The sequence below is a fragment of the Rissa tridactyla genome, chromosome 2, assembly GCF_028500815.1.
Source record: "Rissa tridactyla isolate bRisTri1 chromosome 2, bRisTri1.patW.cur.20221130, whole genome shotgun sequence".
Lineage (NCBI taxonomy): Eukaryota > Metazoa > Chordata > Aves > Charadriiformes > Laridae > Rissa > Rissa tridactyla.
The window spans coordinates 85246384-85318472 of record NC_071467.1 but is presented as its reverse complement, the minus strand read 5'-3'; positions in this window follow the sequence as shown (position 1 = coordinate 85318472).

Sequence of the window (72089 nt, the reverse complement as noted above, 5' to 3'; positions counted from 1 at the left end):
GAAAAAAACCCACCAAGTACCAAATACAAAATAAAAACACCTAGGGCTTATTTTATTAAAACAGACCTTTTCTACTAGAATATAGACAAAAGAGTCATCTACCAGAAATACAGACTAATTTTTACTAAAAGACACACTGTTGCATGAAAAGCATAAAAAAACAAAGAAATTTTAAAAGTTTCTTTATAAACATTTTAAAAAGGCTATTTCACATCTGCCATTTTTAGACCAAACTGAAAAGTTTGTTTAAAGGATAAGTCAGTAAGACTATCGCTTATAAATATTGCTGAAATTTTACATTAGAAATTTTATTATAATTTTCTGAACACTGAATTTAGACCTTAGGGATGAATTTTCAGTCTGTCTAGGATAGACTTATTATAGAAACTAAGCAATTAAATGCTATATGAGAAGAAAGTAGAGGAGATGCATAGGTGGGTACATGCATGTGTAAAAAAAAGTCTGAAAAACTTTTCTGACCCCATCTCTCAAATTCTGCTTTGCAACAGGGATCTGACATTGGGAGCAGATTAGCCTGTTTGAAGAACACGTGTCTTGCCATCCCTGCGAAAATCCATGTGAATTCAGTCAGCGTATAAGCCCTTCATGCCCAGATACTTTTCAGAGCTTAACAAAGAAAACTGCTGAAGCACGTGGGACATCCTGAACAGTGTGGCTGAGCCCACGTCGGCCTAAAGCTGGAAGGACAGCATTAAGGTTCCGTGTAACAATTGTTCTTGGTCTGTGGAGGTTGAAGTAAAGCATAAAAAAAAGTCTCCAAATAATTTCCTTGCCCGCATCCAGGAAGCAATGTCAGACTGTGGAAAGATGAGCATTAATTAGGACACAGAATGAATGATACAGATGTCTGAACAGAAGATTCTAATGCTATTTTAGATGCTACGAGGTGGTGCTCTTCAGATGCTCCTGATGTTCAGCTACCATTTCAGAAGAGCACGTCTCCTGCAGATCCTGTATTGTATCTGCTACTCTCATGCAGATATGTCAGACACTGAAGAATGTCTAAAAAGGTATGTTTAGACACCAGAAACTCTCCCAGAATGTGATAAAAACAGAAACCAGAAGAAATGGTGAAGAAATTGTAGAAATGGGAGGAAAGGCACACAAATAAATTTTTTTAAAACTGTATCCAGTTATTTCAGAGCGCACTAATAACAGACAAGGAGTTGGAGTGCAGTGACAAACACTGGAAAACTGAAGGGGTGAATTTGGAGACTGGGCAAAGGACAGAAGGCTACTAGTACAGAATAATTAAAAAAAAAAAAAAAAAAAAACCAAAAGAAACAGAATAGTGGGAAGAAGAGAGGTTCCAGATTTCAGTAAGATTCTGGGGAGAAAAAAAGATTGTGATTTGGAGCCCAGAAGAAGAACAAAAATAAAAAAAAGGAAAAAAATGAGAACCAACAACATGTTGAGCAGTGTGCAAGACAGAAGCAAGATAAGGAGCCTGACGTTAACAAGATGGGTAAGATACAAGGAGTCAAAGATCTGAACTGTATGGCAAGTCTGAGAATCAGACAGCAATATGTAGAGGAGTTTCGCAGTGGAATTTGAAAACAGTGGGAAGAGACTGAAAATGCAAATCACATGTTGTGGGATGTGAGTTGAGGAGAGAGAAATTTAAGAGAATACAAAGTGTTAAGCTTAGAGGAGCTACGCAGAAGGGTCTGAGGCACACAGACATGCCTCCCTCTGTGACCCGGAGTGGAGCAAAGGTGTTCCTGAGCCTTAACACTTTTCTGCTGTACAAAATCATAAGCAAAATACATTCTTACGAGATATAAAACCCTGATCTTCTAATATAGGTATCCTTACAGGAGAATAAATGTACTACTGCTCTCTATTTCCCCTTTAGCTAATGTGGCAGACCTCAAGATTGCAGCCTTATTGATAAACCATAAGATTGCTCCAGATTGGGTCAATGGCCTGACTAAGCGCAATCTTTCTTCAGCAGTGCTCAAAACCAGATACCTTCAGAGAAGCATAAAAGCAGGATAACAAGGCACCAAAACCTTCCTGGAATAATTCTCCGAGCGTTCAAGTTTGCAGTTCAGTGGCTTCCTGAACTGCAGATAGTGTATTTACATGAAGTAGCTTTCTGGATTCCATGAACTTGTCCAACTATCCCTTCAGTTTAGGTATTAGTACTCACAAAATTGTAAAATCCGGAAGTTTCACAACTGAATTACATTACTAATGAATAATCAACTCCCATTGTTTGTCCTGCATCTTACATCTACTAGTTTTATCTGCTTTTCCTGAATTCTTGTACTGCAAGAGGCAGTGAGGAGGCCATACCTATCCACTATCTCCATGTCATTTGCGATTTTATACATGTCTGGCCCATCTACTCTCAGTTGTTTTGTTTTCAGCCTGTAGAGCTGTGCAGTACTTCCTTGTACAGAAGCCATTCTCTGATTATCTTGGTCCTTCTTTGAAGTTTTTCTAGCTCTACTTTTTCATTTTTTATTAGATTGGGGACGTATCTGGACACAGGAATCAGAATGCAAGTGAACCATGGATTTATCAGTAGCATAATAGTGTTTTCTGGTTTGCTCCTTGATGCTTTCTTAAAAATTGCTAGCAGTCTATTTATTTTCTGGACCACTACTGAGAAGAGAGATTAACTTTTCGTATCCAGAAGACCCGGGTCCTGAAAAAAACAATGGTCAGGGTTCATGATTTATATTTAACTGTTTTTTCATGTGTCATTTACAATTTATTTGTACTGAGAAAACATTGAAATGGCATGGGAAGTTTACTCAGTGTATGAATTCCCTCCATAATCCTTCACAGTTTACTCTTGTCTTTGCTGTCTTGAATACCATAGTATCACTGGAAAATTTACTCACATCATCCTTAAGTCTCTTCTTCCAAACCATTTCTGAAAATGCCAAAAACAGAGGTCGCAGCAGGAGCAGTGTGATCACTATTAAATCCAACTTTTTTAGGTCAGCTATTCTACTGTATATGCTTATGAAGTGTAGGCTTGTTTCCTTACTTTTTGTTGTAAAAAAAACTGTTTTGGAGTGCTCACTGAAGAAAAGAGCTAGGCACATTCATCTCGGGTAGTTCCAGCATGGCCCCATGGCTAAAATTCACCTGTGGGATTTCCCCATTTCCATTACTAGTTGAAAACTCTAAATTCAAGTGACACAAAAATGCTATCATATTGCTTCTAGTTGGCTTTGCTTGTTTTAATTTTTTTTTAAGTCTTACCAGGTTGTCATACCAGTGACTAAATGTAGCAGGAAATTGTGAAGTCAGATGCCAGGAGCATCAGGGGCTCCACGGGGTGGGTGTTGGCCTGTCTCACTGCCCCAGCCAGGAGCAGGTCAGCAGAAGGGCAGTCAAACATCCCCAGGCCCGGGCTTCAAGCATGTCTCCCTGGGGATGAAGACAGGCTGAGGCCAGGCTGTGGGCCAATGAGTGGACCTATCTCAGTGGGGTCCATGATTGAGCAGGGCAGGGCCGTGGGGAGCTGGAGACTGGCCCTGCTGCAGTGTTGTTGGGGCAAGGGCCTGTGGCCATCATGGGGAGAGCCCTTGGAGGGTTGCCAGGGGCAGTCAGGGCTGGTGAAGCCCGCAGGGCCATGACACTAAGCATGTGATGGGAGCTGCTAAGCATGACCCAACAAAGCCCATACCATATGTGGAATGGCAGCTGGAGGCAAGTGAGACATTTTAGAGCATTTAAGAAAGTGTATTTCAAATTTCAAAATGACTTGAAGTAAAAATATAGAGGAAGGAAGCGTTAGGCAATTTTAGACATGGTAGTTGTTGGTACTTCTGCACTCATTAATTCCCAGTTTGGATTCCAAAGAATTTAACAATTTATGGTCTTTTTCAATCTTGATAAAATCTAGACAATGTCAGTAATGAAGATATTCTGTTCAGTCCTGAAGACATTTCAGAACTTTTTCACTGCATCTCTAACATAAGAAGAAACAGGAGAATCTGGAAATTTCACTTGACCAAACTCTAAAACTTAGTCATTTGTTGCTATAAATTTTGTTTCAGTCATTTTTAACTTAACTTACTTTAGCTTACCAAGAAATACAGCTGCTCTTAAAGGCTATATTTCTGACAACTATTTGTTAAAATAGAGCATTCTTTACCTGATGAAATTAGGAAGCAGAACGTATATGGATGCCGTCTGATTAGAAACGCTCTTTCTTTATATTTTCAAACCACTTACCTATGCCTGTCATAAAATTAAAGAAGATAAATGCACGTACCTAGAACTGAATACAGAGATCAAGAAGTAGAACCCAGCTGAATTAATATACTTTTTCTTCAATGATTAATGTTTTTTAATTTTTCAGTTGAAATGATTCCTTTTATATAGGATGCATTTTTGAAGCTAATTCTTCTCTCTACAATTTTACTCTGAGCTTTAAAGTTAAAAGTGTTTGGGTTGATGTTATTTGCACAGCACATCTTATATAAATATATATGTATCCACATATTTATATTCAGAATAAAGAATGCAAAATTAAATTATTAAGAACTTTTGTCTGAAAAGTTCTGTTCCAACAGCTAAAACAGAAAAACAAAGGAAAACTCTTTGGCCAAAATACCTCCTTTAATGAAAAGCATTTCAAAACGAGATACTAGAAGAACATTTTCTAAAAATTTGTTCAAGGAAGCAGGATTGCAGAGATGTACAAACACACCACATGATAGCATATTTGCAAGTACATTTCCAGCACATTCTAAATGAGTCAAATTTCATTATTTAGCTTGGGTCAAAACCAGAAGTGATACAAAATCAGTTCCTTTAAGCCATATATGAATATGTCTGCATGGAACTAATCTGCTAGGTTCTGAAATTAAAAAGTACCACCTTGCCAAAGAATACACAGGTAAGTACATACTTTTCAGAGCTATTTAAACAGGCATATCCCAAACAGTCACAATAACCGTTACAGCCTAATGCTCACTTTCAACAAACTTTCTGAATTATGTTTAGTTACCCTCTGAAGATTATCTTCATTCTTTTCAAATACAGTCTCCTGCATTTTATATTCGACATGCAGAATAATGACTGCAAAGTTGAGTTTTTAAGCAGCTTAGTTTATAGTGGCTCTGTATGTGCAGATAAAATAGAAGGCCAATGTAAAAGCCATCGATAATAATATCGACTTAATTTTGAAACATTCTATGTATTGAATAATTTGGAGTATTTGCAAAATAAGATATTAATAATGAAATTTTAATTAAGTTCAAAAATGTATCTGGAATATCTAATCCTTAAGAAGCTCTTATTAAAAGGAAATTACTGCGTAAAACAATGCTACAATTCAACGTCAAGGTCATCTTGGAATGACGTGCACTGTACCATTAATTTTTATTTTCAAGGATTTAATTCTTGCAGACGGTATGTTTGAAAATGCTTGGTTTACTGCATTTGAAAATGAAAATAAGAGCTTATTTTGATCACCTGTGTTTTAAATACTGTTAATATTATTAGTCTAACAAACATAGCCGCCCATAGGTAAACACTTTAACCTGGTATATTATGTAAAAAATCACTACTTCATCTATTATTTTAAGAACCTATCAACAGTTCACAATCACCAAGTAAATGTACACTTTCCCTAGTGATAAATATATAGAAATTTCAGAAAGTCCAAATTTTCAAGCTTGCCTAGAGTTGGATTCTATATCTGCACAATCACATTATTCCTCCTGGTAACTTGCGCGTGAAGGTTTGAATATCACTGCAGCAATCTCAGTCCTTATTTTTGAGGTATGCAGTATGAGGTCAATATGATAAGAAGGGATACAGTTAAGGAAGAGACAATATGGGGGTGGGCAAGATCTTGAGAGGGGACATACCCAGGACAGCTGACCCAAAGTGACCAAAGGTCATAGGATGTCTGTTCAGCAATAAAAGCTAAGAGAAAGGAGGAGGCGGGGGAGATGGGCATTGATTATTACAATATTTGTCTTCTGGAGAATCTGCTATGTGTATTGAGTGAAGCCACCCAGGAAGTGGCTGATGGGAAGTAGAGAGTAAATCTTTTGTTTTCCTTTGCTTACACACGTGGCCTTTGGTTTTTTTTCATTATAATCCCTTTATCTTGACCCATGAAGTGTTTTTTTTTTTCCCATCTTATTTCCTTTCCCCCCATCCTGCTGAGAAAGGTTTGGTGGGTACCTGGCATCCAGCCAATGTCAACCTGCCACAGACAGCTAAACCTCAGGGGTATTGAAAGATAAGCCTTACGTTTACCATCAGAACAGTCTAATATTGATACAAAATCACAGTCTCTTCAGGAAAAGAAGATACTTAATTATGAACTCCTCAGGTAAACAGGGTATGCCATCTTCCTGTGCATGAGTTGGTAAGCCCACAGTCTGAAAGATAACTCAGGGAAGAATGTATGTAGTCGTGTGTTACATAAAGATCTACAAAGCTTACAAATAAGTTGAAATGATCAATAATCTTCCGCAGGCCAGAGCCCATACAAAGTAATCTGCCTCAACAGATCTCATCCTACTTCTTTTGATTTCTAAATTATGGAGGATCACCAAGATTCTATATGCTATTTTAATACAACTTAATTTACACTTTTGCTGTACATTCTCATCCATTTGCTGTACACTGATTTGTGGATGAATCAATTAATATTTTTAAGCTGGGGCCTAAATTACTTTCTGAAGAAAAGAGATCATAGGTATATGAAATGAGCTGTAAAGAATGCTGAAGAATGTTCTTAATGGAGTGGCTGTCAAGTTATTTCTAATTAAAATAAATAAATCAATTAAAATATTCACATATATCCTGAATCAAATGTGCAAGATTGGAGACTGATCCACAGTGTTAATTATCTCATTATTTCAGGGTCCAACAGATAAACATAATGAGATGAAACCAAGTATGTAAAAATTTTTGCTAGATATTATTTAAAAAATTGCTACTGTTAAGGTCAAACTACTTCCAAGGTGATTTCTTAAGATTAGGTGACATTCACAGCTCTTCCATAGACAATAGTCATAAAACAGCAAAGACACAAATCTACTTTCTTAAACCTAGTAGATTTTCTTCGTCTCTCCTCTCTGAAATAGCTAAGAATTTACTAGCAAAAGAAACCAAAATACCCGTAAGCTATATTAAATTACATTGACCACGCATAATGTTATTTTTTGTATAATAATTCTTTCTAAGGCAGAAGAAACAGTCTTTCAAGATTTTATCTATACAGTGAAAGCTCTGCTGAGTATTAAACCAGATGATGAGATTTTCAATATGTAAAAACACATTGCCAGGTAAATATTTCGGGCTGATTAAACGGATTCTTATAAATTAAATTCAGATTCCAAGTGCTCTGTTTTATTTCTTGCCATTAAATGTAATTTGCATCGGGGTTTATTGGCTATTGTTAAATGGTTGCTGAAGCTTAATCTAAAATGAAATAATCATGTCATCAGAGGAAAAAAAAATGATATGCAGTATAAGTGTGGTACTATAAAGAATAGGAGAGAGCAACTGAGTGTCAAATCGTTAAAGACTTCTAAAATGATATCCAGGATAATAGCACACCATCTGAACTAGTGTAGTGTTTTGTAGTCATTACCAAGGCACCTACATAAAACAGCAAAAAACATTTTGGAGGTATTAAGAGAAAATATTATAGTGTGAATAATAATCAATTATGTCTGACATCTATGGTTTACATGAACAGAAATGGCTAATAATGTGTGGTTCAGGAAAAACACTATATTTAATTGGAAAATTTTTGGGTATTTTTTTGTAAGAGTACCAATGAAATAGCATAGACATTTATATTCAACAAATTATTATTATCACAAAAAAAAAAAAAAAACACCAGCATGAATTAAAATAGCAAAGTTCACAACAAATAAAGCTTATGGTGTGAATATTAACAGGCAAAAATTATACCTAAACCAGTAACAAATATAAAAATGAAATTACAGGAAATCTGAATAATTTTTATGGTAAAAGAGTTACAGCTCAACATTAGGATGTTTTTGAAATGTGCAAAGCAGTTTAAGTTACATAAATGTTACAAAGGCTTCTATCCATCCCACTTCAGTTAAAGCTGAAAAGCACACCATGAAAAGTGCTGTTCAGTGAAATACTCAAATTAACCACAACTAATAAGCCATGAACATTTAACTCCTTCTCCTCACCCTCACCCCTTCCCACATTAGTCGGTCTGGCGCGTGATTTTTATCCATAGTAGTAGTACTTATGGAGGAGGGGGATCTTACATTGCTGAATTCACCTAGATGATTTTCTTGCTAAATCGTTTAGGTTTTGTAGGTCAAAACCAACAACACAGACTGCAGAAGAGTAGTTTGATAAGCTTGCGTACAGCCACACATGCCGCTTAACAAGTGGCCTTGACCCAGAACTGTGGTACATCTTTTTTTTTTTTTTTCCAGGTATATCCTATAGTTCCATCCAGGTTTTTGTATAAATTTGGCTTATTGTTCATGTGTTGGAGCATTGAGCTGCATGTATGGCATTCGTTCCTGTACTTCTTAGGGGCTAGCAGTGCTTGATACAGTATTCCCAGGCACCATGCACTCAAAGGAAAGAACGGGCAGAGACAGGGAGCAGAGGAGGGGTACGATGACTCGGTAACAAGTCCAGAAAGTGCTTCCAGGACTCAGCAAAAGAGGATAGTGTGACCAGGAAATTTATAATGCCCTGGAGCCTGTCAGCCTGTCAGCAAGTTGCTCATCTGAAGACGACGCTGTGCCCCACTCCCTGCCCGCCTGCCTTATACCCATGGCTATGTGAGACAACCTCGATAATTGTACTACTGACTTGTATTTGTTACTCTGTGTATTTAGAGATAAATTGTTTATTCCTAAAGCTGTTAGTCTGATGTCTGTTACCGTATCCAAAACCTATAGCTTGGCAGGGTCACAGTAAGGCCTTACTTCTCCTCAGTTTCTCCTGGGGAAAGCACAGGAATTCTAACCACTTGAATTTCCATTTCTAAAGATTAATTATGAAATTAATGGTGTCACTGTTTACAGTAAGCTATGCTTCCAGCTTTCCTTCTGAAGTCTGCAGAAAACTCATCATCATATGTATTTAATTAAGACAGAATAAATAGTACAATGTATAAAACTTAATTTGAATATAGCTACAGGTGAAGTCATCCATCTAGAAACAAGACACATAGACCAGATCTACAGTATAAGTAATATAAATGTGATTTTGAAAAGGTGAGGGTGGAAGTTGTTCATAAATAGTTGAACAGGACTTCTTAGTGGCATGTTCTGGTCAAGAAAGCTCATATTGTTCATATTGCTAGAGAAATAAATGCAGTCTTGGGACAATCTTCAAAAAATACAGCAAGAAGCCGGAGTAGGAGTTTATGCAATTTACACATTTGATATGTAAATATGGAAGCACTGTCACCAGTTTCAGTATTCAGACTTCAAAAGGATGTTAAAATATTCACAAGGGTTTAGAAAAGAGACAGAATTATTTGAAGTATGGAGAAAAAAAAAAAGGATGTGCATTGAAAAATTTAAAACATTCAATACACTGAGTTTATCCAAGAGAAGGAAAATTTGTAGACGAGAATCTATTGGAGGCATTTCTGATACTAAAAAGCCCTCTGTATTTTGCAAAAAAAATGCATAACAAGATCTTGTGACAGAGAAGGTACAGCTAGAAAAATTCACATGTCTACATTTTCTCTTATTAACAATAAAAACAACACCTTATAACTTGTTTAACCTTGTATTCTTCCTTGTTTAAAACAATTTAATTCTGTGTCTTTTTTAAAAATTTTTTTCACTGAAGCAAATATTGGACACAATGTAACATTCTTAAGTTTAGTCCTATAATGTGTTTTATGCATAAGAAAAATTAGAAAATTATTAATTATTTCTTCTGGGTTTATTTTGCAAACAAAATTTGTTATAGAAAGTTTTTGAAATGGAAATAAAAAAAGAGTAGCCAGTTAAAAACATAAAGGAAAACATTTTTTTCCCAAGGATACAGGTTCAGATCAAAGCTCCTAAATAGCTCTCAAAGAGGCATCTAAACACTAGATAACAAAGGTGATAATTTTAAAAAAACCCACAACTTACTTAATATAGGTGTTACCTGGAAGAAATGAAAGAGACAGAGAAAAATTCCTGAATTTTTCCATAAGATACAATATTCCAAAATACTTTTACATTATCTCATGTTTTGATTTTTTTTTTTAAACATATTTGTTGATATGCCATCCAGAGGGACCTGGACAGGCTTGAGAGGTGGACCCGTGTGAACCTCATAAATTCAGCCAGGCCAAGTGCAAGGTCCTGCACCTGGGTCATGGCAATCCCAGGCACAAATACAGGTTGGGCGGAGAATGGATTGAGAGCAGCCCTGAGGAGAAGGACTTAAGGGTGCTGGTGGACGAGAAGCTCAACATGAGCCGGCAATGCCTGCTTGCAGCCCAGAAAGCCAACTGCATCGTGGGCTGCATCAAAAGAAGTATGGCCAGCAGGTCAAGGGAGGTGATTCTACTTCTCTACTCTGCTCTGGTGAGACCCCACCTGGAGTACTGCATCCAGCTCTGGAGTCTTCAGCACAAGAAGGACAGGGACCTGTTGGAACAGGTCCAGTGGAGGACCATGAAGATGGTCAGAGGGCTGGAGCACCTATGCTATGAGGACAGGCTGAGAGAGTTGGGGTTGTTCAGCCTGGAGAAGAGAAGGCTCCAGGGAGACCTTATAGCAGCCTTCCAGTACCTGAAGGGGCCCTATAGGAGAGATGGTGAGGGACGCTTTCTGAGGGAATGCAGCAATAGGACAACAGGTAATGGTTTCAAGCTGAAAGAGGGTAGATTTAGATTGGATATCAGGAAGAAGTTCTTTACTGTGAGGGTGGTGAGGCACTGGAACAGGTTGCCCAGGGAAGTTGTGGATGCCCCTTTCCTTGAAGTGTTCAAGGCCAGGCTGGATGGGGCTTTGAGTAGCCTGGTCTAGTGGGAGGTGTCCCTGCCCATGGCAGGGGGGTTGGAACTAGATGGTCTTTAAGGCCCCCTCCAACCCGAACCATTCTATGATTCTATGACTCTATGATTCTGTTATATATACTATATATTACAGTCATGGTATGTAACTTAGGCATTTTGAAAATATTTTTTTTATAACTTCCTATCAAAAGAAACAACAAAATACATTTCAAATAAAAGTTTTAATTTATTAAAATCTTTATTTTTAAGTGGAAAACTCCTGTGATTTTGAACAAGCATAGCTTTTGTTAGTTGGAATTAAAATTGTGTGCTTTCAGACGTTAGTCATTTGAAGTCACTTATTTAGATGCTCAGATATTACAACTATGTTGGTACCTCTCCCTAACAATGAATTGGAGAAGCACAAATGTCTTTTATTTATTGGTCAGATAAAACTGCTACTTGCAACAGTTGCCTTTCATTCTAAAAATATGACCTAGATATAAAATATCCACTAGAAAGTGGTCATGAGGGCCTTCATCATGAGGGCCTTCAAATCAAAGAGATTTGGAAGATGATTCGTATTTGGCCATGTTCAAAGAACTATGCTCTTTATTATGCCACTTAGCCCAGTTTGAATAAATGAACTTAAATTCAATTCATTTTGCCTGGACAACTGGAAGGATAATTTAAGAGAATTGATTGAAAACAAAAGTGAGCGTAATTCAACTCTGCGGGACTGAAGCCAACTTTGGGTACTTACAGAGAATACTATCCAGTAGGAATAGTACATGAAATATGCCCATTGTCTATCAGCCTCCACACCAGAGACTTGATATACGTATTGTTCTTTTTAACTGGTATTACTGAAGATCTTAAAATTTATCACTGTTATCCAAGTAACAAGGGTAACCTTTCTTATTCTTTTTCATCTTGGTACGTTTTCCTAATAGCATTTATGACAAAGAGTGTGCCAAACTTTTGTTCTATGCTCTCTGCAATTCTCTGTAATTGTTGGAAGAATGAAGGTTCTGAATCTTTTACCTTTGGCTAAATATTTTATTTTTTTTCTTTTAGAACTCTTGGAATTATAGAGAAGAAAAAGAATCATATTCAAATTCTAAGATATTAAAAATTACTAAAGCCTTATATTCAAGGCTCAAGATGATATAATTGTCTTATGTAAGTGCCCACTTCTTTGGAATTTACCTTTTTTGTTTTGTTTTATTTGTTCTTAGTTCTGAAACAACAGAAAGGCAGGAGGTAAAATGCCCAAGTCATTATTTAAAAATATGAGATATGAATAACAGTAGCTGCAGCTCAAATTTTATCGAATCACGGAATGATAACCCACTACCACAGAAATGAAGTTGCAATACCCCGGGAAGGTAAATCTGAATGACACAAAGAAGATGACATGTAACTCAAACTCTGATTGACTCTCACTTCTGTTGCTGGTGTGTTGCAGTCACAAATAAGGCCTGTGGTGCCTCCTAAATAGAAAACTCCTTACAACATGGTGAGCATTCTGCTACAAGATACACAGGAGCTCTTCAACATATTTTCAATTTTAATTTTGAACAGAGATCAATCATTTACTTCAATCTGTATGCATGTGAAAGTGTTCTCTGGATTTTAGGTGTTATTTAATGCATTGCAGGCTTGAATCTACAACCTGTAAAAATTGGAAATAAAATATGTGAAAAAAACCCATGTAAAATCTGGTCTGAAAAAAAGGCTATCAAAACATTCGCACCCTAAATTGCCAAAGACTAAGTACTTCTGTCGTCTCCTGACAGCACTCCTGGAGCTCTGTAAAACATAATTGTACCAGATGTAAAGCAGGTGAAATATGTATTTTCATCTATTTAACAAAATAGAGAATAAAAATGTAATGGCTTTTACTCATTTTGTTTCCTAGCGTTGATCAAAGCCAGTAACTGCTTGCCAAAAAAAAGAGCAAGACAGATGATTTTGTTCATCCTATGTACTTTTTTCACATTAAGGAATATTTCTGCATCTCTTCCTATTTTCAAGGTATGAAATAAATTTAGTTCAGTTCATAGCATGGCCTTACTATAAATAATGAGAAAGCCAATGTCCATTTTCATAGTTAATTTAATAGCTATTTTTTTTTTTTTTTTTTTTTTTTTTATTTCAATGCTAACGTTATGAAATGGTGTGTGGCCTGTCTTATGCTTCTGGGATGACAGTAAGGTTAGTTCTTAGTTTTGGGTTGTTTCTTCACTAACTATAAAATACAGATGGCTTCATTCTGAAACTTATTTTGATGCTGAAAGCAAAGAAAAAGGCACAGGTGCTCAGTGAAAAGAGTGCTACAGAGTTAAATCTTATAGTTACATATAAAAATAGTCTCAGGTGACTATGAGAATATCCAGTCAGATCTGGCAATTACCTCCTCTCTTCCCACCTGTCTGCTGTTGACAATTTTCTGGCTTTTCTGGCTACGACTAGCCTCACCTGCAGCCTCCCTGAACCCCTGCCCATGGGCCCAGAAGCCCCATTTCAGCTCAGCCCAGGGACTGTCTGAACTACATTGGAGGTGTGCCTTCCTCCGGCCTGTTCTAAACTGTTGTTTGGATTTCCTGGGTTGACCCAGGACACGGCAGACTTGTTACATTGCTTCACATGATGCTCACCAGACTGTTGATGGGACCTATCGCTGTCACAACCCTGGTCTCTCGTCCGGCTCAAGTGCTATGGGATGGCATAGGCATAGGTACTGCCTGGCCTGTGCTGGGCTCAGCCCTGGCTCCCAGCTCCCTTCTTTTAGGGAGCAACCCTTGTAGCTCCCTGACACAAACTGATCCTTTTCCAACTTCCAAAGGTATTTTAAGTTACTGAAAATAACAAGAGAAAAAAGAAGAAGAAGGTCTGAGAGGATAAGCTATGTTTCCTCAGGCAGTTAGCAGCAATTCAAGGATCAAAATGGTAACTGCTGCCTTTCCTGCTGGCAGGTAGTTCTTTGAAATTTAAGGTTGCAATCAATAGCAAAAAAAAAAGGGCATTGCAGTCTCATAACTAAGCAGATCACTTCTTCCACTGGTTTAGTTTATTCACACAACTCCTAAGGAATACCATTGTATTTATTGTCACAAGCAGAGGACTATGGGCTCTCTATCAATAGAACTCTTACCAGTGAGAGGTCCACATGCAAACAGTAAGTGCACTTATGCAAATAAAAATTGTCCTAAAACACCAAAACAGGCTTATGGTTGAATGAGTCACATCCCTTGCAACCCAAGGCAACCAGATAATCATTGGCTTTAAGATCTATATTAAAGATGCTTACATTTGAGGACCCAATGGGTGCTACTAGAAGGTTCTAACAGTCTTGCTTAGCAGTTTAAAGCTCTCTTGTCCAACATCCAGATGTAATTACTTGTGCCATTTACAATGAAGTTGTTCTTCCCCTTCCTTCAGCGTAAAAGAAACTGGCCATCTCCTCCTTGTTGTTTGCTTCTACATGTAATGCACAGCGATATTCTTCTTTCAGCCTTCATTTTGAGAAGTTATACCATCCCCTTCTCATCTCTTAATGTAAGAGTGGGTCTTTCTGCACCTGGTCACTCTAATAATTCCTTTGAGCCCTTGGTGCAAATTGAATGGTCTTGGTGAACAAGAAATGCAGTATGATGGAAGCTGGTGTAGTTTATTAAAAAGGCATACTTTTGAAAGTGATCAGACTAATATCTCAACAGGTGCAATTCATAAAACCATGTTATATTTTGGGGATCACCATATGCCATATTCTATAGATGCTACATTTTCTATGCTTCATCAAAAATCTATCTAGCTCGGAGCAATGTATTATAAAAATCCTAGTTACTGAACCTGAAGATTCAGCTTACATTTTTGGGGTTTTTTTGGGTTTTTTTTGAGGGGAAGGAGAAACTGGCTTCCACTTGCTGTATATACAGGTGCAGAAAGAACTGGTGTCTCATAGGGTCTGAAGAAGAAGCAGATGAAAGGAGAGCAACAATGCATGAGAAAGGATCAGGAGAAAAGGCCTAATGGAAGAAGTCAGAAGTTAAAAGGTGTGAACAACAAGCCAAGAGCAAGGATCAGCAAAAGTTGTGTAAGTGGAAACTTGGAACACACCAAAGGAAATTCAAGACCATACTGCAGACATTTTGTCCCAGCTACTTTTACACAAAGGGTCAATAAAGCCAAGTTCTTTTGTTCTGCCCCAAAGCTCCCCTCTTCTCGCTACAGGAGCATTCTGGGCTCAATAAATTCTTCTCCAGCATTACAGACAGAAAAAAACTGCTCTGAAGTTTTTTATCAGCAAGGAACACAAAGCAGAAGAGATATCAGATACTCTGATTTGGTTTTAGTGGTTCAAGTTACTTCTCCCCTCAATTCCATTATTGTAACTTGTATATTCTAAGAAGTGAGATGCGATATTATCCTGTTTCCTACAGAATTAGGTTTTGGGTTGTTTGTTTCTTTTTCCTAAACCAGGTTGTTTGTTTTTTAAATTCACCTCATTGTCATTTAAATCTCTTCCTACAAATTTGCTACAGTTGACGACTGTCCACCCAGCTACAGTTTTACACATTCTATCTTTGTGCAGCATTGTTCTTACTCCTTGCCATTCACACCGGGACTGTACTAAAAGTGAATTCTGGAGGATCTTGCCTTGGTGAGCCATTTGAAGTTCTCTAATTACACTAGAATTGCTTAGTTTATCTGCATAACTTTTATTATTTTTTTCTTTTAAAAAAGAAAGCTTGCTTTCCTATCAGGAAGACACATGTTACATTTTGTTAATTACAAAGGAAGTTACTGATGGATCCGGGAAGAGGAAACATCGAAGAATACTCTCAATTGTGAAAGAATGATAAAAGAAAAACAATTCAATCTGAATACTCTAAAGAATTCCTTAATCTAGAGCAGAAAGAGCTGAAATGATAGCATACACATTTTTTTTTCCAGAATCAGTATTTTAAAAATCTTTTTTCCTCCATAATACCATGACTAATTTTTTCCTATTTTAAACAGTGATATATAGATGTTGCATTTGAATGAAAAATAAATAACACACACAGAGGTAAAAGCAGCTTAATCCACTTTAAAACATGTCTTAATACGGACTGCAAGACACAACATAGTTTTATCTGTACCTTTGGTATTATGAGTTACCATGTTCACACAATGTGTGCTCTTCTAATATTGTTGTTGCAGAGTTGAGCTTCTAAGCAGTGAGAAGTCCAAGTGTACCAAGTCTGGAGTATGAATTGAGGACAGGACTGCACACATTTGTGTTGCACTGCCTGTTCAGAAATTTCCTTCATTACGGAATCATGGAATCTTCAGAGTTGGAAGGGACCTCTAGAGATCATCTAGTCCAACTCCCCTGCTAGAGCAGGATTGCCTAAACCACATCCCTCAGGGCTGCATCCAGGCGGGTCTTGAAAATCTCCAGAGAAGGGGACTCCACAACCTCCCTGGGCAGCCTGTTCCAGTGCTCTGTCACCCTCACTGTAAAGAAGTTTTTCCGTGTATTTGAACGGAACTTCCTATGTTCTAGCTTGTGCCCATTGCCCCTTGTCCTGTCACTGGGAACCATTGAAAAGAGCCTGAAAAGAACGTACTTCCTTTGTGCGTATGAGGACCTGCATGTGTGATACAGTGTTTGACTCAAAATATGCTTTTGTTTTCTTAAAGAAGATATGTTAAATACTCAAAATTTGCAAAAAAAAAAGTATGCAAACTATTGAAGGAATTTTTTTCTTTCAACTTTTGAATTACCACTAACTAAACCCCCAGTATTCATGCAGTTGTATAGTGTGTCCATGAAATTAAGTAAAAGGCCAAGCTGCTAATTTCTGTCTTTCAGTATCACCACCAGTTCACTTGCTTGTGACAACTTTAACTATGTTGTCCGTAAATCAAGACTGACAAAGGGACAGGCTCAGCACTGTTTTGCTGGCAGCACAATGTTCCCTATTCCACACTATGTAACAGCTTATGCACTTTGGATTGATTTTATCAGCAAACCAAAAGCTAGAAGAGAAAACTCTTACATATTATTAACATAATAGAAAAAGAAAGGTTGATGTGGTTTGGTTGCTGAAGAATTACTTTTGATTGATAAAGTTTTGCATCATAAATTTATCACATTTTTGTAAAGCAGTTCTCACAGAAAATGGTAAGAACACACCCTGAAGAACAAATACTCTTACAATTCCAAAATGAAGTACTGTTCAAATGAAATAAAGGGAAAATAATTAGGTAATCACTTTACGTGTGTCTTACTATCAGCATTTTAGTATTGTACAAAAATTTGTTGCAATTAGAGTTTGCACAGAACACAGCCCAGTCAACAGAAAACTCTATTTTGGATTCTGTGCTATGGAGAGGTAAAAGGAGGGAAAATTAATTCTTCCTTTTCTTTATCTCATCTGCACTGCAGCATATAGCAGAGTCCTGCTTGATGGGTCTTCTTTTGCTCTGCAAGCCTAAAGGAAGAGATCACAAGACTGGGGAGATAATGAGACAGATATATAGACTAGATACTTAAAACTGCATAGACACGTGTTCTTATTTGCAACAAACATCCCTCTCATTTTTTTTCTAAGACATCACTATAAAGTGCTGAATACCTTGCTGATATCTCATCTAAAATATTTTATTCTGTGCTGACAGAAAGACATTGTAACCATTAAAAGTCACAAACACTTAGTTTTACTCACCCTCAGACTGACACTATTGAGGTTATAAATCACAAGATAACTCTCAGGGGACAGGAAGACTGCATCTTCCTTTTTGTTTCTTCCAGTGCTCTTTTGCTTCATTCCTTCCCATCACCAAAACCAGTTATTTTCATCTTTGAATTAAAACTGTACTTTTCTCCTCCATGCCAAAAAATAACCTGGTCTCCTACTTGCCTCCCTACTTACTGTCACATCTCCCTCCCTCAAAACTCACTAAACATACTATTTCCAAGCACTGCCTCAAGTTCCTCTTCTCCAACTCAATCTAAGGCAGTAGTCCACCCACATGTAAGCAATAAAAATGTAGTCATTTGGCAACACTATAATGCAAGATAAAAGGCCAAGAGGTTTGTGCTGAAAATTCCAGAGATCTGCCAAGTGTCACACATTTTATACGGAACTCACATTTGGCAGACTATTGTTGCTGGCTGCATCTCCTAATGACGTTTCATATATTAATAAGAAGCGCAGGTAGAAATGTACATCGTGTACTTCTTAGTAAAAAAAAAAAAAGTAAAAAAAAAAGTACATTGGGGTGAAAGCCAAGATTTTAAGTTTTTGATTTTATAGTTTCTAATTTCATATCTTCCATTAAGTAGTTAGAAAATATCTTTATTGTACAGAATTCCATAATCAAAGTCTCCTATTTCTATCCTGGAGCCAGGCAACCCCCAGACTCCCTCTTGTTTCAAATAAACTAGCTGTCAAATTTCACAGAACTACTGGAAGCAGAACTGGGATTAAAGCTCAGGTAGTCTCTGCGAAAATGCACAGACAAGTCTACCAACAACAGCATTCACATAACCCACTTGTGTACTTAGCCATCCTGTTCCTGCCCTACTAAAGCCATTCTGCCAACCAGAACCTAAAAATACTGATACCCCTCATTGTACTTTTATCCCAAACAGCTTTGCAACCTTTAGTAACTGTGCATTTACTTACCATCTGGAAGTTGCTTTCCACAAATTCAAAGCCCGCGGCTTGTTTCCAAGGATCTCTCACATTATCTTCTCCTGGCCACTCTTCCAGACCCTCAAGTTCAGCAGCACCCTTAGCACATAAAGACCACCCATGTCTCCCTGTGCTCCTGCTGATCCTTCCTCCACAGTTCTGCTCTCTGCATAAAATGATACAAGCTCTAATTGTGCAGTCCTTTTGTACAGCAAAAAACAAGGGCGCAGGTATTTGCTGTCCACGTATGTGCCTCATCTCCATGGTCTTCTCTAAATTGTTACAATCCAAGATGACATGACTGTGGAAAATCAGGTGGATAATCTCATTCCCACTCTTTGCTGAAGGTTGTCCTGGCTAACAGCCTCCAAATCCCCGGTGGGAATTCAGAGGTACTGGGAGACTCAGGTGGAACAGGAGGATTTGCCAGTGTGGTGGGTTCAAGCCGTCAGACACGGAGAATGAAAATTAGCCAACAAGACTCCAGTAATGTTTAAAAAGTAAAAGGCAAGTAAAATAATTTCCTACCCCCCCTCCAATTTGTTATTTTTGATCTGTATCGTGACTTTTAATCTAGTTAGTATTGTGTGAGAGAATGTGTAACACTGATTTGGATGTTTCGGGTAAGTAATACTGTTCCCTGAAAAGTCATAGCTGAATCTCCATTAGGTCAGACAGAATCAACTGCTCTATTCAACTGAAGCTTGATGGCAGCCTTATGTAAAAAGCTTAGAAAACTCCAGAATAATATTTAAATTAATGTTAGAATAACTATTTTTATTTTATCCACAACTTTTTGGAAAAGCAGGTGTCAGTGAATGGTTGTGCTCGATCATTAGAAGTTCTGTATTTCCACTTGAAGTGATTCCTGCACAAAGGTGCTGACTAGACCAGGAATTCATACTGGTCTGCTCAAAGTCTCACGCTCCACTTACCTAGGTAAACTAGATGGGTATGAACGGGCCATGTTTATAGAGCTTGCTTTCATTGGGTAAATAGAACAGTTTGTAAAGTGCCATACTGCTGGAACTGAGACGCTCATAAGAACTTTTGCTTTTATACCACTGTGATGACACGAACATAACCAACGTAGTTCCGTGTTTTACTAATTTCTAATTAACTCTTATCACAGCTTAATTATAATTATTATATATTTCCATCACTTTGAATCTTTAAATCATAGCTGGATAGTAATGTATATGTTACAGACTTATCAGAAGTTACAACCTTACTACAGAAATGGCTGGTTTCAGTTCTTTGGGCTGAATTAAACATGAGATAAACATAACACATGATATAAACTCATAATTCCTTTTGTCTTCAAATTCTCTGAATTCCTAGTAAATCCTTTCTGCATTCAAACATTGCCTAAGAGAGACAAACATAATTTAACAACAGCAAATAAAGAAATATCTTAATCATCATCTTAGCACATTTATGTTTTCAGTATATCATTCTGATGTATTTTTATTTTCTTAATCACCAAGCTTCTGCTTTTGGGGAGGAAAAACGCCGTGGGAACTCAGATCAGCCCTGGTTGAGACCCCACCTGGAGTGCAAGGGTCCATTTCTGGGCTCTGGCCAGACAGACATGGACTTCCTGGAATGTGTCCAGCACAGGTCCGTCCATAAAGATGATGAAGGAATAGGAGCATCCATCATATGAAGATTGACTGAGAGAGTTAAGAGCTGAGATTCTTTAGCCTGGAGAAGAGAGGGCTGAGGGGAGACCTTATTAATGTTTACAAGTATCTAGAGGGTGGGTTTAAGGAGGATGGAGCCAGACTCTTTTCAGTGGTTCCCAGTAACAGGACGAGGGGTAACGGGCACAAGCTGGAACACAGGAAGTTCTGATCAAATATGAGAAAAAACTTCTCTACAGTGAGTGTGACAGAGCACTGGAACAGGCTGCCTAGGGGGGTTGTGGGGTCCCCTTCTCTGGAGACTTTCAAGACCCGCCTGGATGCAGTCCTGAGTGATGTGCTCTAGGCAATCCTGCTTTGTCAGGGGAATTGGACTAGATGGTCTCTGGAGGTCCCTTCCAACTCTGAAATTCCATGATTCCATGATTCCGTGAAGACTGTTCAGTCTGGAGAAGTGCAGGCTCAGGGGGATCTTATTAATGTGTGCAAGTACCTGTTACGGGGTGACTGAAAAAGATGGAGTCAGACTCTTCTCAGAGGTGGTCAGTGAATGGACAAGAAGCAAAGGACACAAATTAAAACAAGAAATTCCATTTCAGCACAACACTTTTTTTTTTTTTTTTTTTTTTTTATGGTGAGGACAGTCAAACAAAGGAACAGGTTGCACAGAGGGGTTGTGAGCCTCCATCTGTGAAGGTATTCAAAACCCGACTGGACAATGTCCTGAGCAACCTGCTCTAGTAGACTATGCTTTGAGCAGAGGGTTGGACTAGATGATCTCCAGAGGTCCTTTCCCACCTTAGCTATTCTGTGAAATCAAGCAGAAGGCAGTTTCTCAGGGAGTGATCAGAGAGTCCCTAGAAATTACAGGTCTTGGTAAATGTTATTTCTTCCTTCTCCACATGATTTTTCTTTTCTGATACAAGCATACAGTAATATGCATACATATACATAGAAATATGAACCAAACCCCTAAAAAGCAGGCTATGTAGGACAGACATGAATCATATAATTTAGTATAGCATAATGTGATCAGATATTTTGGTGATGAGTGTGGTATAAAAATCTACCTAAAACAGAGTTTAATCCCTTTTGCTTAATTTTACATAATTATCTAATTCATGTTTAAAAATAAAGATGAGGGTGAGGAAATTAGTCTCTGTCGTGGTTATTGTATATACTTATTGTAAAAAAGTTATCTCCTTTTGCTCCATGCCTCTATAAAAATCGGGGTGTGACGATACATAGACTAAGGATCCTAAATACAAGCATCTACTTTGAATCTTGACAGGAATACTGCTTTTACTGATGAGGATTTGATAAGAAAAGTTGAACTCCTCAAAGCAATGATTCCAGAAGAAAACAGCAATTTCCTTTTATTTGCATTGAACCACGTACATTGCATGCTTTCACATCCTGGGTTGTGTGTCCAGGTTTAATAATCAGTCAAAACAAAGCTAAGGAATGTCATTTGCTATTTCAATAAATGCTTTATTCATTTTCTGAGAATACTGCAGAGTTCACTTCTGAAAGGAAAGCACTGCCTGTAGGATGCATTAACATCTTCATTTTCTGCGTATTTACTCACTGTTACATACCTAAGGTATGTATACCTAAGGTATAGGGAAAACAGGGAAAGACAGCAGATAGGAAAAAAGTACCCTTTTGTATCATATCAAGTAATTTCATGAGTTTAACTACAAATGCAGTGATACATCTCTGGGGTTCCGGGGGTATGTAAATAAAGCAAACAATAAAGAGGGCACAATGCAAACCAGCTGCAAAGCATTACTTAAGGAAGCATTTATGCCTTTCTCATAATAATACAGATTCCAAATTCTACATAAACATCAAATTTGAAAGAAACTTTAAACCTTTGTTTCTCCCATTTGAGAAAGAAAAAGGAAGGAGAAGGGGGAGAGGGGTAACAGCAGGTAAATAAAGCTGGTATAACATGAAAAATAAAGTTCTTGGTATGTACTGCTTAAAATCAGAATTTAAGGACCAGTATAAATGGCTTTAATGGGAAACAGATGTAGATATTTAAACTTTACAGTTTGGGGATTTATTCAATTATTTCTTAAATACGTTCATTTAAAGATTTACTTGAACAGCCATGTTCAGAGGATATTTTCAGGAAAGGGCTTTTTAAAGAAAATATGCAACTTTTATTTTTATTTCAGTGATTATCTAATGGTATTTTAAAAAAAACCACTTCACTACTTTTTATTCACAGAGGCTGAATTCAGGAGGAGTGGGGGAAGGTGGAGAGGAAAATATAATTGTGTTTCTCCAAGTTCAGCATATAAAAGATACATTTGACTGAAATGACAAAATAAAATGCTACTCAGTTAATTGTGCAGATTTTCAAAATACTATAATTTTGAATTTTATCAAGATATAAAAAAAAAATTAAAAAACAAGGGGACATTAAAATTTTTCTTTTGGTCCCAGGCAGTTCCAAATCTTTCATTCTTCTTCCTGCTTGTGCTGTAATGACACTGAGCCCTGTGAAATTCTGGTAATTATTTTGATGGGGCTATTTGTGCCTCCCTCACGTCATGCATAAGCTAATTGTAGTTTTCTTAGCTCGGTCTTATTGTTTTGTATGCATTTTGCTCAGAGGATTATCATCTTATCCATTTGACCTTTATTAAAGCTATCATGGGGTAAGACTTACCAACCTGTCAGAGCAATTTAGGAAGGGTTTGCTTTTTACTATGTTTATCCCATGTCTCAGACACTCAATAGAAGGATATTTCTCGTCCATTGCATTGAAATAGGTTTAGGCATGCTGTCCCTAGTTAGTTATAGCACCTCTACTGCAGAATGGTTGTGGGTGCTCAGGTGTGCCCAGTTTTCTCGGTATACATCAATGGATTCATTTTTGTCTCCTGTAAATCCCTTCTGTTGCAATAATGTCACTTCAAAATTGTCATTTCTTCAGTCTTGAAATAAGAAACTTTTGTTCACTAAGCTAACAAGATTGCAATTTTCTTCCTTTTCACTAATTGCATGTACAGAGAAAGGCTGTACCCTGCAACTTTGGCCCTTACCACTTGACCCAGGAAATGAATGAATGAAATCCCTACATCCCCTATTTTTATTACAATGCCATAACATGGAATAATATATGAGCTAAAAACATTAAAGACTTTGATCTTCAGCTAGTGTAATAAACAATCTATAAACACTTCAGAGGGATTATATTTAAATTTATCAAAACAGATGTGAATACTGTATAAAGTTTAGAGAGATGGGATTTCTTCTTTATTTAGTATTTCTATATTTACTATTAAATATTCTCTCCCACTGTCCAAATGTTTTCTAGATTCTGCTCTCCTTCACCCCTACAGATGCATTTAGCTTTTCAAGGTGCAGTATCTGAAATGCAAAATAAAACTCCTATGAAATAAAAGTGGAAATAAAACGTCAGATGACAGGAAATGCCCAAATGTCATGTTAATAGAAGGGTTAAAATGGTTTGCTGCTTTAATTATAGTCAAAATAGGTTTGAGGCTCTAATATGATTAATGATAACAGCTCAACTTTTAATCTTTTGCATCAACTGATTACCTATTAATAATTATCCTTTTATACAAAGGTTGGCTATAAAGAGGATGGAGGTTCTCACATCACAAGGAGCCACATGGAAAAGACAAGGGGAAACGGGTACAGGTTGCACCAGAAGAAATTTTATCTTGACATAAGAAAGAAATTTTTTACAGTAACAATCATTCACTGGGACAGCCTCCCCAGGGAAGTGGTAGAGTACCCATCACTGGAGGTATTCAAGATGTAATCTAGATAATCTCATCTAAGCTCCCTTTCCCACAAAAGGTTGGACCAGATGAGTTTTTTGAGGTCCCTTGCAATCTGGACTGTTCTATGATTCTATGATTGATGCTATTTTGATATTTCTAATTGGTTACAGGTCTGCCAGTGGATTCTCTTATCTATTACTTGTAGAAATGCAAACACTTCTGCAAGTTCTGTCATATTCAGAACACTTGGTTTTCTTTCCATTTTCTACAAAATTTTTAAGAACACAGAAATGCTTAATATTACATAAAAGTCATCATTTGGCTGATATTATGTTGCTATAAATCACTTACTAGTTCCACTAAATTGTTTTACATGATTGCTAAACCAAGCAGTGTGATATGTTATGTGAGGCTGGCGTTCTAGACACGCTATAAAGCAAAAATCTTAAATAAATGATACCAGATGGCCAAATCCAGCAGCACATTGTCTTCTATTACTCATTTCATGTGGAGATTACTCATTTGCTCTCAGGATTTCAAATCAGCATCAATGGGTTGGACAAGGTGTCAATTCCGTCTGGAGCTTCCCCAGGAAACTGTGTAGCTTTGTAGTGCAGTTCAGTATGCCATTGTCATTACTTACAAGGGGGCACAGGTTTGTATTAAGCTAAAAAGGTCACAGGACTTGCACTGTTTTGTATGAACTTGTCTTGGCCTGCCTGGAGATTTGTTTTATGGTGTGTTTAGCTATATCTCTAATTATCTAATGACCAAGTGATATCACCTATTTGGTTCAGCTTCTCCTGAGCTTTGTACAACTGTGTGCTGTAATGCTTATTGTTATATGTATTTCTGTAACTAATAGATTAGCAATAACATTCTGCGGCGAATGGACTATCTTTGATCATGGAATAAAACAGTGACCAGTAGTGCAGACAAAGAACGAGAGCGTGGGCCTTAAAAATACAAGCAGAGGATAATACTGAAGGCCACAGGGTGGTAACTCATCAGCAGTCAATTACTGGTCATTGAAGGCCTGCAACGTTGGGAGCCAGGAAAATCCTTTTTTTAGGATTAGCGAAGATAACAAAGAACAAGTATGCGACATGTAAGACACACCTTAATAAATCTGTATGTAACACAGACCTCCAGAGAAGCTAGTAAACATACAAATGTATATATCTCAATCTGTCCCTATAGTCTAAACATGTAAAGACCATGTTAATTAACATACTAGATCCTAAAGCGAGGAGGAAGAAAATGTCAAGCCAGCAAAGGCTTAGGATACTGACAACTTGCAATATCCAAACCAGAGTAAGTCACTCACCTCAAGATCCAGGGGGGCATTGCCAGATAAAAAGGTAGGCTGGTGAAAGTTTGTGTATCATTTTAATTTGATAGAATTTGAACCAAAAGTATTAGTATTATTGTAATAGGGCTAATAATAGTTCTTAAATTTGACTACTAATTAGGAGGTCTTATCCCTCAGTTTTCAGAGAGAAAACTGAAAGACTAAATAACTTGCTGAAGACCATGCAGTAGCCTGTGATGGAAATGAATCAAAGCATCTTGTCTCTAAATTAAGCACTTTTTCCTCAAAGATTTTACTTCGTGGTTCATTGTGAATGACATAAATGTCACGAATGACAAAACATAGTTTTTTCAAACATGAAAAAATACAGCATATTAAATATCTGGATTTGGACTTAATTTTAGTCTCTGATTAATACCTATTGTGGAAAGGATCCCAAGTTGCACCAGTTTCTAACTCTCATTAACACTCATTGTGGAATATCACCAAGGCTAAACTATCTGGTGCCCTAACATTAAAAAAAAAAAAAAAAAAGAAAAGTAAGTAGCAAGCCTAAAACCAGATCAGAAGACTGATTAACTATGTAGGTTCAAGGCAATGAAAGCAGAAGAATTAAAGTAGTCTGTTGGCCCTATTTTCAAACAGAAAAAGAATTAAAATATTCATAATTCAGTATATCATATTTATTTTTTAACTGTATTTAGATTTAATCAATAGTTATATTTGAAAAAGCATGAAAAACTCAATTTTTTCTACACATGCTTTGACACATAAAATAAGATGCAAAATACATCTGACTATAAAAAACAATAAAAAAATATGAAAATAGTTTAGGTCTTGGGGTATTGTTTACTACTAATTTTTCACCTGCTTCTTTAGGTTGCCAGGAAGCCTTATGATCCCATTGGCGAGCAATCAGCTTTTTTGTATGTGTTATTATAAAGAAAGTGACCGGCTAGGTTTGCTGACAGACTATAAGCCTCTGACCTGACACTTGCTGTTCTAGAACCAGTCTGGGATCGAAGAGGACACAATCGCACACGGGCAGGCTAATAGGCTTTGGCCATCACCTGTCTTGCATTTAAGCTGCCATGGCTGTAACAAAGCAGTTCCTGCTCCTCTGTGTTTCCCTGCATGCTCACCCTACTCTCACACCACTGTGCTTGCAAAAGCATTTTTGCGGCAGCCCGGGGAGCTAATCAGGGGCTGATTCGGCTGAAAAAAACCCAGTCAAGTCCTGTTCTTCTCTGCCTTATTCAGTTATCTCAGCTCCCTGATACGGCCAACAAAATGCCCGCATTGGCAATATAAAAAGATGTGGGAAATGGGCAGGAAGGAGCGACAGGGGACAGAGTCAGCCAGGAACCGCGTTTTTTGGCAGAGTGCTGTGTAAATGCAAGTCAGGTGTCATTTTTGAGAGTTGTTCCTATGGAAACTGAAAAAGTGTTTCTTTCCTGAAGTTTTATCACTGGGAGTTATGCATTTACATCTCCACCAGTATCTCCCTCCTAATCTTTGTGGAGAAAAGCAAGCACCATTAAAAATAGATTTACTGAATGTAACTGCGAAACAATTTTAGAAGTAGCTGTTTGCCCAGAGTTCCCACCCAGAGACAGACTGTAAATTATTTCTCTGAAGAATACATGAGTGTTTTGTGATTAATGGGCTATTTAAAATTTTACTTTCACTGGAGGAGTCAGAGCAACCGATTCTTGTGCAGTTTGATGCAACTTTTACATAATATACTTAGTTGTAGAGATAACCAGACTTAAACCTGTATTTACAGATCAACTCCTGTTCAAACCATACACTCCTCATCTGCAACTCTGGGGGCTGAACACTGCTGTCTGCAGATTCCCTGGGCCATGCAAGCACGGGGCCACCAGCTCATGACCTCCATGCTGCCAAGATGGCTCCAGGTTTGGGGCTTGGTGGTGCTGGCTGCCCAGGGTGGAGTGACCCTTGCCTCCCTGGGGTGAGCCAAGGCTGTAGGGTACCCTCAGAGGCATGGGACATGCTGAGAAAACGTACAGAAATAAACCTGAGCAAGACCAAGGCTAAGGAGGAAGAAACTCCCAGCTCCAGGAGAAGGCCTCAGGGTGCTGGTGCCTTGGTGTAGAAGCACCTGCCCACCCCTGTGAAGGCCAGGACTTCTGGGGTGGGACCAGAGGAGCCCTGTGAGGACGAGCATCCTGCCAGGGGAGAGGGTCAGCAGCTGAAGGGTGGGCATCCTTTGGGGGAAAATGACAGTTTAAACTTTTTCATTAATGAGGCTTTTCATATTTGCTAGATAACTTGGACTATTAGGTTTTTAAAGGATTGATTGGATTTACGAAGGTCTTTGCACTCTCTCTATGTATATATGTACACAAAAGCATATATAAGTGGTAAGCATGTGGTTTCTTTCCGTTATCAAATGCTAAGACTCTAGTTCAACACACCTTCTGGCTCAGGGCAGATTTTCGTTTTACACCCTGAAGCCCCATGCAGTCCCCACTCCTGATGCCCTTCTGAGGGCTCGAGATACACAAGAAAAAAAAGAAAACAAACAAAAAAATCATCTACAGAAATAATTTTTAAAAAATCCAATTTTTTTAGGCTCTCAAGAGCTTTTTTTAGGCTTCAGATTGACAGTGTTTATATCTAAACTGGCTAAGCTTGTTGGCTTAAGTGCATACCCTACCTGCATTCTAACCCTACATGGGAACATGTATTTCGTCTGTACTACACCGTTCTTGCTCACCATATGCTCAATTCCACAGGAATAAAATCTTGATACCTGTGCCACAAGAGAGGCACAGCAGACTCCCAGAATCAATGATTCAAAAGCTGAAATTCTGCAACGTGCTGGAGTGTGTCTTGTCAGGTCAGTCTGAACACATGCAAACTGAACATGTCTAACAAAATAGGTATTGTCTCTGGGAGAAATACAAGTCCATACTGTTAGAAAATACTGCATCCTTCTAAACACCTTTAAAATGTACTTTACTTTGATTAATTATCAAAATAATTTGTTACTCCAGAATTATTCTAAGTAATTTTCTCAGACCATGTCTGTACAGTATCCAGACCAAGGAGAAATCCCTGGCCTCTAGATGAAATGACGCAGTGTGGCTCACAACCCTGCTTCTCCTTGCCTCCTACTTTTATTTTTGTAGTGGACATCTCCACTCCGCATAATCCACATCTCCTCTGGAGCTCATGGGGTAGATCTATGGCCTTTCAAAAAGGATTATCTTTTTTTTCTTTTTCTGTTGCATGGGCTTGAAATAGTTCTACAGTATTATCCCCAGCATCATTATATTAAATAGCATTTAGGAGTTGTGTGATAGGTATTCTGTGCCTTGGAACCTGGTGTGAGAGGGTTTTGAGGCTATAAAGCCTGCTGAGACAGCATTGGAGAAGTGTAACAGCACAGAGCTAAACATGGTGTGTCTATATTCATGTCACCTATTGGGAGCAATACCTGGAGCAGATTGTACCCAAAACTGTAATCAGATTTGTCTTGTAAGGAACTATTTGGTTAGTTCTGAAAGAGAACTTTGAAAAAACATATATGCAGATTCATAATAAGAACACCAAGACAATCTGGGAAGGTAAATTATCTGGAAAAAAAAGAGCACAACTGAAAAATATATACTTTAATTTCCCAAACTGCCAAACTAAAAGCAAGAAAAAAATAATAGTTGCCTGAGTCCCGAGCATCAGAACTGCAATCTTTAATCAGAACCTATAAAGAATTAAAGACCTGAGGTAGAAGAGACGACTGTAGGTGCAGAGACCACTGAAGGCATGATGAGAAGAAATCAGATATATTAATCTAGATTATCATATTTTACAGGCATGAAAAAAATAAATTGGAGGATTCCCCGTTATTAATATAGTGTTGTATATTTCTTATTTCTTATGCCCTCCAATAGGAGGTATTTCTGAAAGCACTGACATAGTTTGGTTTAGCTTATACATTGCATAAAAAGGTAATTACAAAGATAATTGGTTTTAAAACACCAACCTATTAACACATTAATTGTTAGTAATGTGTAGCTGTAGTATATGAAATGGATTGTAACTATACGCATCTTTAGAGAAAGTCTCTAAATATATTTAAAGAATTATTTGATTTTAAATTAATATACATACCTGTCACAGTAATTTTCAAATAAATGTTCTTATGAGATCTTCAACTTAAAACTGTGTTGGAAGGAAAAGGTATTAAAAAAGGTATCTTGTAACGGTTGTGTGATTCTAATTGGACTTGTATATAGATTTGTTTTCTACGTGTTTTTTGATGCAATAGGAATGAGAGACAAATGAACTGGTTTGCCACTTTATTTTGGAATAAAGAGGTAGTTATATTTCATACATTAATCATAAATGAGATCAATCTGAAATAATTTTCCTACTCTGAAAATTGGCTGCCGTCTATTAATCTCTGGCTGTATGTTCACAAGAGCAGAAGTGTCCTGGTTTCAGCTGGGAAAGAGTTAATCTTCTTTCTAGTGGTTGCTGTGAAAGGAATGTCAATAATGGATATTGTTTTAATTGATAGTAGGTGGTGTTCACACTTTTCAAGGACTCTCTTCAGCCTTCTATAGCAGCTGAGATGGAGAACAGACAGAACAACGGAATGGCCAATGGAACATTCCATACCATGGACATCATGCTCCGTATATAAATGGCGGTTGGACAGGGATGTGGCAGGGGGGAATCCATGATCACTGCTCAGGAAGGTACCCATTCACCGGGTGGTTAGAATGACTTGTGTCATCATCTTCATCATCATCATTGTTATTTTCCTTTTCTGTTATTGCTCTATTAAACTGTCCTTATCTCAACCCATGAGGTTTCTTTTACTTTCCCTTCCCCTTCCTTTTCTCCCTCTTCTCCCTGCCCTGCTGGGGGGAAGGGGAAAACCGTGCGAGTGGCTGCATGGTCCTAGCTGCTGGGTGGGGTTAAACCAAGACAAGAAATAAAGAAAAGAAGTATCAAAATCGAATGTATGAAGGTGGGCCTGATATAATTTTGGAGGGTGTGGGATATTACACTCTCTTCTATGGAACATTAAAATAATTCTGATTTTGTGAGACTGTACAAAGACAACTGTTACTGCAAGATATTCCACCTTTGAATCGTACTGATTTGGCTGCCTTTACAAAAAAAAAAGTCAACAGCAGCAACCATATTAAAGTAAATAAATTCCTTAAGCTGAAAAGCACAGCTGGTCTTTGAAAATATGATCTGGATTTTTCAAGGTTGCAGTCTCGATCCTCCAAAGTTTTCATTTTACCATGTGTTTAATTAACACTCTGTAGTCATGGAAACTTCAAGCACCTGTAATTGTTCCTCACAACCATGTTTAATAGTCTAGAAATAGCATGTCATGATCTTTAATTTCTAATGTGCTCTGAATTTCATCAACGTTCTTCATCACTAATGTCTCCCTCGCCCTCTCCTTTGCTCTGCAGCCCACAACCTGTGAAACTGGTGTTCAGAGCAGCAGCTGCTGCAGGCTTCTTGCAGCAGGTCCCTGCCGATACCAGCCTCTGATTCCCCAGCATGTAATTTCCATAGCGCAAGGTCACAGGCTTCCTGCCTTCCTTTTCCATTCATTATCTGTGGCATCAGAACCCCAGAGAAGAAATTCTCTTTCCCTCTTACCCAGTGTTTTGAAATTCCAAATATTTGCTGTAATTTAGTAAGGATATTGTCACAGAGCACGACAAAATGCAGCTTTATTTTTTAAATAGTGAAGGATCTTAGCACGTAGCTTTAACTAGCAAAGGAGGGAAGAGAGGGATGTCAGACCTCCTTTCACTATTTCCTTTCTTGTGGAAATCCAGGGAGAAAAATACATGGAGTCTCAGACGCTTAGTGAAAGATGGGAGTGGGGCTGACAGACAATTCCATCAAGAACACAGGGGATGATCTGAAAAGTACGTATACACCCATAGGCAGTGCTAATTGTGGGGATGAGCCCTTTACAAAGTAAAATTGCCTATAAAAAGGAACTCCAGTTGGCATTAGGTTACGGGGAAGTTTCTTCCATCTCAGTTCCATTAGATAGAGCTACTCTGTCTGCTAGCTGAGAAAGGAAGGCATGGATGGCCTTTGTGCTGGTGCGGGAGCATTGGGATAACAATGGATATCTCTGTACCTTTACTAGACTGTGTAGATAGCTCTCAAGAGGTCTTCAGAGTTCAGGTTTAGAATTCTATCCTTTTTCATGGGCGCGGAAAAACTAGTCCCTTTGCTCCTTAAATCCATGATCTCAATAAATGACTTCAGAAGATTATCTGTTAGACAAAGCCTATACTTTCCTCTCTTCAGACTCCCCTACTTTCAGGCTTTTATACAGGTATCCAGCTTAGTTTGATGCATTAGCATTATCTGCCTTGTATCACAAGCCACACATTATTCTCCACCTCCTGCATGGTTATATTTCTTAAGAGAAAACATGCTGTTAGTTTTGCGCAAGGAACGGTTGCTAAATTATTATTTCCTACAGATTATATCATCTCATAACAGCAAAGCTTCTCTTTACAAGAAGTTAATAAAATGCAAGAGAAGGCATCCAAGCTCCTTTTAAATAAATGGTGAATCTATTAAAATATAAAGAGGCATTAAAAATATCTGCAGTCTTCATCTGTCAAAAGGGATGAGTGCATAATATTGTGGAAAAGGTACTGGCTTTTTCCCGAGAGGTACACCTGTAAGGTTCTATGAATGCTTTAAGGCAGCATAATTCAGCATTGCTGCTGGAGGGAGTGGAAGCACCATGCGCTCTATAGGGGAACTAATCCATAGATAACTTTTAGCCCTGCTGAACAGGTTTGCTTCACTTGGATGCTTAACATGATGTAGATTGGCATGGACTAATTGGATGCACAAAAGAACATCACTCCTTTCAGTGGCAGTTGATGCTTTATCATGCTTGCGAAACCGCTAGAAATGTTGTGATCCTGAAACCAACCTCTTTATATTGATTATATTTCAATCAAAACTACATTCTCTAAATTCTGTAACCTTCTGAAAAAGCAGGATTTCCTTCTCTAAGAAACTTATCTTCCCATCGAAGTTCAGTAATGCTTTGCAGTGGTGCAGTCCTTGCTGTTTTCTCTATGAAACTATTCATTTCTTCATGGCAAACTCAGAACCTGAGTTGCAGGATCACTGGCATGTTCATAGGTGTGGAAGAAATGTCCTTATCATGGTGTGATTTTTATAGGTTATCTGTTGGGATCGTGAACTTCATTTCTTATAGAAACTTAAAATGCTTTTTCTATTTATGGAGTACTGCAGTTGTACTAGTGATTCAAGGCCAGTATGTAGAAAGACCATGGCACACTAGTACTTTAAATAACAACACGAGTGGAAAGAGCAACAGGGGGACATGAGCAACAGGAAAGACGTTCTCCAATGCCCAAAGCTGCTGCAGTTGATGTACAAATGGTCAGACCGCTAGGGTTCTCACATTACCTTTAATGCAGATAGTCAAGCCCTAACAGATATAAAATTTAGCTTCCAATTTCTCTCTTTTCGATTTCTGATTGTAGCATCAATCCAAGTCAGCACTGCTGATTTTTATGGAATTTCTCCAGATTCAGGACACTAAAACTAGAAGAAAATTCGACTTTCACAAAAAGGTCAAGACTAGCCTGATTATTCCTCAAGATTTTCATTTTACTTATTTTTATTTTCAAAAGCTAGGTTTCGGTATATATTAAAGTGAAAACAACCTTTTACATTAGTCTATTCTGAGTTTCTGACTGGCTGAGGTGTAACGGCAGGAGGAGGGAAGGCTTGCTCTTACTCTAAAATGTAATTAGGAAATGCCATGTAGTCTAAAAATAGCTCAAAAAGATGAACTGTACAGGATGTGCCAACTCCCCTGTTAAGTGAATATGCTTTGAGATTAGTGGGTAATAGATAAATTATGAAACTATTTCCCCAAAGCATTCTTTACACTTTTTCATATAGCTTTTTGTACAGGTGGTCACAGATGGAACTATCTGAGATAAACAGTCTATGCAGGACTGAGTCACAGGTTTGTGAGGATCAAAAGCTACTTCCCAACAGAATGACAAATATACTAGAATTCCCACCCCACAAGAGAGTGCAGTCTGGCTACTGAGCACCTGTGATTTATGTCCTTGGAACCCACCAGTTCCGTTTCTCAGAGGTAGACTCAAGATTACTTTTTCACAATGTTTCAGAAAGTTTCCAGCAACACTATAAACAAACAAATGAGAGGCAGTTTTGTACAGACATGTAAATGTACATTTCCCTGCCCACAAGGCCAATTCTTGGTCTGCACTTCAGCCCATTTGTGTTTACCAATAGCTCAAAGGTCTTTGCATATCTCTTTTTACTAAACAAAAATGGATTCCTCATAAACAAAAAGGGAGGAAGCTCATATTCAGCCTCCCACAATGTCATATTCAATAGGGGGCAGTTATTAGCTAGCAGAACGTAATTATGTTACTGCCTTGAAAGGGGGAGTCTTTCTCTAAAAATCAAGATGATGGCTGTGCAGAGCAGAACATCTCTAGCTGATTATGAACGTATATAGAATCATTCTCCTTTAAAAATACGTCTCTCTACATAGAGCCAGTTCAGTTCCCTTAACATTGCCGTCAAAGGCTTACAGTTAGGTGGGGAAATTTTACTGGATTATAATAACAAGATTTTACCTATGAAGTAGGAAACAGTAGCACTGTAATGGAACTAAATGGTAGAGCTGTGTTATATAAAGGATTAATATAGAGTTTTGCTAAGCACTATCATAGAGAAACTAAAGCCTGCTCAGGGGAAAGCTTTTAGAATGCAAGTTACAGAAGGCGAGGAGAGAGGTTGAGTGTAGATGGCAGCCTCCTGTGACAAACCAGGACAGGAATAAATACATGGGCAAATATCAGAGGTAGCAGAAAGGGAGAGAGTGATCTTTTCACTAGCAAGGGACTGTTCCTTTTAACCTCAAATGCCAAGTTTGCTGGACAAAAAGGCAAAAAGCTGCAGGACAGAATCTACCATAAGTAAACTCAAGTAGGATAGAAGTTTCTTTTCAAGGCTTTTATATTTAATCTGCCTCACCCAAGCGAATTTGAGTTTTCTCTAAGGTAACTATCTTCATCTGGCTTTTTATTTCTGTTTTCCTGTAAAGTATAGCCTTAGAGCTTGATAACCTTTGCCTTGTCCCTTAAAATAGATGGGATGGTTTCCTTTCATCTCTCACTAGTCCTCACTATGGTCTGAAGTGCAGTTAAGGGACAGTCTCGTGCTTTCCCAGTTCTGACATTGTCATTCACTACCATTGTGAAAAGTCTTTGTGTTTTCAAACTTTAAGGTGCAATATAGGGACCTAAATGGGCTTCAAAACTAGAGAAGGTAAGAAATGCCCTGATGGTCAGACCTGTGGCTCTGTTCCTTACTGTGGGATTAGTACATAATACTAGGAAAAGCATGATAGCCTTTCTGCTTTCTAGAATACATTCTCTTCATACCACCCAGCATCCATATGTATTGGTTTAGAGATGTTAGAGGGTACCTACTTGTCGGTTCTCTTCAGTATCTTTTTGTAGACCTGTTGCCTATGTACTTGCTTAACCCTTTCTGAATTTAATAATCCTGCTTGCTTCTACAACCTCCTATGGCAATAAATGCCAAATTATTACCAGTAATTAAAGATTCTCTTAATCTGTTTTAAACCTAGTTTCATTAAATACATCTAGTTCTACCATTTGGTAAAAAACCCCACTCTGCATTACACTTCTCCACTCCTCCATGTTCCTGTAAGCCTTAGTCATATGGTCTCTCAAACTCGTCCTCTCCAAAAAGATCTGTAGCCTATTTAGTTCCTCCTTGAAAGGCAGTTGCTCCATTCCCATCATTTCAGTTGCTCTGATGCTTCTATATTCTTCGTGCTGTGTAAAAACCAGAACTGCTCACAGTGGTCAAGATGTGGATGTACCAAGGTACCACATGCTGGCAAATTACTCCCTCTGTCTTGTTTCAATACCTTTCTTTATGATGACCAAAATCTTACTGGCAGTTTCTGGCTGTTTCTGCTGCACGTTCAGAGAATGACTATAAGTCATTGCAGACCTCTTTCTGGTGTTGTAGATACTAATTCCAAGTTTAGCATTAAAGTAATTTGATTTTAAAAGTGACAATTTTGATTTTGACATTTAAAAGTTCTTCCCCACTGCTTGACATTAAGATGACTGTAAAGGAAAAAGAATTACTCTATCTCAATGATACGATGTCTTTCACTAGTGCCTTTTTATTTTCCCATGCTAGTCTTCAGACAGCTGGAGAAGGTCAGAAATTTGTTGTGTTTCAGTCAAGTGAAGATTCTGCTTCCTACCGCGCAGTAGTTCTGTTGGTGCAGAGGCAGCAGACAAAAAATAGATGAATTATGTGGACAAAAAATCTGGTCAAAGACAAAAGCCCCAACCTTTCTTTCTTAAACACATTATCATAAAAGAATATGTTTGTGTGTGTATAAGTTAGAGAACTTGAGGGATGTAGTGGATTAACTTAAAAAATAACCAAGGTAAGCGCAGGACATGCCTGGAAATAAATTCATGTTTTTTGTTTGAGAGGTAAATGCAACCACAAAAGGTCAAAACCCAGTAGAATTTGTATCTGTCCTTAACTACAGATTTCAATACTTTGACCATAAGCTTGCTGAGATGTCTTTATGATTCCAAGTTAAAAGGCAATGCTTACCTAGGTACCCAGCTGATACACAATAATATGGAAGGTTTAGAAGTTCTGAAACATTCTTGCTAGATTTTCAACCACTTTAGTTATGTCTGAGGTCTGTGACATATTTTGCTTTGTAGCAAATGACAAAATTGTGAACCCACTATTTTCTAAATTTGTTTCATTGTTTCCTGGAAAACAGTGTTAGTAGTGACAGTCATGAATAACCTTCTCTGGAAATAGAAGGAAATTGTGTCTTTTAAGCACACTCCTTGACCTCTTTCTGCAGTAGATGAACCAGCAATTATCTATATTTATTCAGTATCCCATTTACACAAGCATATACATGAAAGAAACATGACAGGAAAGATGTAGATGCAACAATTTTATCTGATATAGGAGTAGGAATATCGACTGTGCAGGATATTCTGAAGTGATCTGAATAGATCACCCTTGCACAGAACTTTAGGGGGGGGATAAACATATGAAAAAGATTTGGTGTTTCTTGAACAGTGACTGTTAGTATCAGAATAATTCAGGCCACATTGTCAGATGAGAAAAAAACATATCATCTGTGGGGAGAAAATCCCACCTGCGCAGAGCAGGTCCGACATAAAGAGGAGTAGTAGGACCTGTGCGCTGAAGCGAGCTGTACTCCATGTAATACAACTGCATAGATAATCAGCTGTTACTACAGTACTATGAATTCCAGTTATGAACACTAAGCACTGGCAAAGCTTCGTAACTGGTGATGTGTCACAGTGGAAACAATACACCATAATGCGGTTTTCTATTTTAAGACAGGGTGTATTTAACTGATTCCAGAATTTAACATCTGAATCCCAGCTGTGCACAGCAAGTCTTTATATTACCAAGAGAAAAGATTTTGACAAGTTCTGTCTTGGCAGTAATAGCACAGAATGATCACAGAATGATGCAACTTGACTTGTACTTGGTATTATATTGGTTCTGACCTAGATAGCCCACAGAGTGTTTGAAGGATATGCAGGAAACAAGATTTAAAAAATGATTGCATTCCAGGTTGTTACATTCATAAGGGATCAAAGGCTAATCCTGCCTTTAGCTGCTCGGAATAAAACCAAGATACAAATGTCAAATGTCTTTACAGACTAACAGTATGTCTTTTGCATTTGCAAAAATTCTAACTTGTATATTCCATTATTTAAACCGTACTTCTTTTAAGTAGCAATTCTTGATAACAAAAAGCCTGTGGTAAAACTTTCATCTACAAATGAATCCCATTAATAAGCAGACAGCCTGTTTGGCTTGACAGGATGAGACATGTACTGTGCAAGATTTGTTTCCCACATGGTAAGCTTTGCCACATAGTGTGGCTCTAAGCAGTTGCATTATTTTGTATGTCGCTGAAGTTAAATAAAAATGTTAAGTAAAGCTGTCAACTGTTTAAAATTAAGCACCCAATCACAATTTATTGTTTTCTGTGGCAAAACATTACTACAGCAATGAGGAAGGAGTCTGTCCAATGATTTATTTTATATTCTGAACATACTTTGTGTACATTCCACAAAACTCCTGCCAGAAAAATGAGATCATAAAAACGTTTAAAAAGACTTGGGAAGATCAGAGAAATTAAACTTATTTTAAATCAATTGTATTGTCATCAGTGGGTCCCATGCTAGGGATAGTAACTGGCATCTATTCCTTTCTAGCTAAAAATTATACGTTACTTGTGTGAGAAAAGGCTTACTGAAGTAAGAGTATAACTGCACGGCTTGAATGGCACAGAATTATAAAAGTCAGCATATACCCAAAATGGTTAAACATGCATACAAAGACAATTTTATTTTCATCAGCAATTCCCTCTTCCACATATGATGTGTTTATAGAAGCCTATGATCTCACCCAAATTATCACAAACCAATGCTGTTTAGCTTGAGCATAAGAAATAGATCACCTTTCAAACATATTGAAATCAGAGGTGGATGTTCGACACATAAGCTTACTTTTGTTTCTGTATTTCACGTCATTAAGGATCGCCAACATTTGCATCACACTTTAAACTATATTTGTAAAAGAATGTGCACAATATTTTCATAAATTAAGTGATCAATTAATGCAAATCAGCTTTATTGCTATTTTAGTCTTATTTTGCAATCTTTTTTCCACTTTTTTGTGGCAAACAAGTAGTTTATTGACAAAAGAATTTTACTTCTCTATGTTTGTCATTGTTTCAATGGGTTTCAGCTGGGATAGAGTTCACTTTCTTACTAGCAGGTAGTTTAGTGCTACGTTTTGGATTTGGGATGAGAATAGTGATGATAGTACACTGGTGGTTTTTGTTGTCACTAAGCAGTCAAGTACTTTTCTGCTCCTCACACCACCCCGCCAGCGAGTAGGTTGGGAGTGCACAAAAAGTTGTGAGGAGACATAGCCAGGACAGCTGACCCCAACTGACTAAAGGGATATTCCATGCCATATGTCATCATGTCAGCATATAAAGCTGGGGGAAGAAGAAGAAAGGGGAAAACATTCAGAGTTATGGCATTTTGTGTACCCAAGTAACCATTACATGTGATGGAGCCCTTCTTTTCTGGAGATGGCTGAACACCTGCCTGATAAAGGGAAGTGGTGAATGAATTCCTTGTTTTGTTTTGCTTGCGTGCGTAGCTTTTAGTTTACTTATTAAACCGCCTTTATCTCAACCCACAAGTTTTCTTACTTCTACTTTTCTGATTCTCTTCCCCATCTGACTGGGGGAAGAGTGAGAGAGCGGCTGTGTGCCACTTGGTTGCCAGCTAGTGTTAAACCACGACAGTCATATTGAGGATTCTGGATGCAAAAGAGAACTGAAATGATTCAGCCACTGATTTTCAAACATGCTTGTAGGACTTGTAGAGAAGAAATAGTGCTCTACCAACGTAAGTGTTCATGTCTCAGAGATGCCTACAAAGATACTATGACATTACGTAATGGAAAGTATCTTCTACAGTGACCTAGGACACTAAGTCATAGCATATAGTCATAAATACCTTGGCATCTCTGAGGCTGGCCATGAGCTTGACAGTGAGAAGATGTTACAGTTTGGCTTCCAGAACTTAGTAAGTCCCGTACATAGCAGTGTCAGTAGCAGAAGTGGTAGCATCATCCTTCAACTGACAACAATTATTTGGGTTGGACATGAGAAGGAAAATAATGAATGTGAGTTCTGCTAAACGAACAGTACAAGTGGCTTCTAGTTTTTGTTTGCTTAGCTGGTGCTTTTTTTCCCCTGCAGTCAGGAAGAGGCTGGATATTATTAAACCTTGTAATTTGTGTCCATTCTGTCCTCTACCAAGAAAAGCAATAAAAAGATGCCTGCCTACTCTTTCCTATCTTGAGATGAATCTCTTCTTTACTACCTTTGCTATGAGAGACCCTATAACAGAATAATTTCTTCAGGCACTGTTCCTTTTTAATGATCAAGGCAGTAATTACAAAATTTTGGCTTTTGCACTTGGAAACAACAAATGGAATTGGGATTCAGAAAAGTTTGGGAACTGCAGTTCATTGTTTTTTCCCCCTGTTCTCAGCTACTTTTATCATTTGCTTCTCTGCAGAATGAGTATGAAGTGTCACTGCTCTGACTATATGCTCTTCCAATACATGTAAAATGACTCATTGAATGAACAGGAATAGATGAGTTCTTAATCCAGTTGTCAGGTCATTAGGAGTCCTTTCTCCTACGTCTAGAAGCATTTACCATAATAAAAATGAAACTTGCTGACCCCTTACAGTTATGTGAAAATCATATCATGTCTTTCAGGTGCAGTAGCAAGGCGCACAAAAAATGATGGTGTATATTGTATGCACTGTTTGTTATGCTTTGTATCTAAATATTTTTAAGATTTGTTTATTGAACATTAGTGAATGACCACATGCCAAAAAGCACATACACAAAGAGAATACAAAGATAAAAGCAAAATTGCTAGAAACAAAGAGGTACATTAGCCCTAGTAAGCAATTTGAGAAAAGAAAGGATTATTATGAAACCTGGTATGCAGCTGTCTGGCCCAGTGACTATGTGCCATCTCTCTCTTCCGTGAGTTATAACTGAAGTGATCAAATCTTTTCCAGGGGATAAATTCAAGGATATAGATCACTCCTCCTGTGAAGTGAAATACAAAGTGGGATGCAGCATTTTCTATCATCCTAGGAACCTGATATCCAGGCTTTTTAAAATGTCTGACGACACTTATTTTCCTTTCTAAATTTAACTTAATGACATTTTGTAATGAACCTAGAATCAGTAAAACATCCATAGTTTATTATCATCTATATTTCAATCGCATGTTGAGGTTTGCCAACTGGCATCTACCATCTGAATTCCAACATCAAATATGCATAAACACTGACACAGTCCTTAGCTTTGTATATATTCAGTATATTTCTATGGGTTTGTTGCACTTCCAAGTCATGCAAAACATTCTGTGCTTTGATCCTCTTCCTGTTTCCAGAGAAGCACTTAATCAGTGTAGAGTGATACCCAACTGCACTGCTGAACAGGCCTATAAAAGCTGTAGGTGTCTGCAACAGTTGCTTTTGACAGCACGGGCAACGTCAACCCCAATCAAAATTCCCCTCCTTAAAATTCTTGGAGTTTTTTCCACCACACTCCTTTTCTGTCTAATAAACTTTCAGTATATAAAAAAAAAGGACATATATTCCTTATTTCTTTTCCTCTTTGGTGTAATTTTAAGCAACATTGCACTGGATGAGAGATTCCTGTGAAGAAGTTCTCTTCACCCTTCCACTCTCTATTACAGCATGGCCACACTCGGCAGTGCTGACTCAACTTTGTTGTTATTATTCTTTCATGTCAATTAGGCTCTGTGAATTCTTCACAGCAGTGAAGAAAAGAGTTAGCTTTTTTCTTAAATTCTCTGATCATGTAACTAGGAAACATCTATATGTATCTGAAAAGGAAACATTATCATCATCAGTTTCCCTATAATATTGATGTCATAATAAAATATGAAAAGATAAATAGTTTTGAACACAATGAAGATTCATCAGTAAAGCGACTGGTATAAAGAGATAGTCTTTTTGCTACCTGAGTAATGGACTTCCCCACAGCGTTTTTTCCAGTGAGTAAACTATTAAGTCACTCTGTGGCTCAATGTTTTCTTTTATGCGTGATTTTTATTTATGATCCAAAACATGTTCTAAAGGAGTTAAATTTTTCCTTACTGCTAGGGCCAAAGCCCTTACCTCACAGATGATGTCTTAAATTTCTTTGATTCCTATCCCAAATTATATAAAACAGTATTTTGGAGCATTAAGTTTTATCTGATATCTTGGATTTACATAACGTGTTTTTTTAATGAGATGCTATATAAATTTTGTTACTATGTTATATGCCTCCTGCCTTATCACTCTAAAGGCATTAATTTTATTGCAGCTGTTCCTATACAAGAGAAAGTAGACTTGAGCATGATATAGTTTCCAAGCAGTCATCACTTTGATTTCTAATCATATAGTTAAAGGCTACATAATCAGTTCTGTCATAGTGTCTAAGAAATCAGGTGTCACTAACATATACCACACCATAATACTGGAATCTGCTACAGTTTGCTTTTAAATCCAGAGAAGAAAACCACGGCAGTTTTTATAGGAAAATTTGAAATTAGTTCTTTTGTGTGTGCATCGGGGAGGGGGGGTGTAGATAGTTTCTATTGTATTGTAAATGCTTGTACTCCTTTAATAAATTAACCAGTGTATCTTAGTTGTAATGAAATGTGCATCACCATCAAATCTCCTTCATGATATGTCAATGTTAAGCTAAATTCCAATTTCATATAAGCAAAGAAATTATCTCACGAATATGTCACAACAGCCTCACTATTCCGTGTTTTCTACAGCAAAAAAACTGCATATTCAAATTTAAAAACATTACTTTGCATTTGGAAAATATTATTTTGACAATATTCCAGTGTTGCATCGGATCACAGTGTGATGTATTAGCTTGAAATCTGAACAAAATAATTACTTGTGTTGTTCATAACTATAAATTTGGTTTAAACCATTTTCTGCTTCTTAAAATAAAGTATGAAAATAGTATCAAGACTGTACACATATCAATTTGAGTCAAACATTTAAATTTATGTGTTTTATTTCTTTGTGGATCTTCTATATTATTTTACTCCATTTTTAGACTGCTTCAACCTTTCTACCCCTCAAAAAAACAAAAAAAAAAAAAGGAAAAAAACCCATGGACCTCAGAAATTAGGTATTTAAAATGTTGAATAATCTTTAACCATAATGGAGTTCATAGACATTTAATTCTCCATCCAGTCATTTACTGGAAACACACATTTATGTTACATTTTTTTAAATTACAACATTTTCTGTGACAGTTAATGAAGACAACTCTACAGGCATAATTTACTTAGACACTGAGTTAACTGATTCAGGAGAATGATTTAGAAATCAATTTTTTTCCCTAATTTCCAGGAAGATCTTAAATGGTTATCATAAAAACAGAATATCAGACTTGATCACAGTGAAAAATAAAAAAAGGCACAGCTGTATTATTATCTAATAACCTATTGCTATGCTTTATAGCATGATAAAAAGTATGATAAAATGTATTCTTTCTAAGTACCAGTTGATTCTACAGAAAACTGGTTTTAAATGTCAAAATATTTAAAACTAATCTACATCTCATAACAGACTACATTTTTCTTCCATGTCTGCATTTGAGTAATTAAATTTTACAGCTTTTTATTCAGTAGCATCTGTTTCATATTTTTGCACTGTAGTTAAGCTATCAATTTTTGGCAGTGCAATAGCCCTGTTGAATCAATAGCTCCTGTTTTCGGTGACATTATTGACTCAGCAGCTAGTTCCTTGTTCTGCTTGTTTTTACAGCACATGCACTTTATATACATGATCACTTTTAGCTGATAAAACATATTAATAAAAGATGTACCTCACGTGCTCTAGTAGAGGACTGTCCAGTGTTACCCATTTAGTGGAGACCCTAGGAAAAGGTTTTTATAAATGGAAATTGCTTTAAAATATAGCAAATGATACAGTACTGCTGCCATATCTTCCAACATACCTACAGCTTTAACACATCTTTAAACTGGGTCAGGTGCTACTTTTCTTGTTTCAAGGACTGGCGCAAACTTTCCCTTTTATTGTTCTTTAGCCATAGCCTCTACACACTTAAATGATCTAAAATCATGGAGTCATAGTATGGTTTGGGTTGGAACACACCTTTAAAGATCATCTAGTCAAACTGCCCTGCCATGGACAGGGACATCTTCCACTAAATCAAGTTACTCAAAGGCCCATCCAACCTAGTCTTGAACACTTCCAGGGATGAGGCATCCACAGCTTCTCTGGCCAACCTCTTCCAATGTCTCACCACACTCATCATGAATTTTTTTTCCTTATATCTAATCTAAATCTACCTTCTTTCAGTTTAATATCATTACCCATTGCCCTATGAATACACTCCCTAGAAAAAAGTCACTCCCCATCTTTCCTGTAGGCCCCCTTTAAGTATTGGAAGGCTGCAATATAAAAGGTTTCCATCTCCACGGAACCTTCTCTTCTCCAGGCTAAACAACTCAAACTCTCTCAGCCTTTATTCATAGGGAAGGGGTTCCAGCCCTCTGACTATTTTCATGGCCCTGCTCTGGACCTGCTTGAACAATTCCATGTCTGTCTTGTGCTCACAGCCCCAGAGCTCGATGCAGCATTCCACGTTGGGGCCTCAGGAGAGCTGAGTAGAGAGGCAGAATCACCTACTTTGACCCGCTGGCCATGCTGCTTTTGATGCAGCCCAGGATACGATTGGTATTCTCTGCTGTGAGCTCACATTGACAGCTCATGTCCAGTTTCTCATCCACCAGTACACCCAAGTCCTTCTCTGCAGGGTTGCTCTCCATTTATCACCCAGTCTGTATAGATATTGGGGACTGCCTGACCTACGTTCTGGACCTTGCACTTGGCCTTGTTGAATTTCATGAGATTCACAAAGGCCCACCTCTCAAAAACTATCAAAGTCTCTCTGGATGGTATCCCTTCCTTCCAGTGTGCCTACCGCACCACTCACCTTGGTATCATCTGCAAATTTCTTGAGGTTGCACTCAGTCGCACTGTCAAGCACAATTTGCCCTTAGTTAAGCCACACTGGCTGTTTCTAATCACCTCCCTGTCATCCATATGCCTTGACATAGCTTCCAGCAGGATGCGTTCCATGATTTTACAGGGCACAGAGGTGAGGCCGACTGGTCAGTAGTTCCCAAGGTCCTCCTTTCTACTCTTCATCACAAAACAGTATCAGAGTAATATTCTGTAGGTAGCTTTGGATTTCATGCTGACCGTGTCATTTGAATTATCTGGAGGGAAGAAAAGAAAAAAAACATTTCTCTAATATCAGTTCAACTCTGTTTAAAACAATAACTTGTTTAGTTCCTGCATGTTGAATAACAACCACCATCACCCTCCTTTAGTACTAATTTAAATTAATAGAGTTTACCATGCAAGACTAATTGAAATCCCAATCCACATTTTAGCAGAAATCCAGCAGAAATTATTTTTGCCTCTGAAGAAGTGCTTATAGTTACTGAAAGATAGTCACACGGAGAACACGGAAGGACAGAAATGTTGCTATTATGCTAACCTTTATGTATTTTATATTTGACAGAACTATTGAACAGTTTCTGCCCTGTCTTCATTAGAGAAGCAAAGAGGAAGGGAGCACAGGCGTGCAGTACTTGCTCCCCTGCTTATCTAGGTTAAGTTCTTGCTGCCCAGGCTCCCGAGAGTTTTGAAAGCTGTTATAGCACCATTAATTTCACTAATCACACCAAAGATAAATGGGTCAGATACAGGTGGCCCACAGGCCCCGGCCAGCTGTCCACAGCTAGCATTGGGGATAACAGATGCTTCAGCTCTTGCTTACTTTATACTTCCACAGCATGTATGGGAAGGCATCCTATTCGTCTCCTTCCTCCCAGACAGCATCCCTCCAGGAACAGCTAATGGTGCTTTGACTCCATCTTTCCTCAGCACCAGAATTACAGTGGAATAGTTTGGCCACATGACTAGAAAAACAAATTAGCACTGATCAGAGTTATATTAACACATAAACGAGTAGGCATTTTTGCATAGTGGTATCTGAAACCTAGATACCAGAGAAACTAAGAGTGCATTTGTCCACAGTGTTGAAGGACACACTGATTTCATATCTGAGTGAAGAAAAGTTTTTGGTTTTTTAGTCTTTTTTTTATTTGCAGTTGTATATGAACAAAATGCAGTGCCGTGGGTATCGTCTGCTGGGAAATTCCTCTGAAGATTCTGTAACAAAGTAGTAAATGGGGTCAATGTACATATTACAGGTCTGGGTTTTGACTACTTCAAAAATTACTTTTTTTCAGATCAGTCTCTGATTCAGACATGCATATTTTTAATAAGACAGGCCACAATATCAAGACTGTTAATGTAAAGTAAATCATAGGCTTCTTTATACAACTAGAAAATAAATTGCCAGCCTTTCCTACAGTTAGCAAACTAGTATGGATCTCTCTCCCCAGCTCAGCTCCAGCTTCGCAAGAAGCAAGTACAAACTTAACTATTTCAAGCATCCATCGCTATCAAACTTGGTAGAATTACGTAAACGATTCAGAATCTTTGGGGGTGACAGAGGAGCCTGGGTGAGACTAAGTGACAGACACACTAAGGAAACCAATTTAAGAAAAGATAAGTACAAGTCTCAGAACCTGGCGGTAAGCACATTTTATATTAGCATGCTATTAAACACAAATCACTTCTCAGGCAGTTTCTTTTAGAAATAAACACTGATGCTGGCTCTAACAAAGAGCTTAAAAGATTAAAAAAAAAATCTACTTCCTTATTAAAGAGATTGAAATTTAAATGTTATTCTTTGTAGACTTCAGCTTGTTAATATGGACTTAATACAGTTTTGCATTGAATAATCATGCTTTAATGCAAAAAGAAGAAATGTGTTTTATGTTAACTTACATTTAATGAGAAGACTAGGGCCTGTCAAACCCTGAAATTGGTGGATCGCATGTCCCCAAAAATGCATCATGTGGCAAGGAAGAACATTCCAGTGTGAGATCTACAACAGTTAGGGGTGCTTTCCATAGTAAAAGAGAAAGGTTAGCATAGCATTTGCCACATCTGCTTAACATAGAATTAATCAGATAAGAAAGGCTATGACTTTGTTCTTTGGTTTTACTGGGAAATGGAAAATTTATCAGGATCACAGGTTTCTGACATTTTCAGAGTCAGTCCAAACATTTCTATCATGACAAATTATTTTATAAAAAACCAATAATAATAGTCGCTTGCATTTGAACTTAAAGGAATGTTAATATTCTGGTCCCATTCACCTTATATATTGAAACAGGAAAGTGCTTGCTGGTAGCAGAACTAAATTTATATTTCATTCCCTCTTAATCCCTCTCTCCCACCTACATGAATTTTGAATTGGATAATCCATTTCCGAGTAAAATACATCAAGCACCCATCTTTCCTATGTGACTGCTTTAAACGTATGCACAGGTGCAAAAATGTTTCCCAGTCAAGAGAACTTGTAATTCGAACATATTTCTTAATGGCTGTATTTTAGATTTGTTCTACTAAAACACAAAGGGTGATTATTAATCTACTCTTTGCATACAGTGTTCTGCTTTAATTTTGTGTGATTGCCTTCGAGTATCTCTTTATCATTTTCCTACACTCGTTCTTTTAGCAAGTTCTTGCTAACTAGCTTGGATTTTAAGATGAACATTGTTAGTTTATGGGAAAAGGAAATGCTACTTCTTATTTATTACTCTCAATAAAATGCCAAGGATATAATTCAGACCCCTGGTTCTTCTGCAGAATATATAAATCCTTAATTTGCCCTTAAGCAGGTTTATGGTGTCACCATCACTATCAGAATGACCAGATTAAATATTATTAAAAATAAAATACTTTAAAAAAAGTTCCCTACTTTAAAATCTAACTTGCGCCAAAAGAACCTGCAGAATTTTTAAAAAGGTATGAAATTGAAATTTATTTCCATATTGACAAAATGCATTACGCACATTTCTTTTGTTTTATTGTACCTCACAGGCCTTTACATTCCTGAGTTCTAGTCTGTTGTGTTACCAAGTTTCAAAACATGATACAAAGTCATTCTTCAGAAATCATATTAAAATCCAAGTGCATTTCTGTTTCTTTCTTATGTAAAGCAAACCCTATATCTCTCTGTTTTGCTAGTGTTCAAAAGCAAGATATTTATTGCATATCACGTGTATAACCAGTTTCCCTTTTGGTTAATACACTTACTTGCTAATTAGTTCACGTGGTCAATATTTATGGCTCATGGATTTGCCATGATAAGCAAGCAGTAGTGTATTTATCTCTATTTATTTTTGTACGATCCATTCACCATAAGATATTCTGTACAATAAAAATATAAATACTTTTATAATTCTAAAATATTGCAGTTCTGCTTCACTGGTATATAGACCATGAAGGTTACTATCAACTCTACAGTTAATTGTAACATTTATACTGTTTGCAGATTATTTAAATTCTTTCCATGTTTTCTTTATTTTATCCAAATAAATTAAGAAATATTCCAAGTAGACCAATTATGAAGTGATAGTTTATTACATAAGTAGCTGGCAAGATCAGGCATAAGTATTTCTTTAGGTCATGAATTTAAAAAGGAATACCCAGAAATACTTTGGATTTTTTTTTTAAAGCATTTAATATATTTAAGTAGAATTTTGTTTTATATACAGAGTAGTGTATACAGCGGGAATAGCTGGCAAAAGTGAAACTACATGCTATTGTTCTGCTTTGCTTAAGAGCTGCAAGTACTCAAACGCTTATGTTAATACATCTAAAACATAGGTTTGTTTTTCATTCTGTAGTCACTTGAAAATTATCTTTATTTCCAAAAAGATATCATCATTTGTGGCTTAAGTAGCACACTTAAATCTTTGGGAATATTTTTTTTTTTTTTAATTTTTTATTTTCTTATTCTTAATTTTTCAGTTTTCTTCATTTCTGTGGAAGGCAATGCTGCTGTTCAGTGTCCTCAATATCAAGTAACCCAGCATCATATATTTCACTCTTGAGACAACCCCTTTCGCTATCCTAGCCTCTCTTGAGCTTCTGGAGAACTGTATTCAGTGCACAACCTTTGTATAACTTGCAGCCTTCTGCATCATGCAGATTATGCAGTTTTCACGCTACAGCATCAGGACAGTATTTCTAGTTAATTAATAGAGGCGCAGCAGTAGGATTATTTAAAAGGTTTAAGACTTTACGTAGCTTCTCTTTTTTCCCACTGTAACTACTTGTCCTAAACATTGACAACAACTTGGGAAGTGAGAGGGTAAGAAAAATTCAAACACTTTCAGAAAAACAAACTGAGAAAATGTGGAGAACCCTAAGGGACTAGTACTAGTTGAAAATGTTGAGACCTCTTTTCATCAATCTATACAAAATTCAAAATTTTCAGGACCTACCAAACTGGAAATTATCTAGGATGCCCAAATGAGGAACATGGTAACTGACAGAACAGGCTAAAATTACTAGGGAATCCTCAGTGCATTCCCAAAACATAGTTTTGCATATGCTAACAAAGAGGAAATGCAGTATCTACTTTTGTGACCAATCATATTAAAACATAAATTAAAAAAAAAATTAAAATTATTAAATATCAAGGCACTGTATATCTTCTTTGAAATTGATGCTGCCTCTATTTATTTTTTTTTTCCATGAAAAAATATTACTAGCTTTCAGGTGGATTGTTTCACATTAAAAACTGTCATTTATTGATCCTCAATCCCACCTGCCCCCGCCCCAAGTAATGTTTTTTTGCTGTCACAGAAACTTAAGCCAACTTACTATTTCTTTGCCAGTGCCTGATAAAAGCACCTACTGATACTCCTGTCTAGAAGAGCTGATTAAAACCATGACAAGATTTCATTTTCTGACTCAAGTATCAAATTTGAAGGTTTGAAGGTATGTTTCAAATATCAAGTAAAAGGAAGCAAAATATTGTTCTTTTTTTGTTGTTCTTTTTTCTTTTTCTTTAACAGTTATCCTCACAAGAGATGTACAGAAAAATATGTCCCATCTTCACAATTGGATGTGATGGTGGCTAATGGACTTCAGACAACTAAATCAGTTCTTCTCAAAGTAACTTATATCTACATCAAATATTCTGAGAATGATAATCAGTTCCTCAGTAAATCCCAATCAATCTGGAGAGAACTTGAAGCACAGTGACGTGCTGAGAACAAACTCTTTAGCAATTGTTCTATTTCATTTCCCATAACTGCCATATGCGATTCACATTACATCTGGTATCACGGAGATAGCACAGCTAATTTGTGCTGACACGGTGGTGTTACCTTCGGTTATCCTCAAAGAACACTAAAATACTAAGTTCCCGCAATGTTTCACCACCTGACATGTGAGCTCTCAAATAGGCCTGTTCAATGTGCAAGACTATTGCAGTTTCTGAAAAATTACAGAGGAAATTAGAAAGGAAATACACAGGGAAGGGCACAAAGGGCAATGTGATTCTTAATTTTGTAAATGCTTTCTTCCAGTTTTGTGTTAAAATAAGATGCCAGATAAAGTTACTAGTAGAAAATATGACATGAGGAACATGAATTGAAAAGTCATTTAAACTTGAAGTAAATTGTCCCAGTGGAATAAGCAGTACCTTAGGTCAGACTGCAGAAAACCCTCAACATCTAAAAGGTATTCTCAGGCTGCTAACAGTAATAAGTGTCTAAGGTCACCTTCACATTAAGCTGCACTGTGACTTTCCTTGCTAAAATCTTGAGAGAAATCTAAAGCATATATGAAGAAATGTTGCAGAATTTGCTCTGTTGATAATACTCTTTATTTCTTTTGCAGAAATATGTCAAGGGTAGTCAGGTCTGGATTGGTGACAAGTAGTTACTAAGGACTTCACTGGCAATCTGGGCACTTCTCTGAAGCCGGCTACCAGCACCAACATGCCCTGCTTGCCTCATCCGGGTACTGTGGGATGGTGAGGCCCCTGCTTCTGCCCATCTTGCTGTCACCCTCAGCTCCTTTCTCACTTTCTCTCAGGGAGCAGCCTGCCCTTGCTGTCGCCTTACAAGGCTATGTTGTACAGACTGTCACTGAGAGGATGTTTAAAAACCCTTACTTATTCGGGTCTTTTAAACAGGGCAATGCTCACATGGGGATTTAGATCTCTCAAATCTTGATATATGATCAGTCCCTGTCTGGGTGGTGACAGGAGTTCCCATTGAAAGGAGACTTTGCAGTGAGATCTTCAGCTGGATCAGGAAAGACTCCCTGAAGCATAGCTTTGCTGAATTCTTACATCCATTCTTGTGTGCTGTGGTCCTATGTGACCGCTCCAGCATATGCATGCTATATTGCTATTGATCAACTTCAACTGTACGCAAAATACCTCATATATAAAGTATGTTCAAAAGACCATCCTATGTGACCAGTTCTGCACCTGCGGGAATAATTTCTCGTGCTTAATTACAATGATTTTATCCATTTAAAGTTAAATCAATTCTGCAGCAAGAACTGCCTCAGAGAGTCTCTGGAGTAGCCAAATTCTCCATCCCAAATGTTAATCAACACATTGAAGCACATGGGTAGTCACTGTGAATTGCCAAGCGCGCAGTAGAGGTAATTGCCTGGAGTCTCTGAATTTCCTACCTGGAGAGCTCTTGCAGCAATTAGTGAAATGTTTTGTGGTGAAGTTGGGGAGCCAATCCCCTCATCTCAAATCAGTCCATGGGTTCATCTTAGCAGAAACTGGCCCGGGATCAGCCAGGAAATTGGTGACTGAATGCACTGGGAGCGCACATGGGCACAGCCATGATACCCACCTACACCACAATTACAGTTTCACCCTTATATAATATTTCTAACTTAAATTCTGTAGATATTGCCACAACCAGATGTGATTTTTTCAGCATTTAAAAAATTTATGTTTGTGCTTGTTAGGAAAGTTTGTTCTCTAAAACTAACAAGCTTTGATTAATACAAAATAAAGATAAACTTTTAGCACATTCTTGATTAGGGTTTTTGTATGCTATAATACAACACATAGGTATCTCTCTGGTAGCTGGCTCAGAGTTGTCAGAATGATAACAAATTTGGGCAAAATTTTGGAAACAATTGCACCTACCTTCCAGTTTCAGACCTTTCAGAGTGGGAGTTTCTCTTTTCCTATAGGAAAGTACAACAAAACCAGATTATTGCTATCCTAAATGAAGAGGTTTTCTGCTGTTGGAAACTTCAGCTGTTCTTGCTGCTGTTAATTGTCTCCATAAGAAAAGACTAAATTGATTAACACGGACCACAGCATGAGGTTCTTGTTGAGCAACAGGATAGTTTCTGGACCTGTGTGTTAGTAGTGATTTTTGCTGCAATGTCAAAGTCCTAATGAAAATAACTACTTCAGGCATGAAGACAAGATGAATCACTAAAAGATTTTACAAACTTTCCCTACAATTTGTCTTAAAATGTTGTCGCAGGCATCTGTCACAAATGTGCATATGCTAACAAAATTGTTTTCACTTTCTTCTCCAGTGGAACAAAAAATTATACAGGGTTCTTCAAGCATCTCTGTGGCAAAGAGACAACATTTTCTTTTGCTTGCTGGCAAGGACACTGAACAAAAGAAAAGTACCTATTTTTTGAAAGTAAAGAAATACTGAACTACCTTCAAAGAAGCTGAAGAAGACATCATTTTCTCTGAAAGAGAAATAAAGGTTGGACCAGTCCCATAGTTCATTCTCTTTTATTCCTTTCAAGCAGCTGAGTCACGTTCCCACTGCCAGCATGTTTAGAAAATCCTCACTTACACTTCAATAAGTCTCTTAATGGCCACTCTTCATAAACTTTACATTGTATACGGTAATCTAATGAGTCCTTTCATAAAAGCATGTATCCAGGCTTTTTAAATAAAGGGTTCTCATCTTGTCCAATGGGAAAAGTTCCAATTTAAAAATGGGACTACAGAGTCAAAACTACTTTCCAAGTCTAGCCCATGGGGCAATGACAGAATGAGCAGCATATTCAGCCCACATATCCACTGCCTCTCTCATTGCCCCCCTTAGTCCCAGCTGAACATTCTTTTCATGGCTTTTAGAAGCTATGGAGTCTTCCACCATCATGTATCAGAAAAGGCTGAATGAAAGCTCTAGCAGTCAGCTCCTAGTAGCAGTCTGAAAGGTTTCTGGAGAAATAATTCACGAAGGCAGAAAGAGAGCTGAGAATGGGAAGCCTGAACTAGTTGGAGCTAATCTATACTTGAAAGTGTCAGCAGCAGCAAAAGTGCTATCTGCTGTTTGCAGCAGGACTGTGGATACGTGTCATGCCTGGATTCCTACTTTACTTATCCTTGGATTCATCTTAATGGATGGGAACTGTTCGACTTCATTACTGAGATTAAATCAGTATACTTTAAAGGACTTGGAGCTTTCATTTCTGGACAGTGTAGTCAGAATTGGTGCTATACTCTTAGCAGGCTAGACAAAACTGAATTTTGCTGTCTGAAGGAGAAAGGCAATGTGAATTTTGGGAGGAGAATGACAATTGATAAATCTTTCTCCTTTCTGCCCTCCAAAGGGACAAGGCTTTCTTTTTCCCTGGAAGATGAATTCATCAGGGCCATACCAACAACAGTCTGCAGGGCTGAGAGATTCAAAACCCATTGTACTCCCACTAGTTCCATAGAGAAGAGTTGTGCTCAGTGTACTAGCAGCATGTTGCTATTTTGAGGAACTCAAAATTTTTGTCAAAAGAATTGGTGCAAGGCTGTGTACAGCAGCAGCAAGACTGACAGGACTGCCTGTTAATGAGGGCGTTTTCTCACCCTCAGCAATCTACCTGGGACAGGTAGTTGTCTATTGCAATAATACGAGCCTAGCTTCAGTCAAAAGGAACTTTTCTGCTGCTCAGGCAGAATAAGACATAATGAATAACAGAATATTTATGTCAGACTATAAAATCAGTTTGAACTTGTTAATGCATTTACTGGAAGACAAGGAGTAAATTATTAGGTGACCTTAAGAGCTTAATTAATTAAATCTTTCTTTTTACTCGATTTCTTCATGAGGTAAAATGGCATATATTTATGGGCAATCAATTCTTAAATGTATTAATTTAATTGTTTTTTCAATGCCATTTTGCTGTAACACACAAGCTTATTCAAAGCAGCTGAAAGAAAAGTTCAAAAAGCTATAGCTCAATTATAGCCCTAAAAATAATGCTGAAGACTAGGTGTAACTCAGTTTGAGACACATAAATTTAAGTTTCTACAAGCTGGAGTGCATGTGTATGCAAAGTCTCTAAATTCATCATCTGGCTGTTATTCTGGGTCCAATTTGGCTTTTTAAATAGACCCGTCTGCTGAGATTTCATAGTGTATTTTAGTCATCTCCACCAGGGTAAGTATGATACAGATCATACAGGAGGTTCACACCTTCCTGTAACAGTAGACAGCAGCCAGACGGACTAGAAGGGCTGAAATGTCAGTAGCTGCCCATGTGAGGAAATGGAGTAGAGGTCCTGAAGGCTAATCAGATGAATGTCTTCCCTTTGACTGCAATGGCTGCCATGACAGTGATTGACCGCTGTCTTAAGAAAGCTGAATGAAAGAATTGGAGACATAGCACAATGGAGGTTTGACCAAAGAAATGGTCATGAGTTTAAGAATGCATTTCATGCGTGTAGCAGTGGAAAAAAAATATTTGCTGACTGGGTGGAATGCTCCCTCTACAGGTTTGTGGATGATGCCAAATTGGAAAAGGGGAAGAAATGATCTGACAGAAACTTCATAAAGTTTTAAAAAGGTAAACACTGAGTCCTGCACCTTGAACATAATAATCCAACAAAACAGTACTGGCTGGACATCAACTGTACAAAAAGCAGTTCAGCAGAAAGGGAGCTGGGGGTCCTGGTGGGCAGCAAACTGAATATGAGCCAACAGCGTGCCCTTGCAGCAAAGAAGGGCAACAGCATCTTGGGCTGCAGTAGGAGAGTACTGCAAGTAGGTCTAGGGAAATGATTCTTCCCCTCTCTTTGGCATTTGTGACACTACATCTGGAGTACTGTGCCCAGTTTTGGTCTCCTCACCACAAGAAAGACATTCATGTGCTGGAGCAGGTCCAGCAAAGGTAATTAGAGGGCTGGAGCACATGACATATGAGGAGAGGCTAACAGACGAGTTTTGTCTTAGGGAGAGAGGCTAAGGGGGAGGTTTCGTAGATGCCTTTAACAAGCTAGCAGAAGCATATAGAGAAAAGAGTCAGGCTCTCCTAGGATGAGAGGCAATGGACACAATTTACAACATGGGAAAGTCTAAATAGATACAAGGAAATATATTTTCATTATGAAGGTGGTTAAGTTGTCTGCCCAGAGAGCTTGTAGAATGTCCATCTGTGAATACATTCAAAACTTGATTGGATAAAGTGTTAATTTACATTGTGTAAATTGGCTCTTTTTTGAGCAGTTTGGACAAAAGGACCTCCAGAAGTTTCTTCCAACCTAAGTTATTTTGTGATTAATGATTCTATGATAATAACAAAGAAAAAGGGTGAAATAAGTGTAGTAATGTAATGAAATCCTGACTTTTTTATTAGACTATGGATAAGGAAATAATGGTTTGCCAACAGAATATTGCAAACTGCAATATTCTAACAGTACTGAAAATTTAAGAGTAACTGTTGACACTTTTTTTGTAATGCACACTTTTTTTTTTTTTTTTAAATTTTAAATGTCCTTCCCTGATTATTGTTGGAAATGCAAAAAGACTCCAGACCTTGCAAAAAACGAGAGTAGGCAGACTTTTACAGGCATCAAACACAGAGAGGGTGTGAACTGTTAGGAGTCTTGCCAGTTAATGTTTTGTGGGACTGGTCTGTCATTGCTGTATTGCATAGATAAATAATTCCGTGTATGTGTGCAGAAGGAGTAGAACACCAGTTTAATTCTGTTCCCCTACACACATAGAGAGCAGAGATAACTTGATGAAATACCAATCAAATAAAATGAACTGTTCCCTCTGCTTTTTATGTGGAAGCCACTATATTTAATGAGATGCTTTTTAAAAATAACTTTACAAATATCTTTGAAACAAATATTGGCATTTTTCCCATCTGCTGTACCTACTTAAATCTATCAAGTAGGTAGATTTGCATTTTGTATGATGGAAAGGGCAGAGACACAATCTGCCAAGCACAGTCCATACTAGATAAGGATTACAAAACTGTTAATCAAGTTGACAAGCATATATTTAGAAAGTATCCCGAACTATTCAAAGGGATACAGTTTGATATTCAGTATAATGCAACAGGAAAAACTGGCTCAAAAGAAATACAGGAAAACCAGACTTTAGCTGTGGTTCGCCAACAGCAGAGAACAACACGTCTATGGAAAATGTACTGAATAGTTTAAAACTGACTTGTGTATTGATAGATTTGAGTATCTGATCTCATCTTCACTACTTTCTTGCATAACTGAGTTGTTTTGGTCCTCTTCTCCTTTTCTGATGTTAGCTGGCACACCACTATACTGACACAAATAAAAATACATTCATATGCATCCATAGTTCGTCACTCTAAACAAGCCTGATCTCTTCTTTAATCTAAGTCCACAAAACATAAATATGGAAATGGGAAAATTGCCTCCATAGCAAAAATATGTTGTGTAAATTAACAGAATTTGATGTTTTTGTCAGATTTAAAGAACTCTGACTTTGATATAGCATTAGTCATGTAGATTAAGACAAAACCACATTCGTCTTTGTTAAGTTGCATCTTTAAAAAGACCTTCTTAATGTTAATTCTAAAATGTCCAGGATTCTTCATTCTTATGCATATCAAATTCTTCGTAATTTAGGAAGAGAAGTGGCAATAAGATTTTTTAATCACCTTAAAGAATCTGTGCAAAGTTACAAATTACATAAAATTTACTTTTAGCTTTACAGAATTGTAAAACTACACCAAATTTTTTCATACTTTACTATTTCTCTTTCCACTTACTAAAAATTCCAATGTTTTTACTAAGAAAAAATTTACTAAAAAATTTTGCTACACCTTGTGAAGAACTCTGCCATCCTATCCCACGGCACTTTTATCCCTATTTTAAATAGATTATGTATCTCCTCCAGTAGGGAATTAACACCTTGAAGTTAAAGTGGCATGAATTTGCTATAGATCCTAGTTAAAATGAAGTAGATACACAAGTAGAAGACTATTACCTGTTAGAATGTTGCAGAGAGAGATGCATGTTATTGTCCTCGTGGAGGACCAAAACAAAGTGATGGGGTTTTTGAAATGAGAGGCAAATAAAGAGTAAATGCAGATAAGAGTTTCAGGCAGGCAGCAGATTGCATGCTATCAGGAGGAATGTGAAAAAGGAGTTGCTTTTATCCAACTCAAACTGGAACCAAAGAAACGTAGAGTAATTTTCAGTGTTAGTTAGTAAAGGCTATTTTAGGAGATGATAAAGGCAAAGCTTCAAGCCACACATTATATTTCCACAGCTTTTCTCTGCTGAATATAAATTACATTTAATGGCTTTATTTCACACGTATTCCAATTGACTTAGGGGCATGGTCTGCAAACAAATTGGCAGTACTGACTTTAGAGCCTTGCATTTCATGCTCCTCTTAGCCACTAGGATTCATTTTAATCATCTCACCTCATTGTCCTAGGGAAATATTATCAGACACGGAAAAGATTGCTAGCAAGGCTCTAAATTTCAGATCAATATTCATCACAGTACGGCAGAATGCTAAGACCAAATTCAAGAGAAAACTTCAGCACTTCAAATTAATCTTGCAATGAGTTTTTACACATAGCAGAGTTATTATTGGCTTCCCTAAGTCAGAGTTTTGAAGAGGAAAAATAAATTTGCCAAGACAGACTTACTGATTGGACAGCTGAAGTTAGTGAACTCACTAAGGGGCCAGCTATATGTGGTATAAAATTGCCTACGCGTTACTTGCAACAAGAAATCTTGCTTTTACGTTTTCTGCATGAAATTGTGAGACTAAGAGAGGACATGATTTCTAACACGGAATTTGTGCATAACATCTCTGGTATGCTAAACATTTAAAAAAAAATATATGGAAACAAACAAATAAAATAACATTTAAAATTATTGATTCACTTAAAGAAAATTAAAATTCTGCTGCTGAAGGAAATAATATTCTGAAGTCTATTTTAGTGAAATAATTTAATTTCACCTGTTGGTAATGTAAACTTTAAAAATGATAATTTCTCAAAAATTAAGTTTTCAGTTGAAGTTGCAGCAAATTTTATTTATGAAACTATTACGCTGTCTCTGGACTATTACCTATCAATTAAGTTTCTATAACAATCTTTCCTCACAGCTATAAAATATACACAGAAACAGATGAAAAAATAAATTCTGTAACCAGCAAAAAATTGAACTTAATTTAAGCCAAAAAATACATGGTTTTTTTTAATTAATTTGTGAATGAAAATCTGTTTACTCAATCATAAGCAGAAAACTATTGTTTGACGATTGTTTTGTGCTTCATTATGACTTTATCCTGAATAGAATCATAGAATCATAGAATTGCCTAAGTTGGAAGGGACCTTTCAGACCATCTAGTCCAACCATCAACCTAACACTGACAAAAAAACATCACTAAACCATGCTGCTAAGCACCGAGTCTACCTGTCTTTTAAAAACCTTCAGGATGGTGCCTCAACAGCTTCCCTGGGCAGCCTGTTCCAATGCTTGATAATCCTTTCAGTGAAGAAATTTTTCCTAATATCCAATCTAAAACCTCCCCTGGTGTAACTTGAGGTCATTTCCTCTTGTCCTATCGCTTGAAGAGACTGACCTCCACCTCTCTACAACCTCCTTTCAGGTAGCTGTAGAGAGCGATAAGGTCTCCCCTCAGCCTCCTTTTCTCCAGGCTAAACAACTCCAGCTCCCTCCGCTGCTCCTCATAAGACTTGTTCTCCAGACCCCTCACCAGCTTCCTTGCCCTTCTCTGGACTCGCTCCAGAATCTCAATGTCTTTCTTGTATTAGGGACACAGTACTCGAAGTGGGGCCTCACCACGGCTGAGTACAGAGGGATGATCATTTCCCTAGTCCTACTCACCACACTGTTCCAGGATGCTGTTGGCCTTCTTGGCCACCTGAGCACACTGCTGGCTTACATAGCTGGCAGTCAACCGACACCCCCAGGTCCTTTTCTGCCAGGCAGCTCTCCACCCACACTCTTCCCCAGGCTTGTATCACTGCATGGGGTTGTTGTGACCCAAGTGCAGGACCCATGACTTGGCCTTGTTGAACCTCATACCATTGGCCTCAGCCCATCGATCCAGCCTGTTCAGATCCCTCTGCAAAGCCTTTCTACCCTCAAGCAGGTCGACACTTCCACCTAACTTGGTGTCAGCTGTAAACTTACTGAGTGTGGACTCAATCCCCTCATCCAGATCAGAGAACTCGGCCCAAAACTGAGCCCTGGGGAACACCACTTGTGACCAGCCAACAAGTGGATTTAAATCCATTCACTACCACTCTCCGGGCCTGGCCCTCCAGCCAGTGTTTAACCCAGCAAAGAGCACTCCCATCCAAGCCATGGGCAGCCAGTTTCTCCAGGAGGATGCTATGGGAAAGTGTATCAGAGGCCTTACTAAAGTCCAGATAAACAACATCCACAGCCTTTCCCTCATCCACCAAGTGGTCACTTTGTCATAGAAGCAGATCAAGTTTGTCAAGCAGGACCTGCCTTTCATGAACCCATGCTAGACTGGGCCTGATCACCTGGTTATCCTTCATGTGCCACATAATGACACTCAGAATGATCAGAATGAATGGAACTCAGAGATATGAAGACTCATAACCTTCCCAGGCACCGAGGTCAGACTGACAGGCCTGTATTTCCCCAGATTCCTCCTTCCGGCTGTTCTTGTGGATGAGCGTCACATTTGCTAGCCACCAGTCAACTGGGACCTCCGTGGTTAGCCAGGACTGCTGATAAATGATGGAAAGTGGCTTGGTGAGCACTTCCACCTTCAGTACCCTCGGGTGGACCCCATCCAGCCCCATAGACTTGTATATGTCTAGCTGCCGTAGCAGGTAAGAGTTCCAGAAGTTGAGTAAGAATTAAATTTAAGAAAACTCAAAGCAAGATCTTATGGAAAATAATTTTTTAAAAAAAATAAAAATGTTTTTCAGTTATTCCCACTCATTCCCTCATGTATTTTATTCATCCTTCTATAGCAGCACCAACAGGTGTATATCCAATTAGTCAGGTTGGCATTACTTGTAGTGACATGGAAGATGAGGTTGCCAGCTATCAAGTCATCTCTTAGGTTCCTCTTGACTGGTGACAATGAACTGATTTTTGGCTAAAATATTTCATAGTTTTTATGAGTCAACACTTGATATGGTCTGATCTTTCATCCCTGAGATCTTCCATCCCTCACTTCCCTCCCTATAAATCTGAGGTAAGGTTGCTGACCGTTGCCTTATTTTCCATACCTTACGGCTAAAGTCTGTTTTCCTGTTGAAATGGCAAGAAGAGGAATCACACATGTAAGATTGCTGTCCATCTGTTATAAGAGTGCAGGTCTTCTATTGAAAAGTCATTTGTACTGTAGTGTTGTTCCAAACATACCTCCTTCAGTGCTCATCAGCTTTTTGTTGTCACTCATGTCCTATTTCTAAATACGTGCCATTTTTTTGCTCTGTTGTTTTTTCTGGTACTTAAAGGCACATGCATTCCCATTCATATTTCCCTTATGCCTGTGTTTTACAGATCTCTATGGAAGGTGCTTGCTCTCTGCACAGTCTTTCAGACAAGTACAGGTGTAAGTGTCAAAAACAATAGCATAAAGAGAATCATGGTCAGATATACTTAAATCTATTGACACAAGTTCATTCTACACAGGAAGTTTCTTGAGCACAATTAAGCACATGACATCTTAACCAGAGAGCTATTGGCTCAAAAGATATTCTAATTTGTTAGAAAATTGTCAGTTGCATTATTCTGGATGTTTTGAATATTATCAAATTGTGACAAAAGCAAGTCCAGCCCTTAGTTTTAACCTAAGACATGTAGACATAATTAATCATAGACATGTAGAACTGGAGAAGACTATAACAGTATTCTGCTTCTGGGTGCCTAAATTCTTAAAATCCAGGTCTGTTCTAGTGCCTGACTCTTCCAGTATTAGTTTTTTAATACTTCTGTTTTCCTTGTTGCAGATTCTGCAAATTTTTTGTTGTTTCCTTGTGGTTCACTGAGAACCAGTAACCACTCTTCATTTCTAATAGCCACTGGGGCACGTGTTCTGTTCACTGTTGTCTCACTTTTGGGCAATTCCACTATGGAAGAAATCTAGACAGCTCTCCTTCAAAGCTTTAATCGACACAAAGCAGTTCTGCTACAATCATTTGAGCATTTTGGAAGATATATATACCTTCATTTTTCTTTTCCTTTTCCTTTTCCTTTTCCCTTTCCTTTTCCTTTTCCCTTTTTCTTTTAAACAACAAAAAGTTATCTTCAGTTTCTCACAGTATGTTCTATTTTTTTATTCTTCTATGCTTTTTTTCTCCTCAGCTATTCTTTATTTGTTTTTCATAAAATGTACTGCTATATACTGAAGAGAATATTCTAGCTGTGATGTTAGCAAAACTGACAAGGGGGGAATAATTTCATTGCTTATAAGGTAAAATACATCCCAGAACTGAGCTTTATATTTTCCTTTTTACTTTTCTTTCCTTTATTACAATATTGTATCGTTGACTTGATTTGCAGTCCATTAAAACTTCTAAATCTATTTTTAAAATAGTACTATGAGAAAGCTATTCTCTATTTTTATATCTCTCAATTTAATTTTTTCTTCTGCTTTATAGTATATTGCTTTTCTCTTTTGTTAACTTCATTTTATTAAATTGGAGTCAAGAATGAGTTTGACAAGCTGATTCAGATCTGTCTTTGAAAGTGTTTACTCTTTTCCTGGTTTGGTGATATCTGCAGAATGTCAAAGAACATTTCATACTCCGTTGTCTGAATCCTTCATGAAAAGAGTGAACTGGGTCCATTCCAAGACTTTGCAAGAATCACACATCATATGTTCCGCAGCCTGAGTGTATTAGCTGAATGTGGCATTTAACCTGTTGTGCACTCATTTTACAGTGTTTTTTATGTAGGCTGTTGATCTTTTTTGATTTTACTGGAAAATACTGGAGAGCAGCATGATTTTAGAGAAGAGAGAGATGCTGAGTGGCCGTCCTTCCTTAGCGGACTGGAAATCATAAGTGGTTCTACTCTTTTTTCGATGCTAGCAAATATGTACCCCTTATGCTGTATCTTTTGTTTATGTCTCTTACTGATCTACCATATGTATGCACTGAGACCCTCTGATATTTCCCTTCCTTACCTGCTCTAGTACTTCTGCAAGTTGTAACAACCAGTCAAGTACACCTTCTAACCAAGGGTTACCTGCAGAATTCAACTTCAAAATTTGCTTCTAAAAACAATGCTCGAACTACCGTACTGATATTTGCTCAAGACCCAATTCCAGCGCTGACCTTTCCTTGGTAACACAAGGTACCAAGGTTAGCCTAAAACTAATGTAGGATCATGGCATACATATATATATGTATACACATACATGCACATGTGTGTGTATATATATATGTATATGTACGTGTGTATAAGTGTACGAGTACATATACATATATATATATATACACATACAGATATACATATACATACTCTTTGTATGGTTAAGAGTTCTCTTTTTCCAACCAAATCTGTAACTATGATATCTCCTTTTGGCACACTTAGGCTTTGTATTAACAGCACACCTGTCTTTCAAAGTAGAAAACCAGGGAATAAAAAGGGTAAGAGGACTGGGTAAAACTGCAGTTTTGTTAGATAGCAGGAAAACCAGTCTCCTACTTGTTTGAAGCTTTAATAAGGATATAGTCACATTCTACCACGTCTGATGTCTGATGTCTGTAATTATCCTCATGTTCTGATTCTGTGCTTCCTTCCTCTTTCTCCTGGTTGGCTCTATCTTCTATTCATGACATGAAAGTCTGGTGATCAGCCTATTCAAGAGAACACTAGTATCTTTACTTTCTTCTTGTGAAATTAGTTGTGCTTGATTTAAGTAACTCTAATTTTTCCTGTATAGAACCTATTGACTTATCAGGTACATTTGTTGGCTTGTTTTTTGGCATAGGCCATGGTTTGTTAAATTTTGCCCTGTGTGATTGTTGGTCAAAATTGTTATAATCAGTTGCTGTAATAATAATTAACACTACAACACAGAGGACTGTTGCAGCATAAGGGTTAGATCAGTGTTTACATCAATTATTCACTTACCATAAAATAATTATAAAACCTCCAAAGTCCTATGGCACTAAATTGTCCAGTTTGGTAATCTGATGTGAACCGGTGTTCTAGAGTTTTTCAGTGTCATAAAGTCATAGAATCATAGAATGGTTTGGGTTGGAAGGGACCTTAAAGATCATCTAGTTTCACCCCCCCTGCCATCGGCAGGGACACCTTCAACTACATCAGATTACTCAAAGCCCCATCCAACCTGGCCTTGAAGTCCTGAAATATTGTCCACTTTGCGTGTGTCCATGGAGGAACCTTCCCTTTTTGATTATCATTCTGAAGTTACATAGATGGTTGGCCACTGGGCAGATCACAGCTGACTACAGTTTGTTGTTACCACATCAAATTGGGCCCTTCAAATTGCGATCCCTATGATCCCATTAATGACATAACAAGTTCAGACTGGATTTTACCTCATTCTGGCTGGTTTTTGTTGCTCATCTTGGCTGAGTTTATGCAAGAGTCACCTTGCTTAACAACTACTACAAACATTTAGGTATTTTTTCTTATGGTACTTTAAAAAATTCATCCCAACCTCCTCTTAATTACAGGTAAAATGCATTTTCTAGCCACAGTCTATCTTCAGTTCAGCTTAAGTCGAAAACATGCAATAAACAAACACCTTCACTGAAACCAGAGGACATAAACAGGAAAAGGTTTAGTGGTTGATCTTAGGAAGGCCTAGGCCTGCTTTTTGTGTTTATACTATGTTGTGCAGTAATGTCATCCCTTATGTTAGCATGTATCACACATCCGCAATATTGTGTAAATCTTTTGTTCAGACTGGATCTATAAGGTTGTATTTTTCTGGCTTCCCTATGAGGTCTCATGTGGCACTGTGCAAAAAGCTTTAATAAAGTAAAGCTATCTCATCTTCCACTTCCTTCTTATCCATTACACTAAAAGTTACTATGTCAAAGGAGGAAATTAGATTGTTTTGACATGATTTACTCTTGAGAAAGCCATGTTGGCTGGTTTTTATCACCTTTTATTTTCCTGTAGAGTGCTTATAAATTGCCTGTTTAATAACTTTTCCCAGTATCTTTCCACGTACTGAGAATACTGTGACTGGTCAGTGATTTCTCAAGTCTTCCCTTTCCGAGGGGAATGTTACGGTTGGCCCTTCTTCAGTCCCTGGAGACTTCTCTCTTCTATGAGATCTCGAAGATAATGACTTGTGATTCAGATACTACTTCGGCTATTTCATTAAGTTCTCAAGGTTTTCTTCCTTTCCTCCACCCCTACCCTGGCCCATCTAATTGCATCAAATATTTAGCTTTTACCATGTCATTTTATTTTGAGTTTCAGTATTAGAATTAACTACATTTGCTGCCTGATCAAAAAGACAAAGACAAGATGGCAATGAAAACTATATCCTTCTGAAATTTTTCTGTTATATGATCTTTTTCTCATAAGAAATCTTAATTTTCTTTCTTGCCTTCAAGCTTATGATGTATTTATAGAACCTTTTTCTCTTCCTGTTTATCATCTGTTTTGTATCTTAATCTTCCAGGTTTTATCCCTAGATGATTGTGCTGGTTCTGTAGAGTCCTGCTTAATTTTGTAGTTTTGCTTTCACGTTCTGTATGACATCCTTTCTTTATTTCCCCCCCACCCTGAGTCTAATTGAAATCCTGATTTAGCTGTATTGGATTTTTAATACAGTTTGCTGCTGTTCCTCGATTTCTGAAAATCTCTGTTTAGTCTCAATAACTGCAAATAATTCTGTATCTTTTTTACAGGAAAAGTCAAATCTTTCCATGTCACTCATCTGATCCCAAAATGAGTGGAAACTTCTGAAAAAAAAAAAACCTTTAAAAAACCCCAGTATAATTATTATTTCATCCCCTTTATTCCTTTCTTTTTGTTTAGAATTGTGAACCTGATCCTCCTGTGACCATCCCTGGTACATTCCACCTTCTAATCCTCAGCCACCTCCTGTCAGTTGGAGACTGGAAAAAAGTTGTTTCCTAAACTAACTCCCATTTCACATTCTCCCCAGTGCATTCCCTAACTGCTGTTAGAAGTTGTGTTGCTTTCTAACAGGTACTGGATAATTAATGCTTCCCTTTATCACTAGGTCTCACTTTTTCTGTTGCCAAAAATATCTAATTTTCTACCTGTGGTACAATTGTTTTAAAGAGTGTCTATCATTACAAGTCTTTGTTCTTTTCCTTTTTATATTCATGCAGGAAAAAAGTTTAGTCTCTTCATCAGTATGTTTTTAGAACAAATACATCTTTCTTAATATTTAACACTTCCTCCCTTTTAAGTTCTGTGCACGTCCTCTTAAATTCTAATCTTGTGACTTGTCATGAATGTTTGCGGTGCCAGTGAGGTTGCAGCTTTGTCTAAATATTAAGACTTCAAGTTCTGCCTGTTTTGTACTCTGATGTTTAGATACTGCAGTTCATTTTTCTTCCTTTTCCCTCTTCCATTAGTAGAATGAAGCAATCAATTCTCAGCTCCTTTGGCTAGGTAATAATTGTGTTTTACTTAGTGGAGGTATTTTATCACCAGCTCCCATCAAACAATCTAAAGCTCCTTTCTCTAGCTCATTGAATTGATGATCTCCTCTATTGTATGGTGGTTATTGAATAGAAAGGTTTTGTAATTTGTTCAAATTTGGGTTAGTTAGGCAAACTTGCTACAATGAAGCTTAGGTGATAAATATATGGAAGTGTGATTTATCCTTAACATGGCTAGTGTCTGTTTTTTGCTGATTATGAAATAGGGTAGCGTACCCTGTGTAGTGGCAACCATTAGGACTGGAATGTGTTTTCACTATGTGGAAAAAAAAATATTTTCATACTTAATGCCATAGAAAATACTTCATCCTTGTGCAAGTCAAAATAACTTCCCATCTCCTTTACTCTTACAGTCACCACAAATGCAAATGAGGTTGAGTAAACCACTAGTATATGGCACCCCTAGTTATTGAAGGTTGTGTACCTATCCAAAACATACTTGATGACTTGAGTTAGTTTCAAGATAAAAAGTATTTATCTGAAGTAGCTACTATTACTAACTGGCGCCTATTAACTGGGATGATAACTGGTGGTATTTATTTCTCCTGCACTGAAAAGTCCCCATAGCATACAGAGGAGCACAATACAAAAGAAAAGAGGTAGATACTAGGAAGTTTTTGTACAACACTTCTAACTTCATTATAAGTGTTTTCCGTAATAATTAGATAAGTTTACCAATAGTAAATTTATAGCTCTGTATGTACAGTGTGTTCTTCTAATACATGGTTTTGATTGCAACACCATCATGGAATTCTTTCTTATAATTAAAAAATTCAGAATTCACGGATATTTATGTAGAAGTTATTATTCTTGCCTAGAGTCTTTATCCTAGAAGTCTTTATCCTTTAAACTAGAAAACCTAATGAGCACCATCTGTCTCTTGTCTGATTTACTCTCACTTCCATAACCTTTTACCTCTGGGTTTTATACACGTTTGTAATACACATATCCTACAAACATACAGATTATATATATATAGAGAGAGAGTACACCTATCTAATATATTTATGCTGCTCACGTAATGATGAAGTACAGTTTCAAGAAGTGTGTTTATTTTGTGAAGTGTGTGTCTAAACAGACAGCCGTTCATCAGTCTTCTCAGGTTAAAATGATTGTCCAGACTACAAATGCCAGGTAGGAGGATCATTAGTACGGCATGAATGGTAGTTGGTTCAACCTGAACAATTCAACTAGGAAACACCTGTCAGATTAAGTGGTATGTTCTGTCCAAATTCCTTTCCAAGGGATGTAGCCTTAGCTTAGTTGGAAGTCCTATTCCTCAAAGTGAGATATCCGGGCTTGGATGTCCCTTTGTAGGATGAAGTTTTAGAGGTTAAAACAAAGGGGGAGCTTTCAGTAGTGTCAGCATATTTTGTTTGATTGCTTTTTCTTTTTTTTTTTTTTTTTGCATTTTTCCTTTGGGATAACTGTTATCAGGAAGAAAAGAACTTGCTTCATTGAACAATCTAACAAGAAAATATTTCTCTTACAATTAATGGTAGCTGCAGAATAGATTTGCCTCTCAATGCTCTCTCTGTATGAACAGTATGTGTATACTGGCTTATGAAACATAATTAGGCTGTAAATCTGTCAGTCATTTTAATGTAAACAGACCATTGGGGAATATAAAATGAGGGATAAAATCATGTTCTTTTCTTAGTGTCTCAGAACTGAATTGATTACAACATAGTCAGAAGCAATTTAAAATAAAGTTGACTTAACTGGTTACTGTTCCTAATGATTAGCCTTCATTTTGATTGAAATATAACAGTAATGTCATTTTAAACAAAACATCAAATAGTTAGCATCAGCATTATCAACATCGATCAAAGTACAGCACAAGTCATAACAAGATAAATAACTGTATTTCTGGTAGGGGATGTAGTAAACATGAAGATGTATTTCAGAACAGTCCATCTGAATCCATCTGAACTTTGTTCTGTTACCTTAAAAAGAATCCTTATGTATCTTAGATACATGATTGACCATGACTCCAGAACTTACTAGGAGTACATCTTTCACTTGGAAAATCTGCATAGAATGCATGCTTTTGAAATATGCTGTCAGGATACAGTTGGCATTTTAAAATAAAAATGAAGTGTAAGTTAGTGATGGGGAAAGAATTTATTTGAATAACAGGACCCCACCGTATTTGTGTCCTACTCCGTCCAAAATGTGAGAAGAACCTACTTTATACCTTTACAAGGGCAAAAAAGGGGCATCTTTTTTTTCCTTGATCGTATGAATGTTTATTGAGATTGCTATGTTATATGCACTCAGTGTTCCTGTTCTCATAAGCAGGAATTCATGTCATGCACTATTCATCTGATTTTTCTTCCAGCAGCAGCTAGGAAGGTGCAGAAAGGTCATGTTCAGAAGTTGATGCTCATATTGCCGATGTTTGCATGCTGAAAGAATTGTTTGTCCTTTCACACGTATTTCTAAGACATTTGGTGTGTTCAGGATATCTTACAAAAATGTGTTTTCACAGTGGTTCTGTCTCAAGGACCTTCAACTCTTCTACTCATGAATAATCAAGTTGACGCCTATTGATCACTTGAGAAAGCAGTGAAACTGAGTAACAATACAAGATGAAAAAGTTCTGAATATCAATGCATGTTTTGGTAATTTTAACTGATCACAGCTATGCAGGGGCAGAGTAGACGACTTAAAAAATGAAACAAAATAAAATGGCCTGTTTTCTGTACTGGACAGGAGGACGTAAGTGAATCCTATATTGCTTGCACTGGAAGTTTGATTAGTATGCCTTCTGATTGGATGTGATAAAAAGACACCGTCATCTTAATTTTCCTGAGAAGCTGCTTTTAAGATAACTGCTTTCTGATACTTTTTCATCTTGTGTAGTTTCCCCTTCAGTCTGACATCCTACCAGAATTAATAACTGTGAACAAAGCTGTCCCATCTGTAACCCAATCCAGAGGCTTGTTTTAAGTCTGATTTGACCTAGTATCAGCAAAAGTCATCAGGGAGTAACCGATACAGAGGAGATAGAGATTATCTGCAGCTTCCTGTGCATGAACTGCACAAACATATGAAGTCTGTAGTCTTCCTACTTCTACTTCATTGCCTCAGACAGCCCTGTACACCTAGGTCTTCTCCTACACTACCATCAGAAAGATGACAGCCATCATTCTGCTGCACCTTCGTGCTTCTGCCTTGGCCTCTGGAGAAAGAGGCTGCCTTCCATGCCTCTTCCAGTCGTGGTCTCTCAGGGGTTCAGCACAGCTGTCACAGGAGCATGGTCTGAGGCTAACCTAAGAGAGTGGCAAATTTTGCTGTTCTTCCACATGTTCTTGGAGCACACTTGGAAACAAGTAACAGCATGCCTTAGACAGAGCTGAGAATGGGCTGTGCTATCTGAGTCACAGTCTCTGTAACCTGCAGCTTGCTATGGCTCGTGTAGCAGAAAGAACTTCTTGCTGCCATAGTGATTTTGTACTGTTATAGCTGAAATCTGCAGCCATGAAGAGCCCAGAAAGTGATTGTGTTTTAGGAAGACGCATGTCTCATCTGGAAAGGCTGCAGTAGGCATCTATACACAGCCAGGCATGGGCTTATCACTTTCGTGATACTGCACAACTTCCTTTCACCAGCCCTACAACGGCACCTCGTATCAGAGCACAAAGCAGATGGTTCCCTTGACATATTCGTGTAAGCAACAGCCCCAACCAGCAAAAGCAAGCTCCTAGTCACAGATGACATGGGTGAAGATAGGATCCTTCCGTGTCCTGGCAGTCTTCCTCACACCAGCTGGCTGGCACACCAGGGAAATTGGATGCATATGTAGGAGTGGGCACAAGTACGACTTTTGTAAGACAGGCTTGGAATACAGCAAGCAAAGAGTAAGAGCTGGTGCACCAGAATAAAGGTCTAGTCAGGACTGCTGTGTCTGATAACTGTCTGATAGCAAATGCTTACGGAAAAAGACAACTTTACAGATGTTTTCTTCTGGGATTTAGTGGTTTGGGGATTTCCTGAGTCACGCTATTGAATTAAATATACAGTGTTACTGCTACCATTCTTGAATATGATTATGTGGTATCTTTTGATCCTCTTTAAATGTATAGGATCAAATTTACTTGTTTGCTGAGAACATGCTGTGGCAGTGAAAGGAATTATATTTTTTATGAAGAAATTTTTATCTTAAAGTTTCTATTAGAAAATTCTTCTGTAGCACAAGCCATTCTAAAAGGCCAGTAACTCATACATAAAGTTATGTATTGGAGGATTGAGTGCACCCTCAGTAAATTTGCAGATGACACCAAGTTGGGTGGGAGTGTCAACCTGCTTGAGGGTAGAAAGGCTTTGCAGAGGGATCTGAACAGGCTGGATCAATGGGCTGAGGCCAATGGTATAAGGTTCAACAAGGCCAAGTGATGGGTCCTGCACTTGGGTCACAATAACCCCATGCAGCGTTACAAGCTTGGGGAGGAGTGGCTGGGAAGCTGCCTGGCAGAAAAGGACCGGGGGTGTTGGTCAACTGCCGGCTGAATATGAGCTAGCAGTGTGCCCAGGTGGCCAAGAAGGCCAACAGCATCCTGGCCTGTTTCAGGAATAGTGTGGTGAATAGGACTAGGGAAGTGATCATCGCCCTATACTCATCACTGGTGAGGCCCCACTTCGAGTACTGTGTCCAGTTTTGGGCCCCTCACCATGAAAAAGACACTGAGGTGCTAGATTGGGTCCAGAGAAGGGCAACAAAGCTGGTGAGGGGTCTGGAGAACAAGTCTTATAAGGAACAGCTGAGGGAGCTGGGGTTGTTTACCCTGGAGAAAAGGAGGCTTCTATACACAGCTACCTGAAAGGAGGTTGTAGTGAGGTGGGGGTCTGTGTCTTCTCCCAAGTAACAGGCAATAGGACAAGAGGAAATGGCCTCAAGTTGCATCAGGGGAGGTTTAGACTGGATATTAGGAAAAACTTTTACACTGAAAGGGTTATTAAGCATTGGAACAGGCTGCCCAGGGAAGTGGTTGAGTCACCATCCCTAGAGGTATTTAAAAGGTGGGTAGACATAGTGCTTAGAGATATGGTTTAGTGACAGTTTTTGTCAGAGTTAGGTTGATGGTTGGACTAGATGATCTGAAAGGTGCCTTCCAATCTAGGCGATTCTGGGATTCTCTGATTCTATGATTCTAATTTTAAATCACATCGTTGTCATTTTAGTATTGGTGCTGCAGTCCATATTAATATATACTTCAGAAAACACTGAAGATGGAATTTCAGGAGTTCTCTGCTTCCACTGCAGTTCATGGGCAGTTTATTTCTCAGCTGAAGCTGAAGTACATTAAACTCTATATTTGGACCTAAAAGTGTGGACTGTGCTGCATTTCATTAGCACATGCTTTAGTCTATTTAGTCACGGTTGGACTTGATGATCTTAAAGGTCTTTCCCAATATAAATTATTCTATGATTCTGTGATTCTATGATTCTATTCCAGGTCCAGGAGCTGAATGGAGTGCATAGTGACTGTGCACTAAGTCTTTTTCTTTTGAGGATGTGCCCAATATACTACACGTGTGTAAACTCATTGCATCACTCTGGTACATACATTTGTTTCACAGACAGGAACTCAGCCTACTAGAAAGGACCAAGATAATCAGGCAGTATGATTTACAGATGCTGTTTTGTACCCAGTGAGCTCAGATGATCTGCAATAATCCACACAGGTATAGTCTTAAATTCGGTAGAACATATTATTTATTTTTGTTTACACTAAAATAACCAGATTCTTATTATTGGGAAAATAGTGAAGTTTGGGTACTAATCTGGGTACTACCTTCAGATTAGGCAACACTTGATTCTCTTTCTACTAATTTTTATCCTTATTCTGCATGCCTTTCCCCTACTTGTGAAATGATGCTTAGAAAAATTCTTATGCTGATAAGAATATCCATTTATATAGAGAGACTCTTCTATATAATAATAATCTCCTCTCTAGTTTTAATTTATAAACCCCTTTATTTCATTAAAGTTGCTCTTAAGCAACTTGTAACATACTAGTTTTCTATTTCCTCCAAACTTTAGGACCTAAATATTGCCTCCAGGTATATTGGCAAAAGAAACTACACCCTTAGAACCACCTTATCTTTTGTTACATTACAAAGTGTTAAGAATTCGACCGGTAGGATTCTGTACCACCTGCTGGATTTTGTTTTCACTTTTTCCAGATGTCTCCTCTCTCTTTTTTTGATGGTTCTTAACATGATATGGTTTTGTTAACAAGTTCTGATTATGTTTTTGTTTGTCTATTTGATTTTGCTTTGTTTCAGGTGGGCCCTAACATTTTTTTCTGCAAAACACACTATCTGGATTGACTGTTGAAAAGATGCAGTACCGACATCCTGTGCTGGACTTGCAAACTGATTTTCACTACTTGGCAAGTATACTTTAGTAACTCGATTGTCCTTTCTTCTTAAGACTGCTTTCCAGCAGCCCAAGTAATTGGATTCTTTCCCCATAACTGCCTTTTGAGTCATTAAGCAAAGCTTTCTTTTGCATACCATAAATCAGAATGACTGCTTTACCGTCTCTTTTTCTATGCACCTGTATACTGAATTTTGAGAGAGTAAAATAATTCCAAAGAATTTGAGATTTAGGGCATGTATTCCTTCTTTCTTCTCTGTGAAGTGATGTGCATAAATTGTTCTAATTTTATCTTGAAATAATATGTCAAATTCTTCATCCTGCCTGCAGTTAGAAGCAGACTAAAAATATATATGTTAGCCTTTAAGAGAGCAGACCTGTAACTGCCATGTTATTCAAAAATATGTTGCATTATTTCAGATACCTGATTATTTCATTTGCATGGGAATTCCAGGAGGTTTTAACAGATAAAATACCACTCAACTACTTACTAATTGCTTCTAATATTAAATTGGGTCAACTGAATTATACAGGTGTATCTCAATTATATCTTAATGTAATTATTAAAAAAATAAAATAAAATCTGAGTTAAATATTTTTAGGTAAAGCAAAGCAAAACTTACATAAAGAAAAACTGGAGCAGATTTTCCATCAATATATGTATGC